Consider the following 72,089-nt stretch of genomic DNA (forward strand, 5'->3'; position numbering starts at 1 on the left):
TTATCCGGGGATACGGTACCCTTTCTAACCTTTGTGCAATCACGTGCAATCCATACTGGGCCTAACACCGTCTGAGCCTGCCTCATGCTGTATAGACATATATTTTGAATGTGTACGCTATCCATACATGTTATCCGGGGATGCGGTACCCTTTCTAACCTTTGTGCAATCACGTGCAATCCATACTGGGCCTAACACCGTCTGAGCCTGCCTCATGCTGTATAGACATATATTTTGAATGTGTACGCTATCCATACATGTTATCCAGGGATACGGTACCCTTTCTAACCTTTGTGCAATCACGTGCAATTCATACTGGGCCTAACACCGTCTGAGCCTGCCTCATGCTGTATAGACATATATTTTGAATGTGTACGCTATCCATACATGTTATCCGGGGATACGGTACCCTTTCTAACCTTTGTGCAATCACGTGCAATCCATACTGGGCCTAACACCGTCTGAGCCTGCCTCCTGAGACATATATTTTGAATGTGTACGCTATCCATACATGTTATCCAGGGATACGGTACCCTTTCTAACCTTTGTGCAATCACGTGCAATCCATACTGGGCCTAACACCGTCTGAGCCTGCCTCATGCTGTATAGAAATATATTTTGAATGTGTACGCTATCCATACATGTTATCCGGGGATACGGTACCCTTTCTAACCTTTGTGCAATCACGTGCAATCCATACTGGGCCTAACACCGTCTGAGCCTGCCTCATGCTGTATAGAAATATATTTTGAATGTGTACGCTATCCATACATGTTATCCAGGGATACGGTACCCTTTCTAACCTTTGTGCAATCACGTGCAATCCATACTGGGCCTAACACCGTCTGAGCCTGCCTCCTGAGACATATATTTTGAATGTGTACGCTATCCATACATGTTATCTGGGGATACGGTACCCTTTCTAACCTTTGTGCAATCATGTGCAATCCATACTGGGCCTAACACCGTCTGAGCCTGCCTCATGCTGTATAGACATATATTTTGAATGTGTACGCTATCCATACATGTTATCCAGGGATACGGTACCCTTTCTAACCTTTGTGCAATCACGTGCAATCCATACTGGGCCTAACACCGTCTGAGCCTGCCTCATGCTGTATAGACATATATTTTGAATTTGTACGCTATCCATACATGTTATCCGGTGACACGGTACCCTTTCTAACCTTTGTGCAATCACGTGCAATCCATACTGGGCCTAACACCGTCTGAGCCTGCCTCATGCTGTATAGACATATATTTTGAATGTGTACGCTATCCATACATGTTATCCAGGGATACGGTACCCTTTCTAACCTTTGTGCAATCACGTGCAATCCATACTGGGCCTAACACCGTCTGAGCCTGCCTCATGCTGTATAGACATATATTTTGAATGTGTACGCTATCCATACATGTTATCCGCTGATACGGTACCCTTTCTAACCTTTGTGCAATCACGTGCAATCCATACTGGGCCTAACACCGTCTGAGCCTGCCTCATGCTGTATAGACATATATTTTGAATGTGTACGCTATCCATACATGTTATCTGGGGATACGGTACCCTTTCTAACCTTGGTGCAATCACGTGCAATCCATACTGGGCCTAACACCGTCTGAGCCTGCCTCATGCTGTATAGACATATATTTTGAATGTGTACGCTATCCATACATGTTATCCAGGGATATGGTACCCTTTCTAACCTTTGTGCAATCACGTGCAATCCATACTGGGCCTAACACCGTCTGAGCCTGCCTCCTGAGACATATATTTTGAATGTGTACGCTATCCATACATGTTATCTGGGGATACGGTACCCTTTCTAACCTTTGTGCAATCACGTGCAATCCATACTGGGCCTAACACCATCTGAGCCTGCCTCATGCTGTATAGACATATATTTTGAATGTGTACGCTATCCATACGTGTTATCCGGGGATACGGTACCCTTTCTAACCTTTGTGCAATCACGTGCAATCCATACTGGGCCTAACACCGTCTGAGCCTGCCTCATGCTGTATAGACATATATTTTGAATGTGTACGCTATCCATACATGTTATCCAGGGATACGGTACCCTTTCTAACCTTTGTGCAATCACGTGCAATCCATACTGGGCCTAACACCGTCTGAGCCTGCCTCATGCTGTATAGACATATATTTTGAATGTGTACGCTATCCATACATGTTATCCGGGGATACGGTACCCTTTCTAACCTTTGTGCAATCACGTGCAATCCATACTGGGCCTAACACCATCTGAGCCTGCCTCCTGAGACATATATTTTGAATGTGTACGCTATCCATACATGTTATCCAGGGATACGGTACCCTTTCTAACCTTTGTGCAATCACGTGCAATCCATACTGGGCCTAACACTGTCTGAGCCTGCCTCATGCTGTATAGACATATATTTTGAATGTGTACGCTATCCATACATGTTATCCGGTGATACGGTACCCTTTCTAACCTTTGTGCAATCACGTGCAATCCATACTGGGCCTAACACCGTCTGAGCCTGCCTCATGCTGTATAGACATATATTTTGAATGTGTACGCTATCCATACATGTTATCCGGTGATACGGTACCCTTTCTAACCTTTGTGCAATCACGTGCAATCCATACTGGGCCTATCACCGTCTGAGCCTGCCTCCTGAGACATATATTTTGAATATGTACGCTATCCTTACATGTTATCTGGGGATACGGTACCCTTTCTCACCTTTGTGCAATCACGTGTAATCCATACTGGGTGTGAGAACGGCTGGCGAGCTGTTAAGCAAGCTACAGCACCTGTCCAGACAAGTACAGGGATTCCCTAGCGAGGAGACTTATTTGATTGTTTTCATTGTTGGGACAGCAATTTTTGGGGAGCACTATACTCTGGAGAATGATAGATGGGGCCCACCATACACTGGAACATTCCAAAGGTGGACATCAGACACTGGAGCAGCATTTACAGGGCCCATTATACACTAGAGTATTAGAAATGGGGCCCATTATGTTTGGAGCATTATTTGGGCCCATAAGACAGTGGAGCTTCATCCATGGGGACCAACATATACTGTAGCATTATGTGGAGCTCATCATATACTGTTTCAAACATTATGTGGGACCAATGATTCTGTATGGAGAAATAGATGGGCCTCGTCATGAGATGTAAAAAGTGAGGTATTTTTCATTGGACTATACCGCTATTTCTCTGCCGTATCGGAGCATGATGAGTTGTGGTATGTGTTAAAGGGGCGCTCTTTCGCCCAGGGCACATGAAAACCTGGAGCCAGCCCTCCCCCCCCACAGTTTGTAGCCAAATAACCCCCATTTTTCAGTGCGTAACTTGTATTATGAAGTTAATTAAGGTTGACAAGCTTAAGAAAGAAGAATTGATGCTTTTGGCATTCAAATGGGCACTGTAGGTGTGTTTCCTGTCCTCCTCTCACTGCCGACTTTTATTCCCCATTGACTTACATTGGGTTTCGTGTTTCGGGATGACCCCGACTTTTCCCTATAATCGGACGATCTTGCTCGACCCGACTTTTGGAAAAGTCGGGTTTCACGAAACAAAACGCGACCCTAAAAAACCAAAAGTCGCTCAACTCTACCTCCAACGCCTTGGTGATACTCCCATCTGGACTAGTATTATTGGGAATAAAAGTGCAACAAAACGTTCCAAACATCTTACACACGCCCCCTTTTTCCGCTAGCAACATATCCAAAGCCATCCTATTCTGATGTGTCATTAAAGAAGTTGGCCCTATTTGTTCAGCTATCCCTTTTACTGCATCCCTTGTGTAATTTATAAACCTTTGCTGATTATAATAAATATAATTTATCCAATCCACATTTTTATTAACTGTCACCCACCAAAAGAAAATGGATTCAAAACCTGCTGCTATCTGGTTCCTGGCCTTGTACTCATCAGGTACCCCTCTGGGTACCCCTATATTGTCTATATAAACTCTAGGATCAAAGGACCCAGCAGGTACTGATCTTCTATTTCTGTGCAGGGTTTCAACATTCATTCCACCTCCTTTAATCTCTTCTGATGAAATTATTTTAAATGGCATGAGCACTTGAACTAGAGCACAGCTGCCAACCCAACTTGGTGGCAACCTAGGCCTTAATTTCATATCTCCACATAACCACCATATGTCACTCCTTGCTATAGTTTGGTTTTGAAACCAACTGGCTTTAAAACCTCCTTTATCTGTATTTATGGGGATGGTGATGTGACAAAACTCTGAAGTTAGATTTCCTACCTGTAACGCTAGGGGTACCTAAGATAGAGAGTGGACCCTCTGGATCGCGGATCCGGAGCCCCAGGGTCGAGCACACCAGGTGAAGACCGACCCCTATACAGGGATCGTTTGGGGCAGGACCACAGAGGACGGAGGCGCGACAGCCGGAACCAAGAGGGACGGCTCCACGGACAGAAGGAGAGGGAAGGCAAAGGTACGTGGGAGGACCTAGACGGGCAGAAGGAGGAGGACGGCACCGGAGATGGGAGACAGTGCACAGGCAGGCTGGGAGGGAAGGACGCAGGAGAAAGGGAGCGACAGGGAGTGTCAGGCGGAACGCGGAAAGCTACAGTAGAACTGTAGAGGCCAGAGAGTGCAGGAAAACTACACGATCGTCAGGCGTCCTCCTAACTGCGAGGACGCCTGAAGTACAGCAGCCCCCGGATGCTCGTCACCAAAACCCGCCCTTCGGCGCCGCCCATCGCAGGGGAGACCAGGCCCGCCCCTCAGTGCCGCCCATCATGGGAGAGAGAGGAAAGACGGCGGCGAGCGCGAACCAGGGGGCGGGAAGGAGGAGCCGAGGAGAAGAGGAACTGACGGCGGGCACGTGACCGAGCGGGAGCGCGCAGGTGAGGGGAGGCCGCAGCGGCCGCCGCAGCGAAAGGGGCATCGGCGGGCATAACCGCCGATGTCACACTACCCATCTCCCTGGTCCTGTTCTCAGGAAGCAAGTGTAGTCACCTGGATATGCATAAACTCTAGGTGGCACCTGATCAATTTTTGCTATTGGATACCGGACTGATAGAGATTGACACAAAACATTATCACTAGGGTCATATGTGGCATTATACAAAGCTAGAATACACTGTAAATCTACTTGATCCTGTTCTGAATATCTGAGGGGAATAGTCCCTAAATGGGGCCTAGCGGTTGCACATGCAATACAATCAGTTTTGTTATTTTGCTCTGTAGTATACTTCATCCATAGCAACCATTCATTCCTCTCTGTGTAGCCTGTTTCTACGGCTAACTTCTCCTCATAGCCTAATTCCCCAATTCCATCAACATCCAACATTTCTCCTGACCTTTGGGGTTTGTCCTCCTCTTGTTCCTTGTCCTGTGCAGGAACAGCTTTTAACCAAAATGTTCCCTGCTGAACCTGTCTACCTGGGATATACAGTCCCAATACATAGAGACCTTCATCTCCAAGAGAGGGTTCATCCAGTGTTATAAGGAGAGGATTACAAGAGAATCTCCAGTCCAAAACCTCTGGATCACAACCCCATTTTGGAATGGGTACAGCAATATTCATCCTCTTGAGTAGAGGCTTTCCTGATGAACTAACACGAGTCATGGCTTCCTCTGGCTTATACCCCCATGAAGTTCCCGTGTTCCAAGCTGAATCTGACCAAGAATTACAGTTCTCATTTCCAGGTCTAGTTACACAGATATATACCACCGCCCCTTCAATTCCTGTTAGTTATTTATTATTGGGGTTGCTACTCTTCTTCCCAAATTTAAGATTCCATTGACACTTCACTATCTGACACAAGTCCACCCTAAATGTAGCTGTTGCTGCCTTGGTGTCAAACCACAAGGTTACTGATGTGCTATTCTGAAGTGTCTCGTCCATTTGTCCTTCTTGCAGTAAAGCTGCCAACATCATCAGAGACAGGACCCTCATTCTTCCGCTCCAGGACCTCATAGTAGCTTGTATGGACCGGTCTTCCGTTTAACTCTACGGATGTGGCTTAGCGGGGACCATCAACCAGTGGCTCCAGTGGTCTTCGTGTCTTTTGGTCAGCAACCAATGTCTGGATTAACTAAAATAGAATCAAAAACTTATTTATACACAAATGGGAGTCCCTTTTGGACTCGGACCTGCTGCAGGGGTTGTCAAATAGTTACAACATCTATGTGGACAAAAGAGTACCTCAGTTGTGGTAGTTTCTGACATCAGGAAGGCTTCCAGTCCCCTGAAAAGAGATCAAATCACACGAGCACATACTTGATACATCTTACCTTGGGCAGCCTGTATGAAGTCAATCTGCAGTCATTGAAACAGATAGGAGGGCCCAGGCGCACGTGTATGTCTATGGCATCTTTCTAGTCTATCTGTGTTGTGCGCATCTAATCTATGTTAATGTAAAGCTAAACAGGTGGACCCAGCATCTTTCTTCAGAGCACATAGTTTTTGTCTTCACTCACGTGCGTTGAGTCATGAGCCATCACATGGTGCAAGGATTTTAGCAAACATACCCACTGTCACACCATCCACGGTTCTGAGCTCCAGCTTCCGACCAGACTTCAGTCTCTTCCCCGGTTGGTGACCGAGTCAGAGCCTGTAAGATACTTAAGTCTAACTGGTTATCTTTAATGCTCACCATGACCAGTGGAGGCGCCTCAGGGGTCTCCCAGTACCTTGGTCTTCTGGCTGATTCCCAGCCACTTTGTTTGCTTCGTGCTCCACTGGTTCCTTCTCATATGTACCCTCACTTCCACTATGGCAACCTCTTCCAGGGCCTGTTGGTGTAAGAAAAGACCTTTCCTCCCCATATGGGGCTGCAGTTGTGGGTTCACCTGAAAACAATGACTTGTATATGTGGTGTCTTGCTTACCTTAATGCCCCCTAAATGCCTTAATGAGTGCCGTCAACTCCACCTCCCCTGTAGAGTTATGAGGGAGGAGTGGTTCTGCTTTCTACTATCTCATGCTGTGTGATCGCCATACAACCAGGTTCTTGGACCCTCCGGAAAGAAAAACTCAAAATCCAGATTAGTGAGAGATACCTTTATGATTAGCATATTAAAAATAGCAGACTCTCCTCTCTTCTCCCCCCTTTGGAAATCGCCATACTAGTACCGAATAGGGGGCAGAGTGGTGGATTTCCATTACACATATAACGGGATTTTCTCTTTTTTTTTTTTTTTCCCTTTCTTTCAAACACATACTAAAAGCATTCCTTATCTTTACTACCTGACAATTGCCTTCCATGGATATCTGACACAGCTTCAAGTCAAAGGCAACATTGTACCTTGAACCATCTGCCTCTCCTTTTTCTTATCAACATGCATTCTAAAAACTTGACATTAAGAAAAACTAGCTGTACACCTTCTACAAATACGTATTATGCTATAGTGTGAATCCAGTGAGCAAAGCTGCAAGCTGCGCTTCTACCAGGTACGTCTCTGGCTCCACATTATTTAACGGACATCTGACAAGATTATAATTTTCTATGTCACTTAATGAAATTCCGTCGACCCAGGGAGTTGCAGGAATACCATGCACATTAAGCCTGAATACTTTATACTCTGGAAATCTGTGTGACAGAAATCCAAAACCAGTGAGCTGTTGGATATACCCTCCTGGTATAATTTTGACAATTCTCCAACCTTCAGGAGATACAGTGGGGAAAAAAAGTATTTAGTCAGTCAGCAATAGTGCAAGTTCCACCACTAGTGTTGAGCATTCCGATACCGCAAGTATCGGGTATCGGCCGATATTAGCGGTATCGGAATTCCGATACTTAGTTCCGATACTTTTGTCATATCGGATTCCGGAATCGGAATCGGAATCGGAAGTTCCCATCATGCTATGAGCCTGCTTGCTTTGATTAAGCCAATGGGAATCCTCCGAAGTGTGGGCACATCCTGTTAGGCATGTAGGCATGTTAACTATTGGCATGGCTGTGATTGGCTGCCGAAATGATGTCATGATGCACTATAAAAGCCACCGCAGCCGCCATTTCTGGTCACTCTGCTGTGAATTCAGTTAGGGACAGGCTGCTGTAGAAGACTGTGAGGGACAGTTAGAAATAGCGATTCCACCAAACATCTAGTGCTTTACCCAGGCTACATAAACCACCACTGCAGCCTTCTTTGCCCTAGCAGCAGTGTTCACAGCTGTCTGCAAGGGCTGTGTGAGTGCAGCTCACGCTGTGGAGTGAGTCCTGCAGCCACGTCAGGCTGTAGGCCACCCAGTGTGATCACTGCTGCCTCATACATCTTTTATTTTTTGAGCTGCATTTTTTACATAATTTCAATCTAGTGTGCTTCCATCCGTATCCATATACGTTGGTTGCAAACACTAGTAGTAGACAGCGGAGCCTTTCTGCAGCCTTTCAGTGCTAGTGTCCACTTTGCTGCACTGTTCACGGCTGTCTGAGAGGTCTCTGACTGTGTGTGAGTGCAGCTCACGCTGAGTAGTGTGTCCTGCAGCTACGTCTGGCTGTAGGACGCTCAGCGTGCGTCAGTGCCTCACACATATTTTTATTTGAGTGCAGCTCATTTTTTCTTCTATTAGTGTGCATCCATCCGTCTCCATCTACGGTGGTTGCAAACACTATATAGGAGTACACAGCGGAGCCTTTCTGCAGCCTGTCAGTGCCAGTGCCCACTTAGCTGCACTGTTGACGGCTGTCTGAGAGGCCTCTGACTGTGTGTGAGTGCAGCTCACGCTGAGTAGAGTGTCCTGCAGCTACGTCTGGTTGTAGGACGCTCAACGTGCGTCACTGCCTCACACATATTTGTCTTTGAGTGCAGCTCATTTTTTCTTCTCCTATTAGTGTGCATCCATCCGTATCCATCAACATTGGTTGGTTGCAAACACTATATAGGAGTAGATAGAGGAGCCTTTTTTTCTGGCTTGTGCCCTGCCGGCGCAGCCAGATTAGTATTACCCAATTTTTTTGGAGCCTCATCTTTTGCATTGTAGGTTACCTGCCTGCATTGTAATAGCTCCAAAAAGTTGGTGATACTATCAGTTTCAATTCTTTGTTCACATACTTTGAGTTTGTTTCCAACAAAGAAACCACAAAAAAAGTTCACCAAACACTACATTTGGAACTTGTGTAGACCACATCAGCTCCTATTAAAGTCTAGTCCACACACACACACTTCATAAAATTAGTGTTTCTTGTACCTGTAACCAGCTGTTCAGGAATAAGCACACTAAGGCCCCCCTTTGTACTTTTTTGCCTATCTTAAGCAGTCTTGCAAGATGAAGAAGGCAGGGAGTAAGGCGCGTGGGCGTGGGCGTGGAGTTTCAGCAGGGAGAGGACGTGGGGATTCTGCAGGGAGAGGACGTGGGGATTCTACAGGTAGAGGACGTGGGGATTCTGGGCCTGCTGCGGGCACCAGTGGATCAGCATCCCCCAGTTTTAGCAGGCAACAGTCCTTTATGCGCAGCTTTGTAGGACCTCAACGTACCCCACTGCTGCGGGAGGAACAAATTGAAGCCGTTGTCGGATGGATGGCAGCTAACGCATCGACTTCAATTACTTCCGCATCCTCTCAGGGTCAGAGCACCGAAGAGCAACCATCTGTCTCTTCACCACCTGCCAAAGTGCCCAGGCAGTCAGAGAGACATGGACAGGAGCCATCACAGTCTCTACTTCTGTTCTCGGAATCTGTTGGCTTGGAAAGAGGGGGCCAGCCAAGCAGCATTCCTAAATGTGAAGAAGAGGGAGTATGCAGTGATGCGCAACTTCTTTGTCCCTCTGAATCTGAAGAGGCGAGTGGGCCAGTGCCTATGGTCAGCACACCTCAGTACGCATCAGATGATGACGAGACTCAGTTGCCACTTTCTGGTGCGTACGGTGCTGGCGAGACAACCCCGGAGAAGCAGCTGTTTGAAGAGGGGAGGGAAGATGATGAGGTCCTTGACCCATCATGGCGTGAGCAACAGGAAGGTGGTGGGAGCAGCTCGGAGGAAGAGATTCCCCTACCGGCCAAAACAGGAGGCAGAGGGAGGGGGAAGACTTGGTTGCCTGTACCCTCCACTTCGGCACCCGTTAGGAGCATTCCTCCTTCCAAAGGCAAACCGGGCGCTCCCAAGAGTTGCAGTGCGTGGTCCTTTTTTGACACAGTTGCAGATGACATTTGCTTTGTCAAATGTAAGCTGTGTCATCAGAGAGTCAAAAGAGGGAGAAATGTTAGCAACCTCAATACCACAAATATGTGGAAACATGTGCGCACCAAGCACGAGTTGGAGTTGCAGAGACACCCTGAAGACGTAGGCCAACGTACAGCACCACCTACCACCTCTTCAGTTCGTGTTGGGCCCTCTTCCTCCAGCTCACACACTGCTGGTTCGGCTTCCTCACAGGATCGCCAAGGAAGAACCTCTGCCACTGTTGTCCGGAGACCCTGTCAGATTACACCCATAGCTGCACGTTCCCATCCATCACAGCCATCGGTAGCACAGGCATGGGATAAAAGGCGCCCTTACTCGGCAAACCATCCCCGAGCACAGTCTCTGAATGCTGGCATTGCCAAACTTCTGGCAGTTGAAATGCTGTCATTCAGGCTGGTGGACACTGACACCTTCCGGGACTTAATGGCATTGGCAGTCCCCCAATACAACGTGCCCAGCCGCTTTTATTTCAGCAGGCGAGCCGTCCCTGCCCTGCAGAAACATGTTGAGGGCAAAATAAAACATGCGCTACTAAACGCCGTTAGTAGCAAGGTCCACCTGACCACCGATGCGTGGACCAGTAACCATGGACAGGGACGATACCTTTCCCTCACTGCCCACTGGGTCAATGTTGTGGAGCCGGGTACGGATCTGGAGAGTGGCGCTGTACGTGTTCTTCCAATGCCACGGATTGCAGGACTCCAGTCTGTACACATAGACTCCTCCTCCTACTCAAGTTCCTCAGAAACATCAGAGCAGGAGCCTGTTACGACCGATATGAGCACAGCCGTGGCCAAACGTCAACAGGCTGTACTCAAATTAATTTCTTTGGGGAATCGAAGCCACACAGCGCAGGAGCTCTGGAATGCTATCAAGCTGGAGAGCGATGTGTGGTTTGGGCCAGCGAATCTCCAGCCGGGCTTGGTAGTGTGTGACAATGGCCGAAATCTGGTGGCAGCTCTTGGCCTAGGCAACCTCACACACATCCCATGTCTGGCACATGTTCTTAACTTGGTCGTGCAGAGCTTTCTGAGGGACTATCCGGATCTTGCTGCACTGTTGCACAAGGTCCGCATAGAGTGCGCTCACTTGCGACGTTCCAGCACGGCAAGATCGCGCCTCGCTGCTCTGCAGCGACGATTTGGCCTTCCGGAACATCGCATCATATGTGACCTACCCACCCGGTGGAATTCAACGTTACATATGTTGGAGCGGTTGTGTGAGCAGCAGGCAGCAGTCATGGAGTACCAGCTGCATCAGGCGCAAACAAGTCGCACTGTGCGCCGTTCACACTTCAGCACCATTGAGTGGGCCTCTATGAAGGACATCTGCCTCGTTTTGCGTGCCTTCGATGAATCCACGCGGATGGCGAGTGCAGATGATGCACTAGTCAGCATGACTGTCCCCCTTATCTGCCTGCTTCAACAAACACTGCAAGCACTAAGGGATGAGGTTTCAGAAGAGGTGGAGGATGAGGAGTCCCAAATGCCATCTGCTTCTGGACAGTCTGCGCTACGTGTTTCCTCACAAAGGCCTAGGCAGGGGACACTTTGTGAGGAGGATGAGGAGGAGTCGATGGAGGAGGAAGACATCTCTCCAGAGGAGGGAGGTACACAAACCTCTACTCAGTATGTACAGCGAGGGTGGGGTGATGCAGAGCAGGCTGAGGTCACGCCTCAAACAGGGGACAGCGGTTCTTTGGCAGTTGGGAGTCTGCAGCACATGGTTGATTTCATGCTGCAGTGCCTGAGAAACGACCGCCGCATCGCCCACATTCTCGTCTCGGCTGATTATTGGGTGTACACCCTCCTAGATCCTCGCTACCGGGACAGCGTACAAAGGCTCATACCAACGTTGAACCGGGAGCGTAAAATGCGGGAGTACGAAGAGTCACTGGTGCAGTCCATAATGTTTTCCATTCCACCCGACAGCATTGTTGCTAGTGCTTTACAAAGCAGCTCTGTGCGTCGAGGCAGTGGAGGAAACTCTGCACAAAGAGGGAGCAGAGGCAGCGCCGCAGCACAAGACAAGACCACTATGGCCCAAATGTGGCAAAGTTTTGTGTGTCCACCACAATTGTCTACACCATCAGCGACGCCTCGAGTCAGCAGGAGGCAACGCTTCCGTCAGATGGTGTCAGACTACATGTCTTGCCCTGTCGCTGTACTCCCAGATGGCTCTTCCCCCTTCAAGTTTTGGGTCTCTAAGCTGGATACATGGCCAGAGCTTAGCCAGTATGCATTGGTGGTGCTGGCTTGCCCTGCTGCCAGTGTATTATCGGAACGTGTCTTTAGTGCCGCAGGTGGTTTACTAACAGACCGTCGCACGCGACTATCTTCCGATAATGTTGACCGGCTGACTTTTCTGAAAATGAACAAGGCCTGGATCTCCAAAGACTTTGCCATTCCTCTTACAGACTAAATTAGTGGTTGGCAACTGTATCCAGGTCTGCTGGTGTGTTCATTTTTCTACCACCTGAACTATAATCCCTTTGCTTCAACACAGCCAGTTGTCGCTCAGATGTGTCGTCTGCACAGAGAAACACACTAGCTCCTGTGTTAGTGGGGTTCAGTAATGCCAGCTGATCCCCTGCTGTGTGGACGGCAAAGTCACCAGCTCCATCAACATTCAAACCACTACTGATTTTTAACCGTGCCCAACTTAGGTCTCTGGCTCCACTGTCTCTACTATTTCCCCTGACCTCCAACCCCGCCATCTACATCTCTGAAGTGGCGTCAGCACAATCTACACTTGTTCCTGTGTTCCTGTGGCTCAGTCCCATCAGTTTATCCCCTGATGTGTGTCCGGCAAGGTCTCCTGCTCTGTCCACATTCCCATAACCAGTAGTGGGAATGAGGACAGAGCTGGCGAACTTGCCGGACAAACATCAGGGGATCAACTGACGGGACTGAGCACCAGTAACACAGGAACAAGTGTAGATTGTGCTGACGCCACTTCAGAGATGTAGCTGGCGGGGTTGGAGGCCAGGGTAAATAGTAGAGACAGTGGAGCCAGAGGCCTAAGTGGAGCATGGTTAGAATCAGTAGTAGTCCACAACCTCCATAAAAACCGCTGCCCATTGGCCTCTGCATGCGGCATGCGTAATCCTGGGCTCCAACAGTGTCAGTTGGTGTTCAGAAGTGTCGTCTCCACAGAGCCAAACACATTCGTTCGAGTGTTAGTGGGGTTCAGCACTGCCAGCTGTTCCCCTGCTGTGGAGATGGCAAGTCTCCTGCTGCCTTCACCTGCCAAAATCCAGTAGGCCCCAGCCTGCTCCTCGCCTAATCCTGGGCTCCAACAGTGTCAGTTGGTGTTCAGAAGTGTCGTCTCCACAGAGCCAAACACATTCGTTCAAGTGTTAGTGGGTTTCAGCACTGCCAGCTGTTCCCCTGCTGTGGAGATGGCAAGTCTCCTGCTGCCTTCACCTGCCAAAATCCAGTAGGCCCCAGCCTGCTCCTCGCCTAATCCTGGGCTCCAACAGCGTCAGTTGGTGTTCAGAAGTGTCGTCTCCACAGAGCCAAACACATTCGTTAGAGTGTTAGTGGGGTTCAGCACTGCCAGCTGTTCCCCTGCTGTGGAGATGGCAAGTCTCCTGCTGCCTTCACCTGCCAAAATCCAGTAGGCCCCAGCCTGCTCCTCGCCTAATCCTGGGCTCCAACAGCGTCAGTTGGTGTTCAGAAGTGTCGTCTCCACAGAGCCAAACACATTCGTTAGAGTGTTAGTGGGGTTCAGCACTGCCAGCTGTTCCCCTGCTGTGGAGATGGCAAGTCTCCTGCTGCCTTCACCTGCCAAAATCCAGTAGGCCCCAGCCTGCTCCTCGCCTAATCCTGGGCTCCAACAGCGTCAGTTGGTGTTCAGAAGTGTCGTCTCCACAGAGCCAAACACATTCGTTAGAGTGTTAGTGGGGTTCAGCACTGCCAGCTGTTCCCCTGCTGTGGAGATGGCAAGTCTCCTGCTGCCTTCACCTGCCAAAATCCAGTAGGCCCCAGCCTGCTCCTCGCCTAATCCTGGGCTCCAACAGCGTCAGTTGGTGTTCAGAAGTGTCGTCTCCACAGAGCCAAACACATTCGTTAGAGTGTTAGTGGGGTTCAGCACTGCCAGCTGTTCCCCTGCTGTGGAGATGGCAAGTCTCCTGCTGCCTTCACCTGCCAAAATCCAGTAGGCCACAGCCTGCTCCTCGCCTAATCCTGGGCTCCAACAGCGTCAGTTGGTGTTCAGAAGTGTCGTCTCCACAGAGCCAAACACATTCGTTAGAGTGTTAGTGGGGTTCAGCACTGCCAGCTGTTCCCCTGCTGTGGAGATGGCAAGTCTCCTACTGCCTTCACCTGCCAAAATCCAGTAGGCCCCAGCCTGCTCCTCGCCTAATCCTGGGCTCCAACAGCGTCAGTTGGTGTTCAGAAGTGTCGTCTCCACAGAGCCAAACACATTCGTTCAAGTGTTAGTGGGGTTCATCATTGCCAGCTGATCCCCTGCTGTGGAGATGGCAGTCTCTCCTGCTGTCTCCGCATTCCAAAGACAGTAGGCCTCTGCCTACACCCTCCTATTTCCTGGGCTTCAACTCAGCCAGTTGTAGCTCGGAAGTGCCGTCCACACGGAAAGAGATACTTGCTCCCGTGTCTCAGTGGGGTTCAGTAACGTCAGCTGATCCCCTGCTGTGTGGATGGCAGTCTCTCCTGCTGTAACCTCATTCAAAATACAGTAGGCCTCTGCCTACACCCTCCTATTTCCTGGGCTTCAACACAGCCAGTTGTAGTTCGGAAGTGCCGTCCACACGGAAAGAGATACTTGCTCCCGTGTCTCAGTGGGGTTCAGTAATGTCAGCTGATCCCCTGCTGTGTGGATGGCAGTCTCTCCTGCTGTCACCTCATTCAAAATACAGTAGGCCTCTGCCTACACCCTCCTATTTCCTGGGCTTCAACACAGCCAGTTGTAGTTCGGAAGTGCTGTCCACACGGAAAGAGATACTTGCTCCCGTGTCTCAGTGGGGTTCAGTAATGTCAGCTGATCCCCTGCTGTGTGGATGGCAGTCTCTCCTGCTGTCACCTCATTCAAAATACAGTAGGCCTCTGCCTACACCCTCCTATTTCCTGGGCTTCAACACAGCCAGTTGTAGTTCGGAAGTGCCGTCCACACGGAAAGAGATACTTGCTCCCGTGTCTCAGTGGGGTTCAGTAATGTCAGCTGATCCCCTGCTGTGTGGATGGCAGTCTCTCCTGCTGTCACCTCATTCAAAATACAGTAGGCCTCTGCCTACACCCTCCTATTTCCTGGGCTTCAACACAGCCAGTTGTAGTTCGGAAGTGCCGTCCACACGGAAAGAGATACTTGCTCCCGTGTCTCAGTGGGGTTCAGTAATGTCAGCTGATCCCCTGCTGTGTGGATGGCAGTCTCTCCTGCTGTCACCTCATTCAAAATACAGTAGGCCTCTGCCTACACCCTCCTATTTCCTGGGCTTCAACACAGCCAGTTGTAGTTCGTAAGTGCCGTCCACACGGAAAGAGATACTTGCTCCCGTGTCTCAGTGGGGTTCAGTAATGTCAGCTGATCCCCTGCTGTGTGGATGGCAGTCTCTCCTGCTGTCACCTCATTCAAAATACAGTAGGCCTCTGCCTACACCCTCCTATTTCCTGGGCTTCAACACAGCCAGTTGTAGTTCGGAAGTGCCGTCCACACGGAAAGAGATACTTGCTCCCGTGTCTCAGTGGGGTTCAGTAATGTCAGCTGATCCCCTGCTGTGTGGATGGTAGTCTCTCCTGCTGTCACCTCATTCAAAATACAGTAGGCCTCTGCCTACACCCTCCTATTTCCTGGGCTTCAACACAGCCAGTTGTAGTTCGGAAGTGCCGTCCACACGGAAAGAGACACTTGCTCCCGTGTCTCAGTGGGGTTCAGTAACGTCAGCTGATCCCCTGCTGTGTGGATGGCAGTCTCTCCTGCTGTCACCTCATTCAAAATACAGTAGGCCTCTGCCTACACCCTCCTATTTCCTGGGCTTCAACACAGCCAGTTGTAGTTCGTAAGTGCCGTCCACACGGAAAGAGATACTTGCTCCCGTGTCTCAGTGGGGTTCAGTAATGTCAGCTGATCCCCTGCTGTGTGGATGGCAGTCTCTCCTGCTGTCACCTCATTCAAAATACAGTAGGCCTCTGCCTACACCCTCCTATTTCCTGGGCTTCAACACAGCCAGTTGTAGTTCGGAAGTGCCGTCCACACGGAAAGAGATACTTGCTCCCGTGTCTCAGTGGGGTTCAGTAATGTCAGCTGATCCCCTGCTGTGTGGATGGCAGTCTCTCCTGCTGTAACCTCATTCAAAATACAGTAGGCCTCTGCCTACACCCTCCTATTTCCTGGGCTTCAACACAGCCAGTTGTAGTTCGGAAGTGCCGTCCACACGGAAAGAGATACTTGCTCCCGTGTCTCAGTGGGGTTCAGTAATGTCAGCTGATCCCCTGCTGTGTGGATGGCAGTCTCTCCTGCTGTCACCTCATTCAAAATACAGTAGGCCTCTGCCTACACCCTCCTATTTCCTGGGCTTCAACACAGCCAGTTGTAGTTCGGAAGTGCCGTCCACACGGAAAGAGACACTTGCTCCCGTGTCTCAGTGGGGTTCAGTAACATCAGCTGATCCCCTGCTGTGTGGATGGCAGTCTCTCCTGCTGTCACCTCATTCAAAATACAGTAGGCCTCTGCCTACACCCTCCTATTTCCTGGGCTTCAACACAGCCAGTTGTAGTTCGGAAGTGCCGTCCACATGGAAAGAGATACTTGCTCCCGTGTCTCAGTGGGGTTCAGCAATGTCAGCTGATCCCCTGCTGTGTGGATGGCAGTCTCTCCTGCTGTCACCTCATTCAAAATACAGTAGGCCTCTGCCTACACCCTCCTATTTCCTGGGCTTCAACACAGCCAGTTGTAGTTCGGAAATGCCGTCCACACGGAAAGAGACACTTGCTCCCGTGTCTCAGTGGGGTTCAGTAACGTCAGCTGATCCCCTGCTGTGTGGATGGCAGTCTCTCCTGCTGTCACCTCATTCAAAATACAGTAGGCCTCTGCCTACACCCTCCTATTTCCTGGGCTTCAACACAGCCAGTTGTAGTTCGGAAGTGCCGTCCACACGGAAAGAGATACTTGCTCCCGTGTCTCAGTGGGGTTCAGTAATGTCAGCTGATCCCCTGCTGTGTGGATGGCAGTCTCTCCTGCTGTCACCTCATTCAAAATACAGTAGGCCTCTGCCTACACCCTCCTATTTCCTGGGCTTCAACACAGCCAGTTGTAGTTCGGAAGTGCCGTCCACACGGAAAGAGATACTTGCTCTCGTGTCTCAGTGGGGTTCAGTAATGTCAGCTGATCCCCTGCTGTGTGGATGGCAGTCTCTCCTGCTGTCACCTCATTCAAAATACAGTAGGCCTCTGCCTACACCCTCCTATTTCCTGGGCTTCAACACAGCCAGTTGTAGTTCGGAAGTGCCGTCCACACGGAAAGAGACACTTGCTCTCGTGTCTCAGTGGGGTTCAGTAACGTCAGCTGATCCCCTGCTGTGTAGATGGCAAAGTCTCCTGCTGCCTACACAGTCGTACCACTACTGATTTTTAACCGTGCTCCAATTAGGCCTGTGGCTCCACTGTCTCTCGTATTTCCCCTGTCCTCCAACCCTGCCAGTTACAGCTCCGAAGTGGCGTCTACACAATCCACACTTGTTCCTGTGTTACAGGTGTTCAGTCCGGTCAGTTAATCCCCTGATGTGTGTCCGACAATGTCGCCTGCTCTGTCCACATTCCCAAAATTTCTTCAATGCAGCCTCAGCCTGCTCCGTGCCTGTCCCTGGGCTTCAACACAGCCAGTTGTTGCTCGGAAGTGCCGTCTTCACTGAGTAAAATACTAGCTCCTGTGTTTGTGGGGTTCAGTAACGTCAGCTGTTCCCCTGCTGTTTTGATGGCAATCTGTCCTGCTGCCTCCCAATTGACAGCACATCAGGCCTCAGCCTGCTAAGTGCTTGTCCTGGGCTCCAACATCGCCAGTTGCTGCTCATAACTGACTTTGGCACGGGTACTCCCTCCTGCCCAGCTTGGTTCCAGCCCTGCCTGCTGTTTCCGGGAAGTGTCAATGTCAGTTTGCCACCCCAAGTTGCCATGTCGTGTTGCGGTTGGGTTAGCCGAGGCTAGGGTGCCAGCAGTTTAGGTGCTTCCTATGTGGACTGTGGGTTCTGGTAAGAAAGGCTTGTTCCATAGTGCCAGTAGGACAAGCACCCCCTGTAGGACTGTGTGTTTCGGTAACTGCAGCCAGCTTGCGGCATGCCAACTTTGCTTTTCAGGGGTAACTTCTGATACCCCTCCGGGTTCCAGCACCGTCAGCTGGTTCTCGTCAGAGCCTTTGGCCTAGGTGCCTCCATCTCGGTATCCGAGTTCCGGCAACGTCTGCTGGTCCTTGGTAGTGCTTTGTAGCACAGGTACCTCCTGCTTAGTAACCGGGTTCCAGCACCGTCAGCTGGTCCTCGGTTGTGCCATTGGCTCTTATTCCTTCTGCTGCCCCTCCGGGTGCCAGCACTGTCAGCTGGTCCTCGCTATTTCCATTTGCTCTTGCAGCTTATGCTACCCCTCCGGGTTCCAGCACCGTCAGCTGGTTCTCGTCAGAGCCTTTGGCCTAGGTGCCTCCATCTCGGTATACGAGTTCCGGCAACGTCTGCTGGTCCTTGGTAGTGCTTTGTAGCACAGGTACCTCCTGCTTAGTAACCGGGTTCCAGCACCGTCAGCTGGTCCTCGGTTGTGCCATTGGCTCTTATTCCTTCTGCTGCCCCTCCGGGTGCCAGCACTGTCAGCTGGTCCTCGCTATTTCCATTTGCTCTTGCAGCTTATGCTACCCCTCCGGGTTCCAGCACCGTCAGCTGGTTCTCGTCAGAGCCTTTGGCCTAGGTGCCTCCATCTCGGTATCCGAGTTCCGGCAACGTCTGCTGGTCCTTGGTAGTGCTTTGTAGCACAGGTACCTCCTGCTTAGTAACCGGGTTCCAGCACCGTCAGCTGGTCCTCGGTAGTGCCATTGGCTCTTGTTCCTTCTGCTGCCCCTCCGGGTGCCAGTACCGTCAGCTGGTTCAAGAGGACAAAGAACAGGAAGACAACCACCAAGATGCAGAACAACAAGAGAGAGAAGACAAAGAAGCATAAAAAAAACAAAGCAGAAGAACATTAAGCATAAGACTAATACTCTGAGCAAATGATATTATCTTATTTATAAGCAGAAGAAGACTAAGCAGTGTATGGGGGTGAGTCCGTTCCTCCTCGTGGTGCCCCTGGAAAAGGCCTGCTGCTGCAGGCCAAACTGAACGCGGACAAATCCTGTTGTAAATCTTTTGTGACAGGCAGAACGGAAGGTGTAAACTTCTAACTTTTCTAGATAACAACTACAGGAATGCCTGACACAAACAAGAATTTGATGAAGAAGAATAGGAAGAAGATGAAGAAGCTGAATATGTAGAATAATAATTGTTGAATAAGAAGAATATGAAGAATGTAAGAAAAGGAAGAAGAAGAAGAATGTAAAAAAAGGAAGTAGAAGAATTTAAAAAAGGAAGAAGAAGAAGAATGTAAAAAAAGGAATAAGAAGAAGAATGTAAAAAAGGAAGAAGAAGAAGAATGTAAAAAAAGGAAGTAGAAGAATGTAAAAAAAGGAAGAAGAAGAAGAAGAATGTAAAAAAAGGAATAAGAAGAAGAAGAAGAAGGTAAAAAAAGGAAGAAGAATAAGAAAGAAGAAGAAAGAAGAAAGAAGAAGAAGACATACATGTCTGGCAAAATATAAATGAGGCTAACATAGTCAATATCTTTGTAACTCCTAACATCTTTAAAAAAAAAGTTTAATTCCTGCTATTCCATTTGATTGGGCTAAACCTCTATGGCTTTAATGTCTCCTCCACCTCCCACAATACATTCTACATTATTCTTAGTTGTTTTTCTTCATGTAGAATTAACCTACAAGGAAAGAAAGGGTTTTTTTTAATTCCGATATTTTGGCCCCATTGACTTGCATTGGTTCCCGGTATCGGAATCGGCGATACCAATACTTTTTTTTAAGATCGGCCGATCCATTCCGATCCGATATTTTCAAGTATCGGCTGGTATCGCTCAACTCTATCCACCACTTAAAAAGATGAGAGGCGTCTGTAATTTACATCATAGGTAGACCTCAACTATGGGAGACAAACTGAGAAAAAAAAATCCAGAACATCACATTGTCTGTTTTTTTTTCATTTTATTTGCATATTATGGTGGAAAATAAGTATTTGGTCAGAAACAAAATTTCATCTCAATAGTGATATATCCTTTGTTGGCAATGACAGAGGTCAAATGTTTTCTGTAAGTCTTCACAAGGTTGCCACACACTGTTGTTGGTATGTTGGCCCATTCCTCCATGCAGATCTCCTCTAGAGCAGTGATGTTTTTGGCTTTTCGCTTGGCAACACGGACTTTCAACTCCCTCCAAAGGTTTTCTATAGGGTTGAGATCTGGAGACTGGCTAGGCCACTCCAGGACCTTGAAATGCTTCTTACGAAGCCACTCCTTCGTTGCCCTGGCGGTGTGCTTTGGATCATTGTCATGTTGAAAGACCCAGCCACATTTCAACTTCAATGCCCTTGCTGATGGAAGGAGGTTTGCACTCAAATTCTCACGATACATGGCCCCATTCATTCTTTCATGTACCCGGATCAGTCATCCTGGCCCCTTTGCAGAGAAACAGCCCCAAAGCATGATGTTTCCACCACCATGCTTTACAGTAGGTATGGTGTTTGATGGATGCAACTCAGTATTCTTTTTCCTCCAAACACGACAAGTTGTGTTTCTACCAAACAGTTCCAGTTTGGTTTCATCAGACCATAGGACATTCTCCCAAAACTCCTCTGCATCATCCAAATGCTCTCTAGCAAACTTCAGACGGGCCCGGACATGTACAGGCTTAAGCAGTGGGACACGTCTGGCACTGCAGGATCTGAGTCCATGGTGGCGTAGTGTGTTACTTATGTTAGGCCTTGTTACATTGGTCCCAGCTCTCTGCAGTTCATTCACTAGGTCCCCCCGCGTGGTTCTGGGATTTTTGCTCACCGTTCTTGTGATCATTCTGACCCCACGGGGTGGGATTTTGCGTGGAGCACCAGATCGAGGGAGATTATCAGTGGTCTTGTATGTCTTCCATTTTCTAATTATTGCTCCCACAGTTGATTTCTTCACTCCAAGCTGGTTGGCTATTGCAGATTCAGTCTTCCCAGCCTGGTGCAGGGCTACAATTTTGTTTCTGGTGTCCTTTGACAGCTCTTTGGTTTTCACCATAGTGGAGTTTGGAGTCAGACTGTTTGAGGGTGTGCACAGGTGTCTTTTTATACTGATAACAAGTTTAAACAGGTGCCATTACTACAGGTAATGAGTGGAGGAAAGAGGAGACTCTTAAAGAAGAAGTTACAGGTCTGTGAGAGCCAGAAATCTTGATTGCTTGTTTCTGAGCAAATACTTATTTTCCACCATAATATGCAAATAAAATGAAAAAAAACAGACAATGTGATTTTCTGGATTTTTTTTTCTCAGTTTGTCTCCCATAGTTGAGGTCTACCTATGATGTAAATTACAGACGCCTCTCATCTTTTTAAGTGGTGGAACTTGCACTATTGCTGACTGACTAAATACTTTTTTTCCCCACTGTATAATCAACATTAATCCAAATGTGCAATTAGGGCACGACATTTTCTCATGGAATATTTGGCACACACACACAAGGCAAGCTCAGACCACCAAACAGAACTTTTCTATACAATACAACCCACAATATACACCACTCAACAGGGGCCTCGATTCCTGACACGGAAACGTCTATTGTGGAAAACTTGTCCGTCTGGGCTTTGCAATATAAACTGTTCACCAAACCTCAGGTCTTGTAACGTGTGACCTTTCAACGCATTACTTAAAGGGATATGCGTGTTCGATGCTAACAGCGCCCACCAATCATCTCCTCGCTGTATGTAATGAAATTTCTTCACATTCGTGTCTGGGAGTGTCCCAGCAAATATCCATCTGTCATACAAAACATGATTTGCATCAGATTTTCTTTTGAAAATCGCAGTCTGCAGACAGAACCTGCAGTGAGCTCGCATTCAAACAGAATTTCACACAGATTCAGCATGCACTTCCACTTATCAGCAGAGAGTCTCAAAGGTCATTCACATTCTTTCACACAGATTCAGTAAACTGTTAACTCCTTAAGCTTATTATCTCCTGGTGCTTGCTAAAAATCCTATCTATGTTTTCTGGTTGATACTTGACCGTATTGGGGGCTAAAAATTCTCCTGGCTTGTCCTAAAATGTAAAATGCCTATGGCTTGCGGACCCGTACTGACTGCACTTTGCTAACTCAATGTACAGGCCGCACCTAGACCGTATCTCCCTATCTGCCTCTTTCTCTGGTTGCTATTCACTTATTCTCTTAATATACGCTGTTACTGTGTGCCCACCTCTCAACAGTTTTACTTCATTATCACTTCGCTAGCAATATCTATGCCGACTGCACTGCGCGAATTCGATACATAGACTGCGTGCCGTTGTTATAAGAGGTTCCCACTCAGTGTCTGAACTTGCGTGTCCTAAACTGAAACTGATCAGTTGATAGGCATCAAAACCCGTGGGAACCTTGATAAGAAGGTTAATTATTTAGTGGTCTGGCCAAACCTCGTGACCCACCTGGTCACCTAACACTAAATCTCTACGTACTCAGTATGAGATGGCACTTCTCTGCAGTTATAATAAACCTATATATACCAGAGAGTAAATCTAATTAACTATAGGCAGACTAATATGACCCAAATTTTCTTATTAGCCCAGTAAAAATCTTTTCCCTCAGCTAAACCTGCTGAGCCTTGTATACTCAGAGATCTCATTTATCAACCAGAAGACAAGAGCTATCATTAATATGCAGGCTAATGTAATCCCTACTACCTCAAAGTTCTTTAGCACCATTAGGGGGCAGTTTGTGCGTATCAGACAGGATAGAAAGTCCAATTTCAGCCTGTTACAATTAGGTGGAATCTCCACTGGGCCTGAGACAATAGTTCAGCGTCCTCAAATCTCTAGTGAGATTCAAATTCTCACCAATGCTATATACACCCTCCACTTTGTCATACAACATCCAATTTCAGCCTGTTACATTGAGGTGTAATCTCTACTGGGCCTGAGACAACAGTTTTGCGTCCACAAATCTCTAATGAGATTCAAATTCTCACAAATACTATATACACCCTCCACCTTTTCATACACCATCCAATTTCAGCAAGTTACATTGAGGTGTAATCTCTACTGGCCCTGAGATACTAGTTCAGCGTCCTCAAATCTATAGTGAGATTCAAATTCTCACCAATACTATATACACCCTCCACCTTGTCATACACCATCCAATTTCAGCCTGTTACATTGAGGTGTAATCTCTACTGGCCCTGAGATACTAGTTCAGCGTCCTCAAATCTATAGTGAGATTCAAATTCTCACCAATACTATATACACCCTCCACCTTATCATACACCATCCAATTTCAGCCTGTTACATTGAGGTGTAATCTCTACTGGGCCTGAGACATTAGTTCTGCGTCCACAAATCTCTAGTGAGATTCAAATTCTCCCCAATACTATATAAACCCTCCACCTTGTCATACACCATCCAATTTCAGCCTGTTACATTGAGGTGTAATCTCTACTGGGCCTGAGACAATAGTTCAGCGTCCTCAAATCTCTAGTGAGATTCAAATTCTCACCAATACTATACACACCTTCCACCTTTTCATACACCATCCAATTTCAGCTTGTTACATTGAGTTGTAATCTCTACTTGCACTGAGATACTAGATCAGCGTCCTCAAATCTACAGTGAGATTCAAATTCTCACCATTACTATATACACCCTCTACCTTGTCATACACCATTCAATTTCAGCTTGTTACATTGAGGTTTAATCTCTACTGGGCCTGAGACAATGGTTCAGCGTCCTCAAATCTATAGTGAGATTCAAATTTATCACCAATACTATATACACCCTACACCTTGCCATTCATCATCCAATTTCAGCCTGTTACAATTAGGTGGAATCTCCACTGGGCCTGAGACAATAGTTCAGCGTCCTCAAATCTCTAGTGAGATTCAAATTCTCACCAATACTATATACACCCTCCACTTTGTCATACAACATCCAATTTCAGCCTGTTACATTGAGGTGTAATCTCTACTGGGCCTGAGACAACAGTTTTGCGTCCACAAATCTCTAATGAGATTCAAATTCTCACAAATACTATATACACCCTCCACCTTTTCATACACCATCCAATTTCAGCAAGTTACATTGAGGTGTAATCTCTACTGGCCCTGAGATACTAGTTCAGCGTCCTCAAATCTATAGTGAGATTCAAATTCTCACCAATACTATACACACCCTCCACCTTGTCATACACCATCCAATTTCAGCCTGTTACATTGAGGTGTAATCTCTACTGGGCATAAGACAATAGTTCAGCGTCCTCAAATCTATAGTGAGATTCAAATTCTCACCAATACTGTATACACCCTCCACCTTGTCATACACCATCCAATTTCAGCCTGTTACATTGAGGTGTAATCTCTACTGGGCCTGAGACAATAGTTCAGCGTCCTCAAATCTCTAGTGAGATTCAAATTCTCACCAATACTATATGCACCCTCCACCTTGTCATACACCATCCAATTTCAGCCTGTTACATTGAGGTGTAATCTTTACTGGGCCTGAGACAATATTTCAGCACCCTCAAATCTCTAGTGAGATTCAAATTCTCACCAATACTATATACACCCTCTACCTTGTCATACACCATAAAAATTCAGCCTGTTACATTGAGGTGTAATCTCTACTCGGCCTGAGACAATGGTTCAGCATCCTCAAATCTCTAGTGAGATTCAAATTCTCACCAATACTGTATACACCCTTCACCTTGTCATACATCCAGTTTCAGCCTGTTAGATTGAGGTGTAATCTCTACTGGGCCTGAGACAATAGTTCTGCGTCCACAAATCTCTAGTGAGATTCAAATTCTCACCAATACTATATACACCCTCCACCTTGTCATACATCATCCAATTTCAGCCTGTTACAATTAGGTGTAATCTCTACTGGGCCTGAGACAATAGTTCACCATCCTCAAATCTCTAGTGAGATTCAAATTCTCATCAATACTATATACACCCTCCACCTTGTCATACATCATCCAATTTCAGCGTGTTACATTGAGGTGTAATCTCTACTGGGCCTGAGACAATAGTTCACTATCCTCAAATCTCTAGTGAGATTCAAATTCTCACCAATACTATATACACCCTCCACCTTGTCATACACCATCCAATTTCAGCCTGTTACATTGAGGTGTACTCTCTGCTGACCCTGAGATACTAGTTCAGCGTCCTCAAATCTATAGTGAGATTCAAATTCTCACCAATACTATATACACCCTCCACCTTGTCATACATCATCCAATTTCAGCCTGTTACAATTAGGTGTAATCTCTACTGGGCCTGAGACAATAGTTCAGCGTCCTCAAATCTATAGTGAGATTCAAATTCTCACCAATACTGTATACACCCTCCACCTTGTCATACACCATCCAATTTCAGCCTGTTACATTGAGGTGTAATCTCTACTGGGCCTGAGACAATAGTTCACCATCCTCAAATCTCTAGTGAGATTCAAATTCTCACCAATACTATATACACCCTCCACCTTGTCTTACACCATCCAATTTCAGCCTGTTACATTGAGGTGTACTCTCTACTGACCCTGAGATACTAGTTCAGCGTCCTCAAATCTATAGTGAGATTCAAATTCTCACCAATACTGTATACACCCTCCACCTTGTCATACACCATCCAATTTCAGCCTGTTACATTGAGGTGTAATCTCTACTGGGCCTGAGACAATAGTTCACCATCCTCAAATCTCTAGTGAGATTCAAATTCTCACCAATACTATATACACCTTCTACCTTGTTTTACAGTACCATATAGCTGCTGGTATTTTGGGTACATTTTCACAAAAATGAGGAAGTATGGTGGAAGAGGCCGTGGAAGTGGGCGGGGGTTGCGAGCTGGTCCTGATGGTGGTGGTGTTGGTGGTGCATCTGTTGGTAGTGGCAAAAGCACAATAGCACCTAAGGCAGGAGGTGATGAGCCTGCGTCATCGTCTGGCTCTACAAGGCCTCGAAGGGTCCCTTTTCTGGGAGTAGGTAAACCGCTTTTAAAGTCGGAGCTTCAGGAACAAGTTTTGGCTTACATTGCTGACACAGCCTCCAGCTCTCTCGCCTCCTCTTCTGAAGTTTCAAAAAATAAAAGCACTGAGTCCTCAGTGGAGGTTCCTGGTCAGGAAAAATACCTTTCCTTTTGTCCTTCACCCCTACCAAAAGTGAAGGATGCGGCAGGCCACACTACCGATTACTCCATGGAGCTCTTTTCACATATCATGCCTGAGATATCAAGTCAAATCGTGAATTCCCAAGTCCAAGATGAATCTGACATGGAGTGCACTGATGCACAGCCACTGCTAGATTTTTCTGCTGGTACATTCACTCAGAGCACTACATTGTCTTCGCAGTGTACTGAGGCAGAATCAGACCCTGATGAAACTCAAGTGCCCCTTCCCGCATACTATACCACCTTACACGGTGACACAGAGGAAGATGCACATGAAATTGAAGAGGAGGTGATGGATGGCTCAGTTGTTGACCCAGATTGGCATCCATTGGGGGAAGAGGGTTCCGCTGCCAATAGCTCAGAAGAGGAGGATCCGCAGCAGGCAACAGCATCTCATCAGCTGTTATCTGGCATGACCGTAGCAGTCCAAAAACGTGTTACAAAAACCAAAAGAGTTGCAGGACAGCTTGGCCAGACGGTCAAATTAACACAGCGTGCAAGGCCTCAAAATGTCTTCCATAGTAGGAAGAGTGCAGTGTGGCACTTTTTTGAACAAAATCCTAATGATCAGGCAAAACTTATCTGTAAGAAGTGTGCAAAGACCTTTAGCCAAGGGAAAAATCTGAGAAATTTGAATACCAGTTGCATGCTTAGACATTTAACCACCATGCACTTGCAAGCATGGACGGACTACCAAAACTCAAGTACCACATGTGCACCTGCTCCGAATGAAGGTAGTCAGCAACGCTACATCGCTTCCCCCACTGTAAGCCCACTGGTTAGCACACCACCAGCAGCAAATATCGAGGTGTCGTCGCAAGGGCAAAGCAGTCATGGAATCACAATGTTATTGCTACAAAAAACTGAATCTAGGCCATCAGCAACACCACGAACACCATCTCCATCACCAACCCTCTCTCAGTCAGCCATGTCCACCGCTAGTTCCACCATATGCAGCTCTCAAGTCCAGCTCACCCTACCAAAGACTCTGAGTAGGACAAGAAAGTACTCATCCTCTCATCCGCGTACACTGGCTTTGAACGCCCACATTGCCAAACTAATCTCGTTAGAAATGAAGCCCTACCGGTTGGTTGAATGCAAAGCTTTCTGCGAGCTCATGACCTACGCAGTACCACGCTATGACCTTCCCAGTCGGCACTTCTTTTCGCAAAAATTCATCCCAGCCCTCCACGTGCATGTGAAAGACCGCATTGTCCATGTACTCAAGCAATCAGTGATTGGGAAGGTGCACCTCTCAACAGATGCATGGTCCAGTAGGCATATCCAGGGCCATTACGTGTCCATCACTGCGCACTGGGTTAATGTGGTGGATGCAGGGTCCACAGGGGACAGTGGCGGTGGGACAGTGCTGTCTAGCCCACGGTATAGGAAATAGTTGGCTGTAGGCGTTCGACCCTCCTCCTCCTCCAGAAGTGAAAGCTCGTCCATAGAGCGCAGTCGCACGAGCACTCCATCCGCAGCTGCCAGTGTTGCAAACGTGGTGTCCCACTATCGGACAGCTAGTTGTAAGCGTCAGCAAGCTCTGTTGAAAATGATGTGTTTGGGCGACAACAGACACACCGCGGAGGTACTGGCCGACTACTTGCAGCGACAAACTGAGTCATGGCTGGGCAGTCTACATCTTGAGGCAGGCAAGGTAGTTAGTGATAATGGCCGGAATTTTGTGGCAGCCATAGCCCTTTCAAAACTCCGACACATACCTTGCCTGGCTCACACCTTGACTCTGGTGGTGCAGTGCTTCCTCAATAATTATCTGGAGTTAACACCCCTGCTCCATAAAGTGCGAAGACTGTGCTCGCACATCCGACGGTCGCCCGTACACTCCAGTCTTATGCAGAAGCTGCAGCGATCGCTCCACCATCCCAAGCACCGCCTAATTATCGACGTTGCCACAAGGTGGAAAACCACCGTGCACATGGTTCAGAGGCTGTGCGAACAGAGGCAGGCTGTAATTCATTTGTGGGAGGATACACGGTCAGGCAGTTTGCAGGCAGACATGGAGTTGTCTGGTGTGCAGTGGTCGAAGCTGAAAGACCTCTGTAAAGTTCTTCAGTGTTTTGAGGAATGCACACGGCTGGTAAGCGCAGACGTCGCCATCATAAGCATGAGCATCCCACTTATGCGTCTGCTCATGCAAACTTTGACGCACATTAAGGAGCAGGCGTCTGCAGCCGAGGAGGAAGAGGAGGAGGGAAGCCTTGATGACAGTCAGCCATTGTCTGCTCAGGGAAGTCTCGTGGATGAGGTGGAGGAAGAAGAGGAAGAGGAGGAGGAGGATGATGAGGATGATTATTTTGGGGAGGATGACACTTCTCAGGGGGCAAGAAAAAATGTTGGCTTGGCAAGGTCAGGTACAGGGTTTGTGCGTGTCTGGAGGGATGTTGATTTGTCAGAAAGTGCTCCTCCATCCAGCACTCGCAGTGCATCATTGACACCTGGAACATTGGCCCACATGTGTGATTATGCCTTGCAGATGCTTAAATGGGACCTCCGCATTGCCAAAATGATGAACGATGACGACTACTGTTTGGCCAGCATCCTGGATCCACGCTATAAAGGCAAATTCCAAAACATCATGCCACAGGAGAACCTAAAGCTAATATTGGCTAACAAACAAGCAACTCTGGTAAACCGTTTGTTTGAGGCATTCCCAGCACACAGCGGCGGTGATGTTTCTTCCACGAGCCGTAGGGGGCAAAATGGAAGAGGTGTTCGTGATGCACACAGCCAAAGTGGCGTTGGACACAGGGGTTTCATGACCATGTTGAGGACTGATTTTTCAAGTACTGCTCACACGACTGGTAATACTGCATCGATTGAAAATGACTGGAGACAGCAGTTGTCAACTATGGTAACAAACTACTTCTCATCCCATATCGATGTTCTCCCCCACCGGTCATTCCCCTTTGACTATTGGGCCAGTAAACTTGACACCTGGCCTGAATTGGCACAATATGCCTTACAGGAGCTCGCTTGCCCTGCTGCTAGTGTGTTATCTGAAAGTGTCTTCAGTGCTGCTGGATCAATCCTGACAGAAAAAAGGACCCGTCTGTCGACCCAAAATGTTGATGATCTAACCTTCATTAAAATGAACCATGCATGGGTTTCAAAGGATTTTGTCCCACCCTCCCCTACTGACACATAGGTTGCCAGAAAAATGGCTTGCTTTTGTCCTCCTCTTCCGCGGACTTCTCCAATTACTCCATTTGCAGCTACTGAATGTCCAACATCAACATATGCTATTTTTTCCACCTCCCTAACTGGGCTGCCTCCCCCCACAGGGCCGGGGTCACCACCTGGCGCACGCACCCGTGCTAGTGCCATTGCTCTGGACAGGTGGGTGGGCCCACTTTTGGGCAATGGCACTGGCACAGGGTCTCTCATAGTACAATCAAGTGTCTCTGATGGTGGGGGTGCACACCCGCCATCAGACACACCGGCGTACTATGAGGGGCCCTGTGCCAGTATGGCCAGCCACAAGTGGGCCCCCCTGCTTGCTCAGGACACCAGCACTTGCAATACTTACCTCTCCCTGCTCCACCACTGTGTAGTCTGTCCTGTTACTTTCTTCACAGGGACTGACAATACAAATTTGGTGAAATGATAGATGATGGTTAAGACGTAGCTATGCCCTGTCCTGCTGGGCTCTATCTTCAGATGATCAATGACTTCCATTTGTTATAGACGTTGACTCACAATGAGATGCAGTGGTGGTTTATCATCAGCTTTTACGGTTTTCCTGCTCACAGACGTGTGACATTTTCCTGCCCACATTTTTAAATGTGTCCTCTCATGCCAATCCAATAGAATCGCCTACGGCCTGTGGCTTGTGTCTTTTGCACTCCAAAGTTACCTGACAGATCAGATTACCTGATGATAGGCAGTGAGGACAATGTCTACATCTGTCCCTGTGATCACAATTTGATGGAGATGAGTAACGGTGATGGGTTCCACGGTACTGCGATACAGCAAACCTTTCTTCACAAGAACTGTATTCGCTGTCTCCACAGACAAAGTAATTGAGGGTCAGCATCGCCTCTGAGAATTCTCCCTGGAGTTTTTCCCGTGATTAGTAATTCCAAAATTTCTGCAATCACTACTCGACTTTCCGTCTGTACTTGTATCCATCTCGTTTCCTCTTGCGCAGAGTCTGGACGGTCTTACTGAGACTGAAATATATATGAAGATTGAAAAATACCCCAACAGTGTATACCGGTGTACGCTTCGAATACATAACCCTTTTTCTACTTTTTAGATTCTTGTCTAATCCATATTGAGGCTGTGAGTGTCTTTGGCGGACTCCGGAAATATACACGCAGATTTTTAATGTTTAAACTATGCTATATATACCTGCTATCCAGTGATACTGTACCCTTTCTCACCTTTGTACAATCACGTCGCATCCATACTGGGCCTGAGACCATCTGAATCTGCCTCCTGATATATAGACATATGTTTTTAATGTGTAAGCTATGCTACATATATACCTGTTATCCGGTGATACTGTACCCTTTCTCAACTTTCTACAATCTTGTCGAATCCATTCTGGGCCTGTGAACGTCTGAGTCTGCCTCCTGATTAGAGATGAGCGGTGTTCGAGTCGACCTGTTCGCCAAGTTAAAATTCCAGCTGTTTTGGGCCGTGTTCAAGCTGTTCGTCGAACTCGAACACTTTGCTTAAAATTCGGCTGTTCGAGGTTCCGTTCGAGAACGGTTCGTTCACCAAAAGCGTAACTTCATTTTCACATTAATAATGGTTTTCAATGTTAATGGACTGTTTCATGGCATAGTAGCGGTGTGTGTTAGCAAGCGGTGTAGTGCACCTGTCAAGGAGCTACACTGTGTGTGTTTCTAATAGTTTTTTACCGCATCTTGTCCAGAAAAACCTTTAGGGCCTTGTAGGACTGTCTGCTACTCAGCAGAGGAGCCCACCAGTGAACCTAGCTATGCCACCTGTTTATGATAGAACCAGTTTTTGACTGCATTTAGCACAGTTAATACTTTGGGCCTAGTAACTGTGTCTGCTACTCATCAGAGGAGCCCACCCGTGAACCAAGCTGTGCCGCCTGTTTATGTAAGAACCATTTTTTAACTCCATTTAGCCCAGTGAATACTTTGGGACTATTACCGGAGTCTACTGCTCAGCAAAGGAGCCCACCTGTGAACCTAGCTATGCTGCCTGTTTATGTAAGCACTGTCTGCTACTCAGCAGATTTGCCCACCCGTGAACCAAGCTATGCCACCTGTTTATGTAAGAACTGCGTGCTACTCAGCATAGGAGCCCAGCTGTTAAGCAAGCTACAGCACCTGTGGTTTGGACACTTAATTTTTTCATTCTTTCTGGAATGCCGGTTAGGCCTAATTCCGGAATTCTGGTTGACATGCACTTACTGGGAAATCCTTGTTCGCGGGGAAGAATTGGAATCCCAGATCCCCATCACTATCGGTGTTCAGTGGTTTATCTGCACCTGTAAGCGACACACGCTGGTCTTTTCAGTGTAGCGTGCATGCAGCCCCAGACATGTAAGGGCATGACAGACCTATTATTGATCGATCTCGCGTGCCAGAGCCTCGCGTGTCCCTCTAATAAGCTTGACGCGTACCCTGGGGGCATGCCGCAGTCTCGGTCGTTAACGGAATTAAGCTGACAAATCGCTAGCACAACTAAAAACGGACATCCACCACGACCCACTGAATCGACAAAGCTTGCAATCTGTCCATCTTTTCTGTAGCTGGCATGGTTGAGGTTTCCCGGGTGGAGTCGAATTAAGCCGCAGGCTCCACTCCTGGTGGTGCCCTTCTGGACATTCCTTTAAGTTTCAGCTTTGCAACCATACTGCCCCCAGAAACCAAACACTTTGCCTTCATGGACGCTGTTCGGAGGTTTGTGGGAATAACGCCGCCCTATCGGCAGTTGGCATAATTTATGGTGGGAAGTCCGACGGTATATGATCGTCTTCGATTTCAGATTTTTTTTTTTTTTTTGTATTTTACATTTTTATTCCAGCCTTTCTTGACTTCATAAGGGCATGACATGCCTATATCTGTGTCTCCTCCTCCTCCTTTTACTCCTCCACCTCTTTTTTATATGTAGTTGCCCTTTTCCATATGTTATTTTTGTATTCTTTTAGGGTGTTTTGTAATTGTTTTGTATGTGTTAGTATGTGTTTGTGTTTGCCTGCCATTGTTTTCAATGGTGTTCGATGGTGTTCGTCGAACGTTCGACGAACATTCGACAAACTTGCCTCCTGTTCGACGAACCAGAACGAACTCGAACACTAGCGAGGTGGCTCCACACTACTCCTGATATATAGACGTACATTTTTAATGTTTAAACTATGCTATATATACCTGGTATCTTGTGATACTGTACCCTTTCTGCCAGGAAGTCCTCCTCCATCCACCACTCTAAGTGTATCATTGACACCTGGAACATTGTCCCACATGTGTGATTATTTCTTGCGGATCTTCTTGTTATATTGTGGTGTGATCCATCCTGAGCGTGTGTATGTGTCTATGGTTTACTCCTGCAATTTATATGTAGATTTAAAAATTACCCCAACACTGTATACAGCTCTACGCTTGTGATACATTACCCATTTACTGCTTTTTATGTTCTGGTCTAATCCAAACTGACAAAGTGAGAGTTATTTTCTGACTGTGGAAATAAATACTGAGATTGACAACAATGACACCTACACTGTGTACAGCTGTACTCTTCAGATCCATTACCGTTTTACTGCTTTTTATATTGTGTTGTAATCCATACTGAGCCTGAGAGCGTCTGTTTCTGCCTCCTGAAATATCTACGGAGATTTAGAATGTTTAAACTATACCATATATACCTGCTATCTGATAATACTGTACACTTTTTCTACTTTTTATATTCTTGTCTAATCCATACTGAGCCTGTGAGCGTCTCTGTGTGACTGATGGAATATATAGGGAGATTGACAATTATCCTTTGACTGTATAGAGCTGTACACTTCTGATACAGTACCATATATCTGATGTTATTTTGGGTTCATTTTCTGCAAAATTTTGAAGTTTGGTGGAAGCGGCCGCGGCTGCTGGTGCTGATGGTGGTGGTGTATCTTCTGGTAGTGGCAAAAGCACAATAGCAGCTAAGGCAGGAGGTGTTGAGCCTGCGTCATGGTCTGGCTCTGGAACGCCTGGACGGCTACCTTTTCTGGGAGTAGGCTAACCGCTTTTAAAGCCGGAGCATCAGGAACTGGTTTTGGCTTACATTGCCAAAACAGACTCCATCAAATATGCCCTCCTCTTCTGAAGTTTCAAAAAATGCAAGCACTGAGTCGTCAAGTGCTGGCTCCTGGTCAGGAAGAACCCCTTTCCTTGTGTCCCTCACCCCCACCAAAAGTGAGTGATGCAGCAGGCCACACTTCACATTAGTCCATGTAGCTCTTTCTATCATACCATGCCTGGGTTATCAAGTCAAATTGTGAATTCCCCAGCCCAAGATGAATCTGACATGGAGTGTGGGTGGCCAGCCAGGGCAGTGGGGATAATCGGTACCAGGCCGGTGTCTTAGAGGGATGTGTCACGGTGGTGGTGATGACCCGTTCCGTGGCCCTGGGCGTCCATGCAAAGGGGTCAATAACATTTATAGGTGAATGATACGTGACACCACCTGTGGTTTCTGATCAGATTGACCCGCGCTGCAGTGTCGCTTCTCTAGGACAGATGTTGAGGTGCAGCTAAGATGTAGTAGCCCTGCACAGGTAGGGCCATAGTCGCAGGGCAGATGAAAGAGTTGGTAGATGGTGGTAGTGTAGGATGTAGCAGAGCCGTGCGCCAGGCGCAGGAGAAAGATGACAGACACAGACGTGCAGTTCCTTTACCTGTACTTGGTAAGTGCCGTCCAGGACCCAGAGTACAGATGGAGAAGGAGTTGGTCAGCCTGGAAGCAAATTTGGAATTCTCTCTCTGCAGATAGGTAGTGTGGCCTGTGTTCTAGCGCTTATCTGAGGTACTCGCAGTACTGAGTTCACTGAAGTTCCCCCTGTTGACTCTCTTTTGGAACTTTCTCGTATGGCAGGCAGCCATAGCCTTTTCCTTCTGGCTCACACACGTCGCTGCTGGGGCCTCCGAGCCTTAGTTGGCAACAGAGCATTTACAGCTGCTACTTCCTCCGGTTTCTGCTGCAGGACCATCAGTGTCCCTACAAACTCGGAGACCGGAATCCGGACCATGCGCTCCAGCTAGGAGTGAGCCTTAACTCTGCTCATCCTCCAGCTCCCCTTCTCACGTCCACACATTTCCCCTTCCCTTCACAGACTGCCCTAACTTACCTCCTCCCGACCACAGAGAGCAGCTCCTTAGCAGTCAGGTTCAGAGGTCTCCCTGCTGGCCTGGAGTGGGAACTGTGTTGTGTGTTGGTTTAACTGCTAGAGAGATCCTTCGTTGCTCCCAAGCATGACATCACACTCCCTAGGAGGAAGGTAATGCCACTGTGGCGACCGTACTCCTGGGGGCGCCACAAGTGCACTGATGCCCAGCCACTGCTAGATGATTCTGCTGGTACATTCACCCAGACCACTATATTCCCCTCGTACTCTTCACAGCCATAATCTGACCCTGTTGAAACTCAGGTTCCCCTTCCCGCATACTACACTACGTTACACGGTCACAAAGAGGAAGGTGCAGATGAAAGTGCAGGTTCCTTGAGCAGGTGGGGAGCATACTCATGGGCAACAGCCCTGGCACAGGGCCCCTCATAGTGCACAAAAGTGTCTCTGCCGGTGGGAGGGCCCACCTGCCGTCAGACACACCGCCGTACTATGAGGGGCCCTGTGCCAGTGCCGTCGCCAACGAGTGGGCCCCCCTGCTTGCTCTGGATCACAGCACTTGCAAAGTTGAAATACTTACCTCTCCCTGCTCCACTGCCGTGACGTCTTCTGCGTTTCCTGACAGTGACATTCTGGTCAGAGAGCGTGATGACATCACGTCTGTATGCCCTCTGCCTAAACAGTCCAAGTGCAGTGAGATGGAAGATGGGGACGACGAGGAGTCCAGACTAGTACAGGGATTACCTAGCGAGGAGACTTATTTAATTATTTTCAACGTTGGGACAGCAATTTTTGGGGAGCACTATACTCTGGAGAATGATATATGAGGCCCATCATACACTGGAGCATTCCAAAGGTGGACATCAGACACTGGAGCAGCATTTACAGGGCTCATTATACACTGGAGCATTAGAAATGAGGCCCATTATATATGGAGCATTATTTGGGCCCATAAGTCAGTGGCGCTTCATCCATGGTGACCAACATATACTGTAGCATTATGTGGAGCTCATCATATACTGTTTCAAACATTATATGGGACCAATGATTCTGTATGGAGAAATATATGGGCCTCATTACTCTGTATAACGCACTATGCGGTGGCCAAACAGTGTGCCCACCCACCTGTCCAGGGCCATGGCACTCGCACGGGTGCGTGCGCCAGGTGGTGACCCTGGCCCTGTGGGGGGAGGCAGCCCAGTTAGGGAGGTGTAAAAATTGGCATATGTTGATGTTGGACATTCAGTAGCTGCAAATGGAGTAATTGGAGAAGTCCACGGAAGAGAAGGACAAAAGCAAGCCATTTTTCTAGCAACCTACGTGTCAGCAGGGAAGGGTGGGACAAAATCGTTTGAAACCCATGCATGGTTCATTTTAATGAAGGTTAGATCATCAACATTTTGGGTTGACAGACGGATCCTTTTTTCTGTCAGGATTGATCCAGCAGCACTGAAGACTCGTTCAGATAACACACTAGCAGCAGGGCAAGCGAGATTCTGTAAGGCATATTGTGCCAATTCAGGCCAGATGTCAAGTTTACTGGCCCAATAGTCAAAGGGGAATGACCAGTGAGGGAAAACATCGATATGGGAGGAGAAGTAGTTTATTACCATAATTGACAACTGCTACTTCCTGTCACTTTCGATCGATGCAGTATTACCAGTCGTGTGACCGGTACTTGAAAAATCAGTCCACAACATGGTCTTGAAACTCGTTTCCAACGCCACTTCAGCTGTGTGCACCACGAACACCTCTTTCATGTTGCCCCCTACGGCTTGATGGAAAAACATCACCGCCGCTGTGTGCTGGGAATGCCTCAAACAAACGGTTTACCAGAGTTGCTTGTTTGTTAGCCAATATTAGCTCTAGGTTCTCCTGTGGAATGATGTTTTGGAATTTGCCTTTATAGTGTGGATCCAGGATGCTGGCCAACCAGTAGTCGTCATCGTTCATCATTTTGGCAATGCGGGGGTCCCTTTTTTTAGGATCTGCAAGGCATAATCACACATGTGGGCCAATGTTCCACGTGTCAATGATGCACTGCGAGTGCTGGGTGGAGGAGCACTTTCTGGCAAATCCACATCCCTCCAGTCACGCACAAACCCTGTACCTGACCTTGCCACACCAACATTTTTTCTTGCCCCCTGGGAAGCATCCTCCTCCCCAAAATAATCATCCCCATCATCCTCCTCCTCCTCCTCTTCTTCCTCCACCTCGTCCACGAGACTTCCCTGAGCAGACAATGGCTGACTGTCATCAAGGCTTCCCTCCTCCTCTTCCTCCTCGGCTGCAGACGCCTGCTCCTTAATGTGCATCAAAGTTTGCATGAGCAGACGCATAAGTGGGATGCTCATGCTTATGATGGCGTCGTCTGCGCTTACCAACCGTGTGCTTTCCTCAAAACACTGAAGGACTTTACATAGGTCTTTCAGCTTCGACCACTGCACACCAGACAACTCCATGTCTGCCTGCAAACTGCCTGCCCGTGTATCCTCCCTCAAATGAATTACAGCCTGCCTCTGTTCGCACAGCCTCTGAACCATGTGCAGGGTGGAGTTCCACCTTGCTGCAACATCGATAATTTGGCAGTGCTTGGGAAGGTGGAGCAATCGCTGCAGCTTCTTCAAACAACTGGAATGTACGGGCGACCGGCGGATGTGCGAGCACAGTCTTCGCACCTTATGGAGCAGGGGTGTTAACTCCGGATAATTATTGAGGAAGCACTGCACCACTAGGTTCAAGGTGTGAGCCAGGCAAGGTATGTGTCTGAGTTTTGAAAGGGCAATGGCTGCCACAAAATTACGGCTGTTATCATTAACTACCTTGCCTGCCTCAAGATGTAGACTGCCCAGCCATGACTCAGTTTGTCCCTGCAAGTAGTTGGCTAGTACCTCCGCGGTGTTTCTGTTGTCGCCCAAACACATCATCTTCAACACAGCCTGCTGACGCTTACCACTAGCTGTTCGATAGTGGGACACGTCGTGTGCAACACTGGCAGCTGCGGAGGGAGTGCTCGTGCGACCGCGCTCTATGGACGAGCTTTCGCTTCTGGAGGAGGAGGAGGGTCGAACGCCTACAGCCAACTGTTTCCTATACCGTGGGCTAGGCAGCACGGTCCCACCGCCGCTGTCCCCTGTGGACCCTGAATCCACCACATTAATCCAGTGCACAGTGATGGACACGTAACGGCCCGGGCCTTGCCTACTGGCCCATGCATCTGTTGTGAGGTGCACCTTTCCACTCACTGATTGCTTGAGTGCATGGACAATGCATTCTTTCACATGCACGTGGAGGGCTGGGATGGCTTTTCGCGAAAAGAAGTCCCGACTGGGTAGGTCATAGCGTGGTACTGCATAGGCCATGAGCTCGCGGAAAGCTTCGCTTTCAACCAACTAACGAGATTAGTTTGGCAATGTGGGCGTTCAAAGCCAGTGTACGCGGATGAGTACTTTCTTTTCTTACTCATATTCTCTGGTAGGATGAGCTGGACTTGATAGCTGCATATGGTGGAACTAGCGGTGGACATGGCGGACTGAGAGAGGGTTGGTGATGGTGATGGTGTTGGTGGTGTTGCTGATGACCTAGACTCAGTCTTTCGTAGCAATAACATTGCGATTCCATGACTGCTTTGCCCTTGCGACGACACCTCGACATTTGCTGCTGGTGGTGTGCTAACCGGTGGGCTTACAGTGGGGGAAGCGATGTACCTTCATTCGGAGCAGGTGCACTTGTGGTATGTGAGGTTTGATAGTCCGTCCACGCTTGCAAGTGCATGGTGGTTAAATGTCTAAGCATGCAACTGGTATTCAAATTTCTCATATTTTTCCCTCGGCTAAAGGTCTTTGCGCACTTCTTACAGATAACTTTTGCCTAATCATTAGGATTTTGTTCAAAATAGTGCCACACTGCACTCTTTCTACTATGGAAGACATTTTGAGACCTTGCACGCTGTGCTAATTTGACCATCTGGCCAAGCTGTCCTGCAACTCTTTTGGTTTTTGCAACACGTTTTTGGACTGCTACGGTCCTGCCAGATTACAGCTGTTGCAATGTCGTTGCCTGCGGCGGATCCTCCTCCTCCTCTTCTGAGCTATTGGCAGTGGCACTCTCTTCCCCCAATGGATGCCAATCTGGGTCAACAACTGGGTCATTCATCACCTCCTCTTCAATTTCATGTACACCTTCCTAGTATGTGAGAAGGGGCACCTGAGTTTCATCAGGGTCTGATTCTGCCTCAGTACACTGCGAGGACTGTTGTGAGTTCATTTTCCCCTTCACCATTGAGGTCTGATGAACTCCCTCTTCTGGTGAAGGAAGGTAGTGAGGCTGATTACAAAGCACCTGAGCAGAATGATGATGACTGGGTGACTGGGATTGCTGACTGGATATAAGGCAGCCGACACCCTTCTGCCTTGCGGGTGATTACTCTGAGGGATTCTTGGAGACCAGTCTGATTCCTGCTCCTCAAAAGCTAAGTTTTCTGCTATACTTTTTGCATTTGTGTTTTGGTTTTGTTTTGCCTTGTTTTTCTGGATTTCTGCCTTTCCCTGCTGGGTGAGCTGAATTCCTTTTTGCTCTGTCTTCAGATAATACCTGAGTACTGATATAGTCTTTTTGAAGCCTAGCGTCTTCAGGGCTTTTTTCCCTATCAGTCTGTTGGCTCTTGTTTTTGAGACGGTTTTGGCGGATTGCAGACAGCAGCTTTTCTATTCTGTCCTATTTAGTTAGCTTGGGCCCCATCATTTGCTCAGCCTATCTTTCTATCTGTGTGAGTGTTTTTTCATCTTGCTTCACCGTCATTATATGTTGGGGGCTGCTTATTGCTTTGGGGTCTGCTCTGGGGCAGTTTAGATTTCCCTTTCTGTCTTTAGGCTATGTAGTTCTCCAGCTGTGATCAAGGGGTCTAGGGCACCGTAGGAACCCCCCACGGCTACTCCTAGTTGTTGTTGTTAGGTTCAGGGGTCTGCAATCCGATAGCTGCCAACTTCTCTGGTTTTCTGGACTTAGCTAGTATTTCAGTTTTTGCCTCCTACGGTGACTCATTCATAACAGAGGACAATGTAGTGCTCTGAGTGAATGTACCAGCAGAAAAATCTAGCAGTGGCTGTGCATCAGTGCACTCCATGTCAGATTCATCTTGGACTGGGGAATTCACGATTTGACTTGCTAACTCAGGCATGGTATGTGAAAAGAGCTCCATGGTGTAATCGGTAGTGTGGCCTGCCACATCCTTCACTTTTGGTAGGGGTGAAGGACACAAGGAAAGGTGTTTTTCCTGACCAGGAACCTCCACTGACGACTCAGTGCTTTTATTTTTTGAAACTTCAGAAGAGGAGGCGAGAGAGCTGGAGGCTGTTTCAGCAATGTAAGCCAAAACTTGTTCCTGAAGCTCCGGCTATAAAAGTGGTTTTCCTACTCCCAGAAAAGAGAGCCTTCGAGGCCTTGTGGAGCCAGACGATGACGCATGCTCAACACCTCCTGCCTTAGGTGCTATTGTGCTTTTGCCACTACCAACAGATGCAACACCACCACCATCGGGATCAGCTGGCAACCCTGGCCCACTTCCATGGTGTCTTCCACCATACTTGCTCATTTTTGTGAAAATGTACCCAAAATACCACCCGCTATATGGTACTGTAAAACATGGTAGAAGGTGTATGTACTACTGGTGAGAATTTGAATCTCACTAGAGATTTGAGGATGCTGAACTATTGTCTCAGGCCCAGTAGAGATTACACCTCAATGTAACAGGCTGAAGTTGGATGGTGAATGACAAGGTGGAGGGTGTCTATAGGATTGGTGAGAATTTGAATCTCACTATAGATTTGAGGACGCAGAACTATTGTCTCTGGCCCAGGAGAGATTACACCTCAATGTGACAGGCTGAAATTGGATGGTGTATGACAAGGTGTAGGGTGTCTATAGGATTGGTGAGATTTTGAATCTCACTATAGATTTCAGGATGCAAAACTATTGTCTCTGGCCCAGTAGAGATTACACCTCAATGTAACAGGCTGAAATTGGATGGTGAAGACAAGGTGGAGGGTGTCTATAGAATTGGTGAGAATTTGGATCTCACTATAGATGTGAGGACGCTGACAATGATGCTCTCAGTCCAAGTATGGATGCAGGCAGCCTAATAAGCAGGACTGCTGCACACACAAAAGGGTGGAAAAATGAACCCTTGGTAACTGTGCAGAAAAAGAAAAGTATTTTTGCTTTTAAAAAAGCAATTTGCACAGCAGTGTGCAAACAGCAATGCAGCTATCAGGGAGCCTTATAAGGCAGCCTAATAACCAACAGAGCTTATGCACAAAAATAGAGCCTCCCCTGTCACTGCACACAAACTGTTGTGTTGTAAGTGGAAATCGCTAACAGCAGAAGCAGTTTTTTGGTTCTTCTTCCCTGCCTAATGCTCTTCCTACAGAATCATCATCAGCAGCAGCTCTCCCTATGCTAAGATTGGCATAAGTAAGATGGCGGTCGGCTTTCACACCCTTTTATAGCCCCTGTGACGCCACACAAAGTCAGTCAATCACTTGCATGCCCTTCTCAAAGATGGTGGTGACCGATGCCTATGTCATCGCGTTGCCCACAGTGTGCGTCCTCCATCATTGGCTGAAAAAGGGTGCTGGAAGCATCTTTTGAAACGCGACTTTGGCGTTCTGGTTGCCGACCTCGTGGCCGACCTCACGCTATGGTCGGGTATCGTTTCATGAAACCCGTCTTCAGCGAAAGTCGGCGACTTTTGAATATGGCCGACCTGTTTCGCTCAACTCTAATCATCAGGAATTGAAGCGGTTAAGGAAATCTCTTAAAATCTGGAAAAGATCCTCTTGAAAAACCTCCATGTTGCTGACTATTATTGCGTGGCTTGCTCCGTCACTGATTCACGCTGATGTGGTCACTGGGACGCATTGCACACACCTCGTCTCTATGATGGCCAGTGTGCTTGTGTTCCAGGGCCGCAGTGGCAGTTGTGCATGCACCGCTTACGGGAATTTCGCTTCAGAGAACTTCATCACGGCATCAGCTGTTAGTGCTGCACACGCTACATGTCACCTGACACATGCACCTCTTAAGAGGCCGGTCTGATAGACTATTCATAATCTGCTCCATACCTCCCTCAACACACCCCTCCTGATGAAATTGTGACCAAACGTGCATTGGGGTGACAAAGAGGACACTGACTTGCACCATTCAATGTAGGTAGCTTTAATCAAAAGCTTTCCATGGCTTTTCTTTGTGGACCTTATCTTAATTCATGATTCTATAAGTACAGTCATATTCCCCACATCAGGTCATTCCTATATCAACTAAATGTACTCCAGACCAAGGAATAGTCTGTGGATGAGCCATATAGTACCTATACATTTTTGTACAAGTTTTTTTAGGCTTTTAATAGCAACAAAATGTACCCGAGAAGATGTAATATCCTATGGGTGAGCAATATGATACCGATGCATTTTGAACAAGTTTTTTGAGCCTTATATACCAACGAAATGTACCCAAGAAGATGTAATACCCTATTGGTGAGCAATATAATACCAAAACAATTTTGAACAATTTTTTGAAGGCTGTATAGAAACTAAATGTACACAAGAAGATGTAGTACCTTATTAACTATCAATATAATATGAGAGGGAGCCTGTTTGTTATGACCTCCCCCAGCAGCACTAAAACCCTCTCAGACAAGAGACTAGCAGCAGGGCAGCACAACATCTCCAAAGCACAGAGGGACAGCTCATGCCAGGTGCCCAGCTTTGAGACCCAATAGATGAAAATCGCATCAGAATTATGGAGTACGCTAATTTGGTCCACCAGATATTGCTTGACCATCTTTTAAAAATTTTCCCTCCTTGTAAAAAAAACCCAGTCATCAGACCCTGGCTGCTGTGCTGGCATCATGAAATTAGCCCACACCTTTGACAGTGTGCCTCTGTTGTGCCCCTGCCTTCGTTGTGTGTCTCAATGACCTTGCCTTCTTGTTTGGGCAAGGAAGGTTGCCCCCTGCAGCTATCATTGTCTGATGGGGATTTTTCAAAATATTTCACAATGGCCTTCTGGAATATCCACATTTTAGAAGACTTCTACACCTCAGGAAGAAGAGATGCAAAGTTCTCCTTGTAGTGTAGATCTAGCAGGGTGAACAATCAGCACTCTTTTATGCCAAGATGAATGTAACGCGAGGGTAAGGGAAAGGCAGCGGTACAAAAAGTCAGCCATATGTGCCAAGCTCCATACAGCTAACACTTCCTTGTCTTCAACATAATGATGACTCTCCATCTCCTCTTCTTCCTTCTTCTCTTTCTCCTCACTCCCATCCTCAGCTTATCCAAATAGGAGAGATGGGACAATGGTTGTGTGGCTGCTAACCTCTGTTGCACTAGCCACCAGCTCCTGTTCTTCCTCTTCCTCCTCCTCAGTGTTCACTTCCTCATTGTTACCCAATCTGCGCTGAACAGATGAGATGAGGCTGGATGGGCTACAATCTCTCTTTGTTATGTATTCCTCCATACCCATCTGATCCACAGGCAAAGTTTCATGCTTAATTGTGAGCAGCGACTGTTTGAGTAGGCACAGAAACAGGATAGTTGTGCTGTCTATGGTGTCATCATCGCTCACTATCTTGGTGGAGACCCCAGAGTCTTGGAGAATGAAACAAATGTCAGACATCCGTGCCCACTCTTATGTTGTTATATGCGGAGGCTGACCAGCATACCGACTGGAATTTTGGAGCTTGCACTCAACCATTGGCTGCTTCTACTTACAAGGCTTTGCCAGCATAAGCAGTGTAAAGTTCTAATGTGTGGTGAAGTCGCACACTAGTCGGTAAGCTGGCACTTGCATGCGCTGCTGCAGTACTGCCAGAATAGCAGCAGCTGCAGCCAACTTGTGGAAATGGGTGATGACCTTATCCAGAAGCTCTGGCAAATCTGGATATGTGTCATGTCGGACACTGTTCGCACCAGGGTGTCCGGCAGACAGTGGTAATACCCCATCCTACCACATGGTTCTCAGCGGCGCTGGTTGGTCTTCTGATCCGGCTTGGATTGGGTTAACCAGGCTGTCATTCTGGCTGAGGGCTTAGCCACGCCCTCTGTCTTTAAATTGCCCTGTGTGACTATGGGCGTCGCCGACTATAGCTCTTGCCTTGTGCTAAGCGATACCGGTCTGGAGTGGTGGTCTAAGGAGCATACGGTTTCTGGTGTAGTATATTCCATTGTTGCCATTTTGCCTCCCTGTGTTGTATTATTTGGTTGCCCTTGCACATTACTGTATTCCCCTGTGTGTTCGCGGTGTGGTGCATTTCCGTTATCCCTGTCCATACTTATTTGTGTTGTCTGGTGCTTGGTCTCCTCACTGGGTGGAGGGTGGTGGGTTCAGCTTAGGGCTGGACAGGAGACAAGGACAGGGTGGAGGCCCAGGCAGGCACACCTTCAGTGTAAACAGTGGCATAGTGTGGGGGGGGCGGGGGGGGCGGTCCGCCCCAGGCGGCACGTGTGTGGGGGCGGCGCGGCAGCAGCAGCAATTCGTCTCCTCTGTGGGAGAAGCGCGGAGGCACAGTGCAGCTGCTGAGATCACTGGAGACATTCAGACTAGAGCAGCGGATCAAGTGCACTGTACTGTAATTGATTGCAGAGCGCCTGGAGTTGCCAGCCTGTATTTATTGGCCGTGTGTCTGGGGAGGCTGCTGCTGCCTGCTTCATCCGTTTCTCTGGGTTTGACTAGCTGTCCCTGGCTAACCCCTGCCTGGCTCTGTGCAGATCATGGAGGAAGTGGGAGCTGGATTACCCTCGGCTGCAGCACAACTGCCCAAAGCAGCTGCAGAGCACCAGAGGCGGCAGCAGCCACGTCCCCGGGGATGGCAGTGTGGCCCCGCATGCCCTGCTAAGGTAATGGCAGCCGTGCGCTCCGTGCTGCTGCAGGTGACGGAGGAGGGATGGGAGGGGGCACAAACTTGTTATTGTCTGGCACTGTGTCACTGCGCTGCTGACTTGTTGATTGCAGGAGGAGGGGAGGGAGCTGTCACCCTGCCTGTCACAGTGCTGTCACCCTGCCCCTACCTGTCACACTGCTGTCACCCTGCCTGTTGCAGTGCTGTCACCCTGCCCGTCACTGTGCTGTCACCCTGCCCCTACCTGTCACCCTGCCCTTCACAGTGCTGTTACCCTGCCCCTGCCTGTCACAGTGCTGTCACCCTGCCCCTGACTGTCTCCCTTCCCCTGCCTGTCACCCTGCCTGTCACCATGCCTGTCACCGTGCCCCTACCTGTCACTGCGCTGTCACCCTGCCTGTCACCCAGCTGTCACACTGCCTGCACCGCACTGTCTCCCTGCCTGTCATAGCATTGTCACCCTGCCTGTCACAGCGCTGTCACCCTGCCCTGGCTGTCACTGCACTGTCACTCTACCCCTGCCTGTCATCCTGGCTGTCACCCTGCCTGCACCGCACTGTCACCCTACCTGTCATAGCAGTCACCCTGCCCCTGGCTGTCATAGTGCTGTCACCCTGCCTGGACTCATGGTTGTCTTGCCTATCTGCATGTCACCCCGCTGTCCAAATGCTTATCCTACCTTATCTGCCTGTCACTCTTCTGTCCACCTGCTGAATTTTTTTCTGCTACCTGCTTCTCTACTTTTCACTGTAGTTGTTACCTGTCCTGTCTATCTGTCATCCTGCTGTGCACCTGTTTATCCTGATTCTGCTGCCAGCCCTGCTACATTTCATCCAACCAATTACCAGTGCCTACCCTGTCTATCCTCCTGCCTGCTTGTTCTGACTGCCTGTCACTCTGCTGTTCACTTGCTTATCTTTGTTCTGTTATTTCTACTTTTACAATGTCAGTGCACAACATATGTGCCTGTTTGTCTGTCACTGGTGTCTGTCTGCCTGTTACTTGTACCTGGGTTTTTGTGTCTTTTTTTTTTTTTAATTCTGCTACCTGCTTTTCTACATTTCACTGGTGCCTGAGCCTTTTCTGCCTGCCTGTCCTGCTGCTGTCCATCTGATAATCCTGCTTATTTTGCTGCTCGTCCTTCTACTTTTCATCCTGCCTGTCACCAGTGCCTGCTCCCCCATTTTCCTGCTTGTCACCAGTGCCTGCTCCCCCATTTTCCTGCTTGTCACCAGTGCCTGCTCCCCCCATTTGCCTGCCTGTCACCAGTGCCTGCCCCTATGTTAAGCTCCACATGTGTACATCTGGTGTTATATGCAGCCATTGTCAGTCAGTGACTGTAATAATGCTTCAGCACACATGAAGGTAGAGAGGGGGGAGTCTGTGTGTCTGAAATGTTGGGGTGCATAAACTTACTGGTGGTGTATCTAGATCACAATCAGTCTTGACCACCATTTTTTTTTTTTTTTTGCTCACACAATAAGGGCTTGTTCAGGCTGGTCTCACATTTGCGTTTTTTTGCGCTGTAAAAAAACGCATACGTGCGCATGCGTTTTTTCCCCTATATTTAACATGGGTGCGCATACCTGCGCGCTGGCATGCGCACGTATGCGATTTTCATGCGCTGCGTTTTTTTGGGGTGTGCGTTTGTATTTTACAGACGCAGCATGTTGCATTTTTTGGCCCTGCAAAAAAGCGCATGCGCACGTATGCGCACGTTTTGCGCTAAAAATGGCCATTATAGCCTATGGATGCGCATACGTGCGCACTGGCATGCGCATGTATGCTTTTTTTTAGCGCTGCGTTTTTTTGGTGGTGTCCACTTGTTGTACTAGTTATAATCTTCTAAAGTCAAAAAAAAAAGTCTATATAAAGGAGGTGCCTGCCAAAACTCTGCCACTACTACACTGACAGATTGGAGAGCAGACAGTCAACAAGGAACCCATCTTCTATCAGCGAAGAATGTGAGTATATTACATTATATGCCTGTCCTTTTAAATTATGTATGTACTAATGATTTTTATTATTTTTACATGCAGTATGTCTTCAGAATCCGAGTATTCCCCATCGCGGCAGGAATTGGCGCAAGCAGACCGTGAGGTGATTATTTTCGTGCATCTGGTAAGTATATCTGCTGCTTCTCCAAATCTCTTACGTTTTTTTCAACTTTTTTAAGACATCGTCATCATCATCTTCTTCTGCGGACGGGACTAGTGAGGGCGAAGAGCAGGAGCAGCGAAGCCAAGTCCCGGTGGTGATACGGAATGTATGTATCAAATGATTTGTAATGTTCTTTATTTTTTATCTTCTATTTTTACTCTTTTTTATGTTTCTTTTTTTGTAACTTTTTATTCAATTTAAATTTGATTATTCTAATGAATGTGTTTTGTCTAGGTTCCACAACGGGATGAAGACGTCTACCTGGATAATGAGCAGCTCATCAGCCTGGTCCAGGAGCGTTCGCCGTTGTGGGACAGCCGTGACCGGCTGCACAAGGACATTGTGGTGACCCGGCGGCTATGGAATGAGGTGGCCGCAGCGTTGATGGATGGCTGGGACAGCGCCACAGCATCCTCCAAAAAGGCGTTTAGTGAGTATTTCCCTGCTCTGTATTGTGCCGCAGTGACTGTTGTCCTTGACGGCACTGTTGGGTTTCGTGCTAGGTGTATTCTAGCAGGAAACCCAACAGTGTCATCGGGGTCTATAGTGACTGCTTTGAGTATTGTATTGCTACATTGTGCCGCAGTGACTGTTGTCCTTGACGGCACTGTTGGGTTTCGTGCTAGGTGTATTCTAGCAGGAAACCCAACAGTGTCATCGGGGTCTACAGTGACTGCTTTGAGTATTGTATTGCTACATTGTGCCGCAGTGACTGTTGTCCTTGACGGCACTGTTGGGTTTCGTGCTAGGTGTATTCTAGCAGGAAACCCAACAGTGTCATCGGGGTCTACAGTGACTGCTTTGAGTATTGTATTGCTACATTGTGCCGCAGTGACTGTTGTCCTTGACGGCACTGTTGGGTTTCGTGCTAGGTGTATTCTAGCAGGAAACCCAACAGTGTCATCGGGGTCTACAGTGACTGCTTTGAGTATTGTATTGCTACATTGTGCCGCAGTGACTGTTGTCCTTGACGGCACTGTTGGGTTTCGTGCTAGGTGTATTCTAGCAGGAAACCCAACAGTGTCATCGGGGTCTACAGTGACTGCTTTGAGTATTGTATTGCTATATTGTGCCGCAGTGACTGTTGTCCTTGACGGCACTGTTTTTTTTTTAACAACAGTGGACAAAGTCCGAACACGTTGGCGTTCGATCAAGGACCGCTTCAACAGTGATGTTCGTGCTGAGGGCCAGGTTCGCAGTGGATCTGCGTCAAGGACCAGAACTAGATACCGTCACTATCACGCGTTGCAGTTCCTAAGACCGGTCCTTGCCACGAGATCGTAAGTATTATAAATTTTGGGTTTTTATTTTTATTAATCTGTGTTTTTCTAATCCACAGCTGATGCTTCTTGTAAAGGCATGGTAGTAATGATTTTCCTTTCTTCCACAGCACCTGGAGCAGCACCCTGCAACCTGGCCCTGGAGCGGTCCTTCCTCGGACGTCCTCTGACCCGTCCCAGCCATCCGACAGCCAGGAAGCACCTTGCAGGTCAGCCACACACACAGCTGGTGACCAGGAAGCTGGGCCATCAGGTGTTCCCCTGTCCCAGGTCTCTGCCACTGGTTATGCGGGCACTACCCGCCAGCGGCAGAGGGCCTTGGACAGGAATGTCTTGCCCGAGTTTATGCATTTGAGCGAGGCCTTTAATTCCAGCCTCAAGTCACTGTCCGACAGAGTTGAAAGCGGTTTTGCACTCATGGAACGTGGTTTTAACCACTTTGAACACCGCTTCAATTCTGTAGAACAGCGCCTTGACCGTCTGGAGGCCGACCTCAACAGACCAGCACACCATTTTTTTAGTAAGATTGAAAAGGGCATGGCGGAACACCTTAGTCCTGAGCAACAGCTGAATGTGCTGCAGGCCTGCAACAATGCTTTCTTGCAGGCTATGCAGCATAATCGGTACGGTCAGCAGTCAGTGGTGTCATTTCCACCTGTGCCACCATTGACTCGCTTCACCTCACTACCGACTTGTGCTGCATACCACTGCACGGACACCTCTATTCAAAGCCAGGACACCCACCGTTACACCACCACAAGTCTGAGTGCAGCTGGTCACTTCACCGACACCACCATGGCAAGCGCTGCTCCTGTCTGGAGCACCACCGCCACTCCCATGCATGCGTGGAGCTCAGCCACCACTAGGCAAACATGGAACAGCCCTGCCGCTACAACAACATGTAGTAGCCCTGCCACCACCACTCTGCAAACCTGGACCATCACTGCCGCCACCAGTCCTCCTGTAAGGACGAGCACTGCCAACGAAGATCAGCAGCAGCAGCCACCTCAGCAGCAGCAGCCACCTCAGCAGCAGCAGCCACCTCAGCAGCAGCAGCCACCTCAGCAGCAGCCACCTCAGCAGCAGCAGCCACCTCAGCAGCAGCAGCCACCTCAGCAGCAGCAGCAACCACCTCAGCAGCAGCAGCAGCCACCTCAGCAGCAGCAGCAGCCACCTCAGCAGCAGCCGCCACCTCAGCAGCAGCAGCAGCCACCTCAGCAGCAGCAGCAGCCACACCAGCAGACGGGGGACCTACACTCAATATTTGCCCCTAGTTCAAGGCGAAATCTATCAAGGCGGGCATTGGGCCAAAGTCGGTCCAGGCACACAAGCCTACGGCGACATGCCATTACAACTAATGTACCTGAACAGATTTCCTCTCCTCCAAGTGTTCCTAGTTTAATTCCCTTAACTGGACTACCTTCCCCCACAAGTTTTGTTGCCCCTTCCCCTCAAACACCGTCTTCAACTGCAAGTGTTGCATATTCCCTGCACACCCCCAAATTGAAACCATCTGCCCCCAAACGCCAGAAAAAATAATTTTTTGGTATATTTTTGTGATTAAAAATAAATTTACATTTGTGGTTCACCATTACAAAGTTTCATTAATGTTGTTTGCGCCGCTCACACACACTGATGGGTAAATACATGTTAAAAACCAACCCAAGGCCTAGTATAGTCATATGTGAAATAACACGGACTAGTATAGTCATACCAAGGCCTAGTGTAATAACTCGAGTTTTACCAACTTGGATCTGGTTTCATGAAAAACAAACTGTTGAAACTTGTCTAAAAAATAAGTTTCTTTCTAGTTTCACCAGTTTGTTTTTTGTGAAACAAGATGCTAGTTGTTAAAAATCGAGTTATTACAGTAGGCCTTGGTATGACTATACTAGGCCGTGGTATTTCACATATTACTATACTACTAGCCCCAAGGCCTACTATACTCATATTTGAAATACCACGGCCTAGTGTAGTCATTACAAGGCCTTGTGTAATAACTCTAGTTTTACCAACTAGAATCTGGTTTCATGAAAAACAAACTGTTGAAACTTGTCAAGTTTCACCAGTTTGTTTTTCGTGAAACAAGATCCTAGTTGGCAAAAATTGAGTATGCCTTGTTATGACTATACTAGGCCGTGGTATTTCACATATGACTATACTAGTAGGCCCAAGGCCTACTATACTCATATTTGAAATACCACGGCCTAGTATAGTCATTCCAAGGCCTAGTGTAATAACTTGTAAGTTGGAATCATCCACTCAATGCTGACTTGTATTCCCCATGGACTTTCATTGGGGTTGGGTTTTGAGGGTTGTGTTTTGAGAAAATCACATACTTTTTTTTCAACTAGTTGCACAATTTTCTCTTGAAAAAAATTGGTTTCCTGATTCATGGCCTGCAGCTTTGCTCGTTCCAATATATTTCACGCAGACTAGCAATGCTGCATTTTAACTCATATGTGTATTTACCTGCCCAGGTGTGTGAACATCAAAAAATTCAGTTATACATGGGAAGTTTTTTATTTAATTGGAGTTTAAAAAATATAGTGCACTCAGTAATGGTATCAAATAAGGTTTTTTATTACCATAAACAAACAAAAACATTACACCATTTCATCTTGCCAGTGCACCCGTCCTACATCAGAAATAAAGTAGGCCGCAAATTGGTCCCTCATTTGGCCAACTTCAACAGATGACCTGAGAGTGTGCTGAGTGAATTCAGGCAATGGGTTAGGAGCATCATCGTCCAGTTCAAAGGTCGGGTGCTCTTTAGCCATCACAAAGTTATGTAGAACCACACAGGCCTTCACCACCTCATCGACTGTTTCAAGTTTAAGATTAATGGCCGTGCCCAGAATTCGCCATCTGGAGACAAGAATCCCAAAAGCACACTCGACAGTTCTTCTGGCCCTGGTCAGCCTGTAATTAAATATTTTTTTTGGTGTGGTCCAAGTCCCGGCTGGAGTAGGGTTTCAGTAAGTTTCCGCACATTTGAAAAGCCTCATCGCCAACCATTACAAAGGGCAGTGGCGGAGCTTCGGTGTGAGGAAGAGGCCGTGGCATAGGGAAATTAAATTGGTTGCCATACAACCTCCGGCCCATGTCTGAGTTTTTAAAAGCCTGTGAGTCATTACCACGGCCAAATGCTCCAATGTCCACTGCTACAAACATACATCCAGCATCCGCAATCGCCATGAGTACTATTGAAAAGTACTTTTTGTAATTATAGTACTCAGATCCCGTTCTTTGGGGTTTGATGATCCGTATGTGTTTACCATCAACAGCTCCCAAACAGTTGGGAAAATTGCATACTGTCCAGAATTTGTCAGCAATTTCCATCCACTTTTCAGCGGTGGGCAGGGGCATAAATTCTGGACAAAGAACATTCCAGAGAGCCCGGCAGGTGTCAGCAACAATTCCAGACAAGGTAGAGATTCCAATACGGTACTGGAAGTGTAGTGAAGATAGGGTTTCTCCAGTCGCCAGGAATCTGTGAACAGACAAAGAAGTAAAATTAATATTTATGTATATTATTTTAAAAAACTATAAAATAAAATATTAGTACATTCACGAAAACTAATTACCCAAGGTTTTGAATACTAAATTTAAAAAAAAAACATCAGACCGCACCCCTTGGTTTTTAAAACATACCGTAATGTCACCAGTAGCCGTTCCTCAGGAGGAATCGCACGACGGAGCTGTGTGTCCTGTCTCCGGATGGATTGTTGGACACGAGCAAGCAAATCCATGAAACTTTCGTGGGACATCCGGATATAATCTGTAAATTTCTCCGGGTTTGACTGGAGCTCGCTGTAGAGGGTGTGGTATGCCCCACGGCTCTCCCGGAGTTCAACAATCGGATGTATCCACATACGCCGCCGTCTTCACTGCCTCTCTCTCTTCCTTTGTTCATGGCAAGCAACTGCATACGCCTGAGCCATCGCGATGTCCAAATCCAAGTTGCAGTGAAAACTCTTCCAGCGCAGATCCATGGTCACGAGAAGAATCAAGCAAATGTGAAGAATACTGTAGACAGGGTCTATATATTAACATACCACACCCACAATGAAGTCCCATTGGTCTTGTGTGTTGTTGAATGGTTGTTTTTTCTTTTTTATGGGGTTTTTCCAAAACCTGTAAAAAAACGCAAACGCACAAAAAACGCATACAAACGCACAAAAACGCTGCGTTTTTTTCCTGCATGCGCATAAAAATGCTTGAAAAAAACGCAGCATTTGTATGCATTTGTATGCGTTTTTTCAATGCGTTTTTTTGCGGGAAAAACGCGCAGCAAAAAAAAGCAAGTGTGAAACTAGCCTCAGACAGGCGTATAATTGGGCAGTGTGCTGTCTGTGTGCGCCATGGACCATACATGGGCTCCTCGAATGCTTAAGGCCCCGTCTCACTAAGCGATCTCGGTAGCGAGATCGCTGCTGAGTCACAACTTTTGTGACGTAACAGCAATCTCACCAGCGAGATCGCTGTGTGTGACAGTGATCAGCGAGCGGAATCCCCTGCCGGTATCGCTGATCGCTGGAAGAAACCTCTGGACATTTCTTTGGTCGCTGGTCTCCCGCTGGCCAGCACGCATCGCTGTGTGTGACAGGCGGGAGACCAGCGATCAGGTGTAAAAAATAATAAAAAAATAAAAAATATAGTTATTCTCACCTTCCGACGTCCCGTTCAGCCATCCTGCCTCTCTCCACGCTCCGGTCCCAGTGATCCTTTGCACGAATGACCGCGAGACTTTGTTATCCCTTGAGACCGTGACATCTCGTGGTCATTCTTGCAAAGGATCACTGGGACCGGAGCGTGGAGAGAGGCCGGAAGACTGAGCGGGACATCGGAAGGTGAGAATAACTATATTTTTTATTTTGATTCTAATTTTTACAGGGTCGGCGTCGCTGTGCTGATCGCTGGTGAAGCTGTCTGTGTGAAAGCTCACCAGCGATCACATAGCGACTTTCTAGCGATCCTGACACCTTGATATCGGTGACGGGATCGCTGGTAAGTCGCTATGTGTGACGGGGCCTTTACGGATTATCAATGACCAAAGGGGCGGCAAATTTTTCGACCGCCCCAGGCGCCACAAACAGTTGCTATGCCACTGAGTGTAAACCCTGGGTTGAGGGACAGACAGGGTTTCCCCTAGTCTGAGGGACACCGCAGGGGCCCCGGGGTTTCAGCCTAAAGTTACCTAGGCTTCCCATGACAATATGTTTTCAAAAATCACTAAACTACCAAGTTGCGTAAATGTGTCAAGCATGATACGTGTGTGAGCTTGCCCAGCTTCACAGCTGCCACCACATTATGCCCATTATCACACAGGACCATTCCTGGTTCGTGGTTCAGTGGCAAAAACCACACACCTGTCTTTTCTGTTACTTCTTTAAGTAACTTTGCCAAGGTGTGTGGTTTGTCTCCTAGACAAATTAATTTCGGCAGAACTTTTGCCGCTTCATTGAGGCAAGGCTGCAGAGCTTCCAGCTTCTGGATGATGTGGATGACGTGCTTTGAGATACTACATCAGAGATGGAGCATAAGAAGGAGCAGGTGGGCATGCAGGGACTGCTGTGGGAGATGGAGGAAACCCTGATAGAAGTAGGGCCAGAACCCCGGCTATGGGAGAACATGTATCCTGCCAGGGTGTTACTCAGCCCCTGCATCCACAATGTTCACCCAGTGAGCTGTCGGGGAAATGTAGCGTCCCTGGCCAAAAGCGCTTGTCCACATGTCGATCGTTAAGTGGACAATGCCAGTAAGTGCGTTTGTAAGGGCAAAGCGGGTGATATTCCTGGACACATGCTTGTACAAGTCGGGGACGCCACACCGGGAGAATTAGTGGCAACTGGGGACAGAGTACCAAGGGATGACTGCTGCCATGAGTCACCAGAAATCCTCCAAATCCTCCAGTTGTAATGGGGCATACACCTTCCCAATAGTTCAACTTTTGTCTTTTCAGTCAACAGAGCTTTCTCCCAAAAGTCTTGGGGATCATCAAGATGTTTTCTGGCAAAACTGAGATGAACTCTTATGTTCTTATAGCCCAGCAGTGGTTCTCATCTTGGAACTCTGCCATGCAGGCTAGTCATGAACACTGACCTTAACTGAGGCAAGTGAGGCCTGCAGTTTATTGGATGTTGTTGTGGGGTCTTTTGTGACCTCTTGGATGAGTTGTTGCTGCGTTCTTTAAGTAATTTTGGTCCCTTCTGGGAAGGTTCACCAGTGTTACATGTTTTCGCCATTTATGGTAATGGCTCTTACTGTGGTTCGCTGGAGTGCTAAGGCTTTAGAAACAGCTCTGTAACCTTCTCCAGACTGATAGATCTAAATTACTTTATTTCTCATTTGTTCCAGAATCTCTTTGGATTGCAACATGATGTCTAGCTTTTGAGGACATTTTGGTCTACTTCACTTTGTCAAGCAGGTCCTACTTAAGTGATTTCTTGCTTGAGAACAGGTGTGGCAGTAAATTGGCATGCATGTGGCTAAGGATATTGAACTCACCTTCCCAAAGATGTGATAAACCAAACATAATTTATGTTTTTAGAGGGGGGGGAATCATTTTTTCACACAGGACCCTGTAGGTTTGGATTTCCTTTATTCTTAATAATAAAGACCTTCATTTAAAAACTGGATTTTGTGTTCACTTGTGTTATCTCTGTTTAATATTTAAGTTTGTTTGATGACCTGAAACATTTAAGTGTGAAAAACATGAAAAAGAATAGGAAATCAGGAGGGGGCAAACACTTTTTTACACAATTGCATATATACATATATATATATATATATATACATATATACACAGTATATTTTTATATATATACTGTATATATGTATTTACAGTATATGCTTTTTTATTTTCTAGCTTTTTTAATGTATATTCATTAAAGTATTTACTATTTTGAATTTAATTTTTTTTCTATGCCAGTCTGGCCTTTTGAATCCCTGAAGTGATGCTAACTTTTGTGCAGGCAAGCAAAATGAAGTTAGTCTGGTATCTTGATACTTCAGCAGTGTGTGAAATGGTGCAATAGAAGTTTTTTTTTTTTGTCATCCGCGAATTGAATGTCAAAATGTTCAAATTCACATGAAAATGAGAGTTTCAGGAAATTTTATGTGAGCTCGAACCTCCGTAGATCGATCCAAATGTGTCTATTATTCACTAATTCAGAACCAAAAGATATGAGTTATAACTTATGCATGGTGATTTTATCAATTACAATTTGTGGATATCAGCAGTTTTATTGTCTTACAGGTCTCACTGCAGTAACATCTTCTGTTATACCACCCATGTTCACTAAGAATCTGAAGGTTGTTTCTAATCTTCTGTCTTTGGGATCATCTCCTTAGAGAAATGGTTTAACTGAAGTGATACATATGCTACATTTCAAGTTCAGCATATTTGCTTGTATATGGTCATGAAATCAAATCAACAAAGTAAAATGTATTAACATGCCTTATTACGCATAGAATAAAGGATAATAAACTTGGTGATTAAAAAATATTAGTATGGTCACCTTGCTGATCACCTGTCTTGACGCAACAGCTCCTCAGTTAGTCCCATGCTGGCCCCTTCCCACTTTTCTGTCTTCATAACAGGGGACTTCCTCTTCCATAGCTTTCTCTATGGTTAATCTTCCTGTGCTGAGTAGCACCTGGGTGACACACAAAGAGCTACTTTCTACTCAGTAAGAAGCACAGGATAACATAGAAGGAACAAATGTTCAGTCATCATTTTGCTGGAATTACAAAAAAATAGGATTCAGACAAATTGAAATTAATTTTAAAATTCAGGGTTAATTCCAATTTTTCAGCTTGCTCTGACACAATAAGAGTTCTTCAAGGGCAGTAAGCCAATCATACTGTCTTTTTTCTTTCACAAAGAATGACATTCAATAGTGACCACCTATTACTCTACATGTCATTTTGTGAGCTAAGAACATCTAAATTAGTTTTTTTGTGCAGGAAAATAATTGCAAACTATAGTCTTCATCAGAGGCCACCTGAAGTTCTCTCAGGCTATATATGGATGAGGTATTAAGGTTAATTGCAGTCAAACCTGTACTTTGGGTGGAGTTACAGTTTAATTAAACTTAAACCAATTTCCATGACACCCGAGACCATAAAATTGTTTAACAATTTAAATAGTTCAATGCAATGCATTTTAAAATACTTTTCCATTAATTATTTGTACAACTACCTATGTTAAATGTAAAAAATACACAACAATGAGAGCATGAAAGTGGCTTGGTGGTAAATAATTTAGCCACCCTTTACTCAAGTTGAGAAAATACTAGTTATATAAAGATTTGTGTTTAACATATTTCTGTAGTCAGGAAAGTGAAGATAAAACTAGGGTAAAAAAAATAACTGAAGTAGTGGTACTTCCAGAAATCACACAGTTTTGTGATTTTCAGCCTGTTTTTTTTCTCCAAAGCTAGAAATAGATCCACTGGTAAGGAAAAGCAATAATTTTCTTGTATTTCCATTTTTGGATCATTTTTGTCAGGGAAAATATGAATGACTTGTTTTGGATTGATGACCATATTTAGAGATGGGCAATCATCGTCAGCTCCCTCCTTATTCGGCAAGCTATAGTGTTTACCGAAGAAGCTGCATCAGGAACCCAGATACCTGGAGCTCTCCCGATGATCATCTGTTCGGCGCTGAAGCTGCATGTGTTGTGGCTGTGTGACAGTCACAACAAACAGATTATCCAAGCATATGTTGTCAAGGTCACACAGCCGTGACACATGCAGCTGTGGTGCCGGACACCTGAATATCGGGAGTGCTCCAGGTATTCGGGTTCTCGAAGCAGCTTCTTTGGTAAGCGCTATGGCTTGCCGAATAAGGAGAAGGCAGATGATGTTCGCTCATCTCTAGTCATATTGTCCCCTGGGTACTTTCAGCTGCATCACATCTAATGTGGTGTACTTAATTATTTGTACTAAATGTCCAACTGGGGGTCTGTATGTGGGGGAGACCAGGCAAAAACTGAGAACATGGATGAAATCTCATAGTCACACAATAAGAGAAAAAAGAATGGATCTACCTGTGGCAAAACATTTTTGTGTCCCTGGTCATAGCATGATAGACATTAAATTACTTGCATTAAAAGGTAACTTCAAATCTCAGAGAGACAGGAGGGTCTGGGAGTATAAATTTAGGACAATCTTTGAAACACTTAGTGCAGGGATGAATGTGTTGCATGGATTTATGTCTTTTTTCATTAATTAAGGAATTTGCTCTTCAGACCTTCTGGGGGTATCACACCACAAAGAACCAGACCCCATCAGAGGACAATAAAACTTTCACACTCTTATCTATGAACTGTCTCAATATTTATGTTTCTCCCTCTCCCATAATGACAATTCTGCTTCACGTCACTTGTCTTATCTATTGCATTATTTATGTGCTGTTTTGTGCATAAATATCTGATTCTTCAGATGTTGCATTAGCCTTTTCCTGATGAAGAGACCTGAGTAGTCTCGAAAGCTTGCAATTTGTTGACCTCTCTTTAGTCACTCTAAGCAGAAATTTCCAGGCTCAAACAGGCTCTGGTGTTAACTACGCATGCGCAGTGAGTCAGTGACCTTTGGGGCTTGTCGTTGGAAGTCCCTGCCCAGTATTCACTATGGGCTAGGATTTCCAGCCACGAGTAGGCCCAGGAACATGCAAAGTGGGCTACCCAGGGCTGATTCATTGCTGGAAGACCTGTCCTGAACACCCGGCTCCAGATGCAGTGCAAGAGAGGCACAAAGGACTTGACAGCGGGCAGGAAAAGGCAATAGTTGTAGAGGGGAGCATGTTTTTTATTTTTCTTTTTAACCTTTGCCTACCCTCTACTGTTCAGCATGATGGTAGCCAGAGCTAACAGAATAACAAAAATCTGCATTCTTCAAAAAGTGGATGTTTGTAAAATTTGAGTAGAATTCAATCTACTTGAATAAATTTGCCCATCTCTACTTATCGGTAATTATATTTCATCAGAGATATCTTGTTAAGCAGAAATCACTATTTTTTCTATGTCCTTGTATATTTTTGGCAGTTTATGCTGCAACAAACGTTACAAATTTGTTGTAGGTAGCTAGTCAAATACAACACATGATGTTGGGCTAGAAAGACTATGATTAGAGAATAACTATTTAAAAATATGACCAAATTATATGACTTTTAAGTCATCATAGCAATAAGTTCATGTAATACCTATGACCTGAATAAATGTATAGCCTATTCTTGATTGCATTTCAATATGTTCATTTCATGTAGATGCAAGCCAGAAGTGATGATATGGCGTACCACAATGCCCTGTGCCCTACTTTTACCATGACTTCTCCATGTTTGCTGCTCCCTCTTGACATATCCTTGGGTGAAATTCAACAAATACAATAATCAGCAAATACTGTTGCCTTCTAATGTCCAGGGCATAGCTCCAATTACAGCGCTTAAGACGTCTGGACAATTGAGTAATTTATCTTGTGTCTTTCTGCAGCAGAAATGCCTTCTGAAAACACACCTTTCGTAAAATGTTAATTTTTCATTTGCATGCAATTTGAATGATTCAGTAAATCATGAATACATTAATTAATTAAGAATCTAATCAGAGCAAGTGGCTGCAATACACACTGCTTTCTGAAAACTTCTAAGGTAGAAAGCGTTCTTTCTCCTTATTGTGTTCTACAAGGATCATTTATCTTAATAACCAGTTATTTTTCCATCGAAACATGCAAATTCTGCTGTGAGCTTTCATTAATGTATTATTTACTATGATTGCCACTATAATTTAAGATCAGAAAGGGCATTTCAGACTTTAAATTCTTTGATCACCTTGAGCTTCTAAAGGTCTTTTTTTTCTAAGCAGCCACATCATTTGTCTGTACAGAAATCATTGTTCCCGACTCAATCTATTTTGAGCAGGAGCGAAGGAAAGAGCCCTACAGGGCTATAGCAAAGCACTATGAAATAAATGTTTTTTATTCTCCGTATTACTTATTTATTAAAGCTGGTGAAGCATAACTAAAAGGAAAAGGACTGAGTAATAAAGAATACAATGGCCTTTAGATTTTAATGGGAGATATGGCTGGAAGCTATTACTTAATTATTTAATAAATCATTTTTTTTGTTCTAGCCAATCTCCAAGGTGCATATCCAAACTTTTGAATGTTTGCTTTCAAACCTACTTAAAACCACTTACATACCAAAAGGGGTTTTGAGCGACAAGTTATACTTGTGGTATAATTAACCTCTGGATTGCTGGAGGGAACAGAGCTGCCGCACAGAAATTAATTCCTGTCCCTTCAACAGAACACCAGCCTGATATGCAATAGAGTCATTCAAGTCAAGAGAACTTGAAACTCTGTCCACGTTTGTCTAAGCGAGGCAGCGGTTTTGCCAGACTAGATATTCCTAATATTTCTTCATGTTTCGCAAATTATTCAACTCACTGCCTTGTTATTTCCACTCCTGGCATTAGATGCTGACAATTTTATTACATACTGGGCTCATTATATGAGATTATAGGAGCATGTCGAAATTGGACTATTTGGAGATTTTTTCGAATTGGAAAGAAAAAAACAGTTAAACATAGATTATTTTTAACTTCGATACCATGTTACAGTCAGAAATAATAGTATTTTAATGCATTAAAATTTAAAGAGTGACAATACAATCTCTATTTATTTTTTATTGAATGACTTAATCTTAAGAAATTAAAAATTGATGCCGCAGACACATTTCCCCCATAATTTTTAATAGCTCCTGGGCCTGTGCTTAGCTCACTGATGCATACTAGAAAATGGGAACACTATTCACTGCCTTGCTGTATGGAAGTTAGACAGCATAAAAACACTTTACTGGAGCGGTGTAGTGCTTACTCTTCAACATTCAATTCATCAGATGAAATAAAAGTGGAGAGCAGGAAAAGTACATTGGAGGCTTGTACATGAGTGAGCTACACAACAAGGCCTGGTTGTTACATGCTCCTTATTTCTCTTAGGGCTCATGCAGACGACCATATTTTCGGTCTGAGTGTGATCTGACAAAGCATTGGATCACACTCAGATCAATGTTATATTATTATTATTATTTATTGTTATAGCGCCATTTATTCCATGGTGATTTACATGTAAGGAGGGGTATACATAATAAAAACAAGTGCAATAATGTTAAACAATACAAGTCATAACTGGTACAGGAGGAGAGAGGACCCTGCCCGCGAAGGCTCACAATCTACAAGATTGTGTATATATTATGTGGCTGTGCACAAGTCTGGACCGAGTCTGTCAGAAGACAAAATTGCTCCCTGCCCGGTTTTCATCCAAAAATCGTATCACACGTGACCATGCAAGCCAATGAATCCACTGAAAAAATCAGACTGCACTCGGATGCCAGTCTTAATATGATGTGATGAAATCAACTCAGCTGATGGCGTTAATGTGCTTGTTAAGCGTTGGGTGATAGAAGAAAACACCTGTCCTTCTGTGATCTACAAATGTTGGTCAACTAACCTTCTGTCGTGTTCTAATAATCTAAACATACTGTAGGTCAATGTGCCACATTATTAGCGTTGCATTCTGTCACTAAATTTCATTTTGAAGACTTTCATAAAGTCTCCATTTCAAATGTGAATAATTTTGCAGATAATTATATCCAAGTCGGTAGCAATTATTGTAATTTAAGAATTATTCAAATGTCAAAATTATTTTAGTACTGTAGGATGACTGTTGTTAACTGATAATTCATAATAAGAAATCTCTGCCCATGACATGATAGTGAATGTTATCCTTTATTAACCCCGTACAAACGTGGTGATTTTCTGTTTTCATAACTTTTTTATTATTTGTTCTTCATAGCCATATAAGCGATTGTTTTGTGTAGGATAAGTTGTAGTTTTGAACGACAATGTTCATTTTACCATTAGGGATGAGTGAACATGCTCAGTGATACTCGGATATCACTCGAGCATCCGAGTGCTAAGATGTGCTCGACACTTGGCGAGCATTAGTCGGTGCTCGAATTTGAAACTCGAATCCCTGCCCTGCATGTTTGATGCCTCTTACACAGCCAATAAGCATGCAGGGATTGCTTTCTAGTCACTCTAATGCCATAGCCATTTTGGTAGTGGCATTACTGTGATTGGCTGGCTGCATGACATCATCAGGGGTTATAAAAGGACCCGCATGTCACACTCGACACACTGACGTCATTGCGCAGCTCAGGGACAGTTCTTATTGAAGTGAGAGAATGCTTGTCCAGGTTTGTGTGTGCACAGTTTAGTGAAGAATCCTCTAGTGTTAATACTAGTGCTGATGCTGAACAATCTTACTAAGAGTCCTTCTAAGGGCTATTCTTGTGCTTTGCTGTTTGTATCAGAAACATTCTGCATTTAGCCTAGGGAGGGACAGTTGCAGGAGCAGGGAGAGTGGCTGAATACAGTCGCTAGGCAAGGCTTAGGACTTGCAGTCCCTTACAAAATACAGCTCTGGCAAAAATTAAGAGAACACTTTCAAATGTTCAGTTTTTCTGATTTTTCTCTTTATAGGTATATTTTTCAGTAAAATGTAAATTGTTCTTTTAGTCTTTAAACTTCTTACAACAAGTCTCCGAATTTCCAAGCAATAAAGTTTGCATTTTTTTCTGACAAAGAAAAATGGTCAAATATAAAAAACAGTGCTTTCAGACCTCAAATAATGCAAAGAAAACAAGTTCATAATCATTTAGAAACAGCAATGCTAATATTTTAAATTAGGAAGAGTTCTGAAATCAATATTTTGTGGAATTACCATGATTTTTAAAAAGAGCTTTCATGCTTGTGACCAGCCTTTCACACTTCTTCTGGTGCAAAAATGTAAGCAGTTCGCCTTTGTTTGATGGCTTGTGACTAGCCATCATCCTCTTGATTACATTCCAGAGGTTTTCAATGGGGTTCAGGTCTAGAGAATGGGCTTCCCATGACAGGGTTTTGATGTGGTGGTCTCTTAATTTTTGTCAGAGTTGTATATAGGTGCCTCAGTTGATCACAATCTTTTTGTGGGGCTGAAGAGTTGACTATATTGTCATCCGTAGAGTATTACATGCTTTGTGGTACATTTCAATCTTATATAACACTTCAAAAAAGCAATGAAAAAATATTATGTATTCAATTACTTATCCAGAGAGTATTATGTGCTCTGTGGTACATTTCTGTGGTATTTATGCTTTCTGTTACATTTCCGTGGTATAGAAAACACTCCAAAAATGCATTTAAAAATATTTCAGTATTCAATTAGTTATCCATAGAGTATCACGTGTTTTCTATTACATTTCAGTAGTATATAACATTACAAGAAAGCATTGAAAACTAAAATCTTTGAAAAAAATTTGATTGGGTATTTTTGATAAGAAGGGAAAAGTTTTTAAAGATAGTCAAGCAATAGCTGGATGATCAAAGCTGGACACCTAGCATGAGCTGTCCCTCTATAGGTACTGTCACACTTAGCGATGCACCAGCGATCCCGACAACGATATGACCCAGTCAAGATCACTGGTGCATTGCTAAGTGGTCGCTATTGAGCTGCCAAACAGGCGGATCTCACCAGTGACATAGCCGTGGTCGGCGGTCGCTACTTACCTTTCAGACGAGGCGATCATGACGTCCTCCAGCCTGCGTCCACGCGTTGTTCGTCGCCACAGCAGGAAGCCCAGCAGGAAGCTGATGACGAGAAATGGCCCAGGACATTCTTGCGCGATCAGCGATAACCAGCAGGGGAGCCGGTCGGAGGTAAGTATCACACATAGCGATATCGCTAGCAATATTGCTGCTGCATCACAAAACCAGTGACGTTATAGCGATATTGCTAGCGATATCGCTTAGTGTGACGGGCCCTTATGCCTTTGAGGTGTTGTACAGTCCTATTGTGTTTTGTCTGAGCAGATTTTTATTACTTCCAGGGGGATCAAAACAGACAGGCGCTTTCGCCTGTCAACAGAAAGTTCTGACAAGCTCACTCTGATAAAAATGAGCAAAGCTTGGATTAGCCCCAACTTATGCACACCACTAGATAATAGCAGCATCTAAAGTGTTTTTAATATTTAAGAGTTGTATCAGTTGTTGCCTTCAAGGGTCTATGGATGACTGCATTACCCTCTTTATCATTTTTTCATGGCTTTGCACTGTGTGTAGAGCCTTTATGAGTGTAGAAGTGCCCCAACTACACTTTCTTAACTTTTTTATGAGGCACTCCAGTTAGTTCCTTCAATGGTGAATGGTTGACCCTGCTTGTAATTTTTGGCAGGCTTTGCGCTGTGTGAAGACCTTTTATCAGTGTAGAAGTAGCACAACCACACTTTGTTCACAATATTTGAATGAGGTACTACAGTTGGTGCATTCACGGTTGTATGGATGACCCTGCTAGTTATTTTTAGTAGGCTTTCCCTTTAGTCCATAGCCTTTAGGAGTTTAGGACTATCACTTCATGACATTTGAACAGAATGTTTATGAGACCCTCTTTTATCCCTAAAGCAGGGTGTATCTGAGATCTGAGTCCCTCTTCCATCATATTTTTGTCAGTTCAAGCTTCCTTCATTAATTACAATAACCTTTCCAATGTTTTAATAAAATATTCAATTTTAATTTACTTAAATAATTATTATTTTATATCCTTTTTAAATTGTGCCATATACAAGTGTTTTTACAGGAAAGAATGTTTTTTAACATTATTTTCCTGTAAACTCGTCAATTTTGAATGTTTTATGGTCAGTCCTTAAAGTGGAGTGAAAGTGTGAAACTTTTCATCTCAGTAGCGATCTGGGAGTATGAAATGCTTCCAAGGATCTTCCCCATGCTGTTCTACTTCCATTCAGCACTTTCTCCATCCATTTCAACATTTTCACTGCCCACCAAACCTCCTTGTAGAGTCTCATGAAAAATGCTTGCATTTCCCATTGTCTCCCATTATAGTCATTACATGAAACCAGCATTAAAAATTACTTGGTTATGGTAACAAGCTTCTGAGCATTTTAGTGCTCGCTCATCTTTATTTACCAGTAAACACACTGCCAAACGGCTAAGTATGCAAAAAAAGCAATTCCACAATTGATTTTTGGTTTTGTTTCTATGATATTCATTGTCCTGTCAAAATCAACTGGAAATATACATGATTTTCCCAGTCAGTACGATTACGATGATACCAAATTTATATATTTTTTTTTCTTAAGTGACAAAAAAAATAGTCAAAGTCATAGAGAACAATTTCCTTTGTTTTGGCATGTTTCCAGACCCATGACAATTTCATTCTTTCTGTCGATGGAGCAGTGTGGTGGCTTATATTTGTATGATGGGCTATCATTTTTATTGCTACCATTTTAGTACAAATAAGATGCTTTGCTAGCTTCTCATTTAATATTTTGGTGGTGTTGCAGTGACCAAATAACAAAAATTGTGACGTTTTGATTTTTAGTTGTTGTAACTCTATTCAAAACCTAAAATTTATTTTATATTTTGATAGATTGTACTTTTTTGGAGGCTGCAATACAACACATACATTTAAAAAAAAAAAAAAATCTTTATTTTTAATGGGGCTCAGTTTGCGAGAGCTCATATTCTGTTATCTTTATTTATTTATATTTTTAAAAACTTTTTTTTTAATCTTCAGCAAACCCCTTGCTATCATGGCAATCCTGCAATCACATCATAGGGTGGCTGATGGATGCTTAAATCAATGCGCCCCTGGGAGATTCTTTGTAAATGCCGTTGTAAGAGTTTGATAACAGTATTTAAGGAGTTAGCAGCAGCAGGTAGAGCTCAGCTCCACTCGCTGCTGTTAGGAGTAGATGATGGCTTTATAACACAGCCATTATTTTCTGTTAATAATTAAAGCTCAGCTTCTGATCCTACTTGAAAGAAGAGGAAACACACTATGATGGCCACAAAGTGAACTCACCATAAAGAAGCGAACCACAAAATAATATAAAAAATAATTTTATTAACAAAATCATATACATTAAAAGGGCCACATACCCATATTTGAAAAAATAACCCAGAAAGGGGACTGCAGCATTATTTTACTGGTATAATACATAGGTAAAAAAGTCTATTGACACTGTGAGGGTGTGGTCCATATCATTTCATCAAACATCAATATATAAATAAATCCACTAATACCAAAATTGGTTATGATTATGACCGATATTATCCTTATTACAACAGTGGGCCACCCTCAGAAAGTCAACACACCTGTTTCCATATATAGACTCATATAACACATAACTAAATCCATGATGGCAGAAAAAAGGCATAATTAATCAATGCTAGATAAATCCACAGCATTAACCCCCATACTCCGCTATGCCATGGTTACACGCTACACGGAAGAGAAATACCGCGTCTTCATTAAAGGCAGGACATTATCGGCGCATGCGCCCATCAAATACCTCCTGAGCTAAAGAGTGCTTCCCTCACTTCGCCCTGGTAAACAGCGTCATGAATAATGCGCTATCACCATCTATGGCGACGAGGGAAGTACCAGGGGCACAGACGGGAACACGCATGCGCACTGCCTGCCATTAAGGATTCAAACCCTCTATAATACGACAAATAAAAAGTGATAATAAGTGAACTAAGTAAATCAATATAATTCCCACAAATATAACTAGATATAGCGCATCTAGATAATAAAGTGACTTTGTGCAATAAAGTGCGCTATGCATATTGCTAAATACTGAATAGACAATGTTACCTACACAATACCAGACACCAATAGAATAAAATATATATAAATATATATATATAACTATGAACTTCAAGTGAAAAATCATTTCTATAGACATATAGTGAAATAAAGTGAATTCAGATACTAATAAGTAAACCATATATAATATAATATTTTTTCTTTTTTTATTTTTCTTATTTTCTCTTATGAAGGCTTGATTGAAGATATATTAATCCACCAGGCAATGGGAAAATTCCACAACCTCCGAGTCCAAGATGAGACAAACGTAAGGGACCAAACACCCGAAAACTGACTATATGGAGACACTAAATAAAAAACAATATATATAAATAAAACAGAAATATCACACAAATATCAATAATAAATATAAACCCAACCCATAAAAAATACCTCTCTCAATATGCACTCCTACAAAAAAGCAGAAAAACCCAATGTTTCATTTAAACCATTGGGACTTAAAGTCCTCAACCGAAAGATCCACCTACTCTCCACCTGAGCCAAAATTCTAGCTAAGTCCCCCCCTCTAAATCCAAGAGAGACCTGGTCAATGGCTTTGATCACTAAACCCCTGGCACTAGAGTCATGAAACATTTTAAAATGCCTAGGTAGAGATTTTAAAGACGTAAGATCCTCATTATTTTTAGCTTTTTCTATATCTCGGACATGCTCTCGAGTTCTTACCTTTAATTCCCTAGTGGTCAAACCGATGTATATTTTTCCACATGGGCATTTAGCATGGTAAATCACAGCTTGAGAATTGCAGCTAAGATGTTTTCGTATCTCGTATTGTCGTGATCCATCAAAATTAGAAAAGGTAGTAGATTTAGTATGATTCAGGCACCCTTTACAAAGACCACACGGGAAAAAACCGGGCGTTCCAAGGCCAGACCCCTTTTTTATCGGTTCAAAAAGGCTATGAACCAGCATATCCTTTAAATTAGATGTTCTTCTGGCTACAAAAGAAGGTTGACTCGGTAAGACTTGATTCAAAGTTGGATCAACTAGCAAAATTTTCCAATGCTTACATATAATGTCTTTCAATTCATTCCATTTATTACTATATGCAGAAATGAAACGGACCTGATCCTGATTATTTGATTTCTTAGGGCGAGACGGGCCATATAACAATTTATCCCGAGGGGCTTTTTGAGCTCTATGATAGCCTCTCTTTATCATCTTTTTGCTGTAACCCCTTTCCATAAATCTCCTTGAAAGATCTACAGCTTGCTCTTCAAAGTTTTCCTTAGTTGAACAGATCCTTTTCGCCCGAAAGAACTGCCCAATGGGAATACCTCGAATGGTGGAAATTGGATGGAAGGAGTCAGCTGATAACAGAGCATTCGTAGCTGTTGCTTTACGAAACATATTGGTGTTCAAAAAACCATCTCCTTTAATGGCCATTTTAATATCCAGGAAATCCATTTCATTAAGATGTCTCATTAGATTATGAAGATCTTGTACAGATCCATCCCAAAAGAAGAGGATATCATCGATATACCTCATCCAGTTATGGACATGGTCCATTTCCTGGATGAGGTCATCATGAAAGACACTTCTTTCCCAGGCACCCTGAAACAGGTTTGCGTACGATGGGGCACAAGAAGCCCCCATCGCAGTACCTTGTAACTGGAGAAAAACTTTATTATTGAAAGTGAAAACATTATGCGTCAACACAAATTCCAAAAGAATCAAGATCAATTCAACTAGGGAACCATCCAAAGTGCTGGAACTCAAAAAGAGTCGAACCGCCTTCAAGCCATCATGATGTTGAATCAAAGTGTACAGGGACTCCACGTCAGCAGTCACAATAAGTGTATGTTCATCAAAATGCAACTGATCTAATCTCTGAAGTGCTGACGTGGTGTCCCTAATATACGAAGGTAAGTCTTTGACCATAGGTTTCAAGAAATAATACACTATGTCTCCTATTAATTCACAGGGACCGTCATTACCTGAAACGATTGGACGACCAGGTGGATCCAATGGATTTTTGTGAATCTTTGGAATCAGGTAAAAAGTGGGGAGCCTCGGATGATGATTTTTAATGCGATCCAATAATTTTTTTGAAATCAATCCTTGTGAAAAAGCCTTGTCCAGAATGTCCACTAAAAGGGTTTGAAAAGATGATAAAGGATTAAACTGTAACTTGCGATAACATTTGTCATCATTCAGCAATTTATTTGCTTGTCTCTCGTATTGATGAATAGGCCAAATTACAAGGTTTCCACCTTTATCTGCCGATTTAAAAACGACATCATTCCACGATTTTAACTCTTCAAGAGCTATCCTTTCATCTTTTGAGATATTAGAAGAACCACCTCGTTGACGAGATAGATTCTCTATATCATGTGAAACTAATTTGGTAAATATATCAATGGCTGGACAAAGACCGAGAGATGGAAAGGTTTTACATTTAATAAACATATTTTTAGGGACCATGCTTACCCCTGATGTCGTACTATTTTCTTCCTCCAACGAAATTAGAGCCTCCAATGCTTCTTCCTCAGCTCGTGTTGTAGTTAAAGTCCCTTTATCTCTTACTGCATGAAGTTTTTTAAGGATCAGCTTCCTTGAGAATAGATGAACATCTTTTATCGATGTGAACGTGTCTAAATTATTAGAAGGTGAAAAGGTCAAACCACGTTGTAAAATTGTTTGTTGAGCCAACGTCAACTCATGACTAGAGAGATTAATTACCTGATATTGGCCTCTCGAATGAGAGCCTCTCTGTGCTTTATGAAACATCTCAGGAAATTTCTTCCTTTTCTTATCATTATTCCTAAAAAAGGAATCATGAGAATTGTCCACATCGCTAGTAGAGGCACTACTTTCCAATTCCGATGTATGAGAAGCATCCGATTGTGTTCTATTTCATTTTTTGTTCTTCTGTCCATTCAATTGCCAACGGTAAATTTTATCAGAATCATAATCTTCCACATCTCTTTGATATTTTTTAAGTTTTTCCTGGCTAACTTTATCTTCTAATTTTGCAATATCCACTTCCAGATCTTTTAACCATTTAGAAAATTGCTCACCCGACACATCTTTATTTAGAGACTTCGATAGATTCTCCAATTCTTTATCCACAGATAACAATGACAAAGTATTATTATCTATCAAAATTTGTATAAATTCAAATGAACATCTAGACGCTACCGACATCCATTTTTTAACCAAATCCTGCTCTCCCAATTCGTATGTCGGATAAAGTTGTATTCTCAATCCCCTTGGAATTATCTTTTTGTCCAAATAATTTTCAAGTGAGGATCTATTCCACCACAATCTTGTCTTTTTCTGCAAAACATTCCTATATTTGAGCATTAAATCTTTAATTTCAAGAGAGGTATCCTGCGAAACAATCGGGATATTTCTTGAAAAAATGTCAGTAGCCTTAGAACGCCAGGCACTTTCCCTGGCTTTTAAATCCATAACGCGGACAATCTGTTATAAAACAGCAAAAAATACAATATTTAAACACTATGTCCAATTGTAAATAATGGCACTTCATCAAATCAGAAAACACACTATGATGGCCACAAAGTGAACTCACCATAAAGAAGCGAACCACAAAATAATATAAAAAATAATTTTATTAACAAAATCATATACATTAAAAGGGCCACATACCCATATTTGAAAAAATAACCCAGAAAGGGGACTGCAGCTTTATTTTACTGGTATAATACATAGGTAAAAAAGTCTATTGACACTGTGAGGGTACGGTCCATATCATTTCATCAAACATCAATATATAAATAAATCCACTAATACCAAAATTGGTTATGATTATGACCGATATTATCCTTATTACAACAGTGGGCCACCCTCAGAAAGTCAACACACCTGTTTCCATATATAGACTCATATAACACATAACTAAATCCATGATGGCAGAAAAAAGGCATAATTAATCAATGCTAGATAAATCCACAGCATTAACCCCCATACTCCGCTATATAATATATTAGTGGAGCAACAAACACATTAATGACAACCGCCAATTAGGAATTTTAAATAAATAGAGACATATGGATACCTATAATGTGCTAAGTATAATCCAGCCGCTGTCCCCTGTGCCCCGACGCGCGTTTCGCCCTACTGCTTCTTCCGGGGGCGTGGCTTACGGGCATCAATAAAGGGTTTAAATGTGTATTGAAATCCAATTAAAAAGCCCCATCCCCATCATGTGACCCGGAGGGGAGTATCTCACGTCACGCTGCTGACATGCCATTGCCATGGTTACACGCTACACGGAAGAGAAATACCGCGTCTTCATTAAAGGCAGGACATTATCGGCGCATGCGCCCATCAAATACCTCCTGAGCTAAAGAGTGCTTCCCTCACTTCGCCCTGGTAAACAGCGTCATGAATAATGCGCTATCACCATCTATGGCGACGAGGGAAGTACCAGGGGCACAGACGGGAACACGCATGCGCACTGCCTGCCATTAAGGATTCAAACCCTCTATAATACGCCAAATAAAAAGTGATAATAAGTGAACTAAGTAAATCAATATAATTCCCACAAATATAACTAGATATAGCGCATCTAGATAATAAAGTGACTTTGTGCAATAAAGTGAGCTATGCATATTGCTAAATACTGAATAGACAATGTTACCTACACAATACCAGACACCAATAGAATAAAATATATATAAATATATATATATATATATAACTATGAACTTCAAGTGAAAAATCATTTCTATAGACATATAATGAAATAAAGTGAATTCAGATACTAATAAGTAAACCATATATAATATAATATTTTTTCTTTTTTTATTTTTCTTATTTTCTCTTATGAAGGCTTGATTGAAGATATATTAATCCACCAGGCAATGGGAAAATTCCACAACCTCCGAGTCCAAGATGAGACAAACAATACACATTTAAACCCTTTACTGACGCCCGTAAGCCACGCCCCGGAAGAAGCAGTAGGGCGAAACGTGCGTCGGGGATGCAGGGGACAGCGGCTGGATTATACTTAGCACATTATAGGTATCCATATGTCTCTATTTATTTAAAATTCCTAATTGGCGGTTGTCATTAATGTGTTTGTTGCTCCACTAATATATTATATAGCGGAGTATGGGGGTTAATGCTGTGGATTTATCTAGCATTGATTAATTATGCCTTTTTTCTGCCATCATGGATTTAGTTATGTGTTACATGTGTCTATATATGGAAACAGGTGTGTTGACTTTCTGAGGGTGGCCCACTGTTGTAATAAGGATAATATCGGTCATAATCATAACCAATTTTGGTATTAGTGGATTTATTTATATATTGATGTTTGATGAAATGATATGGACCGCACCCTCACAGTGTCAATAGACTTTTTTACCTATGTATTATACCAGTAAAATAATGCTGCAGTCCCCTTTCTGGGTTATTTTTTCAAATATGGGTATGTGGCCCTTTTAATGTATATGATTTTGTTAATAAAATTATTTTTTATATTATTTTGTGGTTCGCTTCTTTATGGTGAGTTCACTTTGTGGCCATCATAGTGTGTTTTCTGATTTGATGAAGTGCCATTATTTACAATTGGACATAGTGTTTAAATATTGAAAGAAGAGGAGCCAGAATAGAACGTACCAGTATCACATACAAATAGCGGCAGTTATTTTAAAAGATTCATATAGAGCGAATCAAAGGTTAATTCCATTATGTAATTCTTTAGATCTTAAGTTTAGAACTAGAACTTTGCATGTTCTGTCCAAAATAGAAATTATTGCAGAGAGAAAGGGGAGACAAAAAAGCGCAATAGGGTCTTATCCATGTTACACAGAGTAAATGCACCAAGAAAATAGCTCACCTGGTGAGGATGAGATATGAGCATTTAGAGATGGCGGCTGCTGCAGATCCTCAGGTCAATCCACGACCTCATACAGTCATATAGTCGTTAGAAATTTTTGGAATAACTCAGCGCTGCCGCAAGGATAAATTCCAAAAAAATGCCAAGGATTCAAAGTGGTTTATTCAACGCGTTTCGGGGTTCCTATGTCCCCTTCGTCAGGACACACCACATACTCTATATATATAGTATGTGTTGCTTCCTGACGAAGGGGACCAAGGAACCCCGAAATGCGTTGAATAAACCACT

Source organism: Dendrobates tinctorius, unplaced genomic scaffold, assembly GCF_039654945.1.
Source record: "Dendrobates tinctorius isolate UK_male_01 unplaced genomic scaffold, ASM3965494v1 ptg000064l, whole genome shotgun sequence".
NCBI lineage: Eukaryota > Metazoa > Chordata > Amphibia > Anura > Dendrobatidae > Dendrobates > Dendrobates tinctorius.